Below are 72089 nucleotides of genomic sequence, written 5' to 3'. Positions count from 1 at the left end.
AATAGCATAAATGGAAAATCCTATTGAAAAGTGTCAAGCAACAGATTTCCTATTTTTGTTATCATCTTTAGGGTACTAGTATACCCTCCAACAAATTTCATGAATTTTAGATTCATAATTAATTTATTAAAATTTATACAAGGATTCACTATTTATAAAATAAAAATCTATAACTATAGATCTACACATGCACTGATCCTCAAATTTTTATTAGAGTTCATATATGACAAGAATAGCCTACCACAAAAATTTCATAATTTTTGGAGCACAGGAACTCTAGATATAAAATAAACAAATTTAAATGCATTCAAAAGCACATTTCAAATCCTAATTTAAATCTCCAGAAATTTCTACTGTTGAACCCAAGAACATATTTTTCTTAAATATTACACTTTCTAAGCAACACAATCATATTTATTTCAACATTTTAGGAGCTACCAAACTGAAGATACAAAATTCACAAAATAAATCAAAAACTGGAATCAAATGAGTTAGCCTTCAAACAATGAGTCGCTGACTGGTGGGACCCGCTGGTCAGGGGACCCCACGCGTCAGTGACACGGAGCAGAGCAGCGGCGCTGCTGGGCACTGCGCGGCTGCGGCTCGTCGACGGCGAGCTTTGCCGGCGGTAACGTCTTCACCACACGACCTATGTGACCTAGCGAAGCGATTGAGCCACTTGGCCGGTCCTATTGCCGACCCTAGAGCTGACGGCGGCGACCATGGCAGAACGGCGGGGCTGGACCACGGCAAAACGCCGGTGATGACCTCGATGGCCCGATCTAAGGCTCGAACGAGCACCGGTGTACTACGGCGGACCTAGCGCACCAGCTATCGCGTGGAATGGTAGACTACAACGGCGTGGCCACGACGACGGAACACGGCGGCGAACTCCGGCGAGAGCGTGCGCATTGCTGCGACTTACCAAGCTTGAACAGCGGGCAAGGAGGAAGGCCGAGGAAACGAAAAATGGAGCGTGGAAGGGGTCGGGCGGACGCTGGCGGTGATGAAGGCGCGCCCAGGCGCGTCGTGGCCTGCGCGGACAGACCGGCGGCGACGCGCGGCCGTTTCCCACGCCACGCGGCGCGCGGTGTCTAAAACCGGTCGGCCACTGTGCCGGTCGATTCAGTTCGTCAGTCGCGCGATGCAGTGCCTGACGACGAGTTTTGGTGATGAATTAACTTCCAAACCATGACGAATTAGCGCTAGGTCACTAAACCGACTTTGTAGACCTAAGTACCAGTTACAAATGTTGTTCAATGATCATGTTCCAATTCTCATCGTAAACTGAGTAAAATCATGATCAAAGTCGGCTCGTCAGGCTGTCAGTGAACCTAGACTTAGAAAAAAATCGTTAAGTGTTGAAAGCTGGGTTTTGCTGGTTTTTGTGGGACCCATTCAAGCATGTTAGAAGCTAAATCAGTCCATGACCCAAAAATAAAAGTTGTTCCTTATGTCAAACACTACAACTTTGCTTTAGTGAACTCCTCCATGCAAGGTCTCCAACACCTAATTCAACTTTAGTCAAACATGTCACTTTGAAATCATGATACATACTCAAACCATGGCTAAATGACCAAACTAGCCCTAGCACTAAATACCAAAGTTGTTCCTAATGATATCCTAAGCATGTTTGAGCAATTTGCAAGGTCATCCTATCATTTTATGCAGTGGTCACTCATAGAGCTATCCAGGGCAACACATGAAATATCACTTAAGTGCTTGATCATGAAATGTGGCCTTCATGAACAAGGTTCCTTTTGTTAACCTAAGTGTAGCTAAGGTGTTTTAGTGACTAGCATTACCCACTTGCATTCATTTGTACAAGATCATATGCATATGTTCTAAGAAACACGAGATAACAAGCAATGTTTCATATGTTTCGACCAAATGTTTCAATTGTAAATGATGATTTATGAATGCTTGATGCTCATGCTCATGTTATGCAAGTCAAGTTATGCAAGGCTAACACCCGAGGTGTTACAGCCCCTCCCCCTTATAAAAATCTCGTCCCGAGATTTGCAAGACCTACCATTCTTGGAAAAAGGTGGGATAAACTTCTTGCAGATAATCTTCTCTTTCCCACGTAGCATCTTGTTCACTATGATTGTTCCACACCACCTTATAGAACCTAATAATTTTACTCCTTGTTACTCTCTCCATCTCCTCTAATACTCGAATTGGCTTTTCTTCATAGGTCAAATCCGATTGAAGCTGCACGTTGGTGGGTGCAATAGATTCTTCCGGTACTCGAAGACATTTCTTTAGCTGAGAAACATGGAACACATCAAAGATTGCACTCATCTCTGGTGGTAGTTGTAGCTTATACGCAATATTTCCTTTTCGTTCCAAAATTTCGTATGGCCCTACATATCTTGGTGAAAGCTTCTTTTTCATCCCAAACCTTTTCACACCTTTTATGGGTGATACTCTCAAATATACATAGTCACCCACTTCAAAAGTCAGTGGTCTTCTTCTTCTGTCGGCATAACTCTTCTGTCTTGATTGAGCTGCCTTCATGTGTTGTTGGATGATACGTACTTGCTCTTCAGCTTCATTGACAAAATCAATACCAAAGTATCTCCTTTCACCAGGCTCAATCCAATTCAATGGAGTTCTGCACTTTCTGCCATACAAGGCTTCAAATGGAGCCATTTTGATACTCGCTTGATAACTGTTGTTATAGGAGAATTCAGCTAAAGGTAACCATTTCTCCCATGAACCTTTTGAAGATATAACACAAGCCCTAAGTAAATCTTCTAGGATTTGGTTCACTCGCTCTGTCTGTCCTGAAGTTTGCGGATGATAAGCTGAACTTCTGATTAGCTTGGTTCCCAAAGCTTGGTGTAAGTGCTCCCAGAAACGAGCTATGAACTGTGGTCCTCTATCTGAGATTATGGTCCTGGGTACTCCATGCAATTTCACGATCTGGGAAACATATAACTCAGAGTATTTACCCGCGTGATATGTTGTGTGAACTGGTACAAAATGTGCTGACTTGGTGAGACGATCAACAATGACCTAGATTGAATCGTGACCTTGGGGCGTTGTTGGAAGGCCTGTGATAAAGTCCATACTGATCTCCTCCCATTTCCATCCTGGAATAGGCAGTGGCTAAAGTAATCCAGCAGTTTTCATATGGACGGCTTTCACTCTACTGCAGTTATCACACCTAGCAACATAGGCTGCGATCTCTTTCTTCATCTTAGTCCACCAAAAATGGTTTCTTAGATCTTGATACATTTTACTACTACCCGGGTGGATAGACAATTTGGACGAGTGAGCTTCTTCTAAAATTTGATTCCTTAGCTCACGGTCTTTCGGCACCACTAGTCGGTCCTCAAACCATAATACACCTCTTTCGTCCAATCTAAAATGTTTGGTTTCTTGCTCTTGCATTTTTCTCTTGATGTGACTTATTCCTACATCAGTCTGCTGTAGCTCTATGATTTTGCCCTCAAGCGAACAACTAATTGTGATATTGTGTAGTACAGCAGGATGTAGCAAGTTGAATCCATCTTCCAATAGCGCTTCCATAGGGTTGCAATGGGACTTTTGACTAAGTGCATCGGCTACTACATTAGCTTTACCCAGATGGTAATGCACTTCCAAATTATAGTCCTTAATCAATTCCAACCATCTACGTTGTCTCATGTTCAGTTCTGGCTGGGTAAAGATATACTTGAGGCTTTTGTGGTCAGTATAGATATGACATACATTGCCCAACAAGTAATGTCTCCATATCTTTAATGCATGGACAACGGCTGCAAGTTCCAAATCATGTGTAGGGTAGTTGACTTCATGTTTTCTCAGTTGCCGAGAGGCATATGCAATTACTCTCCCTTCTTGCATAAGTACACATCCCAAACCTATTCCTGATGCATCACAAAATACATCAAAAGGCTTTTCAATGTCTGGTTGTGCTAGCACTGGCGCTGTAGTCAACAAAGTTCTGAGGGTGTGAAAAGCTGTTTCACATTCTGGTGTCCACTTGTATTTCTCATCTTTCTGAAGTAGTCTGGTCATAGGCTTAGCTATCTTTGAGAAATCTAGAATAAACCGGCGATAGTATCCTGCTAACCCTAGAAAACTCTGAACTTCATGCACCGAAGTTGGGGCTTTCCAATCCATGACCTCTTGTACTTTTGATGGGTCTACTGAGATTCCATCTCTTGATAAAATGTGACCTAAGAAAGGTACTTTGCTCATCCAAAATTCACATTTGCTAAACTTGGCATATAGCTTATGCTCCCTTAGTCTGGATAGGACAATCCTTAGATGCTCTTCATGATCTGACTCATTTTCTGAATAAATCAATATGTCATCGATAAACACAACCACGAACTTATCAAGTTTGGGCATGAATACCGAGTTCATTAGGTACATAAAGTAGGCTGGAGCATTTGTTAGTCCGAAAGACATAACCAAATACTCATATAAGCCGTACCTAGTAGAGAAAGCAGTCTTAGGTATATCCTCCGGTCTGATCTTTATCTGATGGTAACCTGATCTCAAGTCAATTTTGGAGAATACCTTTGCCTTCGCTAGCTGATCGAACAAGATGTCGATGCGGGGCAACGGATACTTGTTCTTGATGGTCACAGCATTGAGTGGTCTGTAGTCTACACACATTCTTAGTGACTTATCCTTCTTTTTCACAAACAATGCTGGACATCCCCACGGAGATGAGCTAGGTTGGATAAGACCTTTGTCCAATAGATCTTGCAATTGAACCTTAAGTTCTGCTAACTCATTGGGTGGCATTCTATAGGGCCTTCTGGATATGGGTGCGGTACCTAGCACTAATTCGATCTTAAATTCCACGTCCCTATCCGGTGGTAGACCTGGTAATTCCTCTGGAAATACATCCGGAAACTCACAAACCACGGGGATATCACATATTGTGGTGGTTTGGATAGCACATGCTAAATGTTGGGGTTCGAAATCGCGGGAGAGTGGAACTAGAAAAGCATTCCCTCCCGTGGGTTCTCTCAACATAATGGTACGGGTGCTAGTGTCAATAAGAACACCATGATCCTTCATCCAAATCATGCCTAAGATTACACTTATCGACAATCCCGGCAATATTATCAAATCTGTTGTGTACTCCCTCCCTTGTATCAAGATGAGTATATTTTTGACTATCTTTTTGGTAGTAACAGTTCCCCCTGTTGAACTTATGTTAAAACCCCCTTTACTTACTTCTATTATTTCTTGATCATGTCTAGATGCAAATGCTTGACTCATAAATGAATGAGAAGCTCCCGAATCAAATAAAACAACAGCGGGATGCTTGTTGACAAGAAACATACCAGCTGTGACAACTTCTCCGGTGGGCACTTCCTCTACAGCGGTATAATGCACTTGTCCCTGACGTGCCCTGGCATTCACCTGCCTCTGATTGTTCTGATTTGGGTTGCCATTCCTCTTGGGGTGGGGGCACTCCTTGGACTAATGACCCAGTTGGTTGCAGTTGAAACATGGTTGATTACTTCTGAATCCTGTGGAGCTGTCCTGATTGCCATTTCCTTTTGGTAAGGCAATAGTGAACGCCTTACGAAATGGTTTCTGTGGCCTATTATTCTGAGCTTTCGGTGGTGGAGGCCTAAACTTGGGTGCAGGTGGACGGAATGGTGGCCTAGCTGCGATAGGCGCTTTTGACTGGAAAGATCCGGATGCGCCGGCTTCATACGTCCTTTTGCGACCCTTTGCAACTGCATGCATGTTGTTGTGGTTTTCTTGGGTCAAGGCATCACTAATAAACTCATTGTACGTGGCACATCGAGAATTTGCCATAGTCTTCATTAACTTGGTACCCAACCCTCGCTTGAAACTCTCAATCTTTTTCTCTTCAGTATCCACGAAACTTGGAGCGTATCTTGACAAGTTGTTGAATGCGTGCATATATTCTGTGAGTGACTTTGTTCCCTGAGTGAGCCTCATAAATTCTGCTGCTTTCATGCGCATCAGGCCCGAGGGAATATGGTGTCCCCTAAAAGCTAGCTTGAATTGATCCCAGGTCACTCTCGCATTAGCAGGCAGAGACGACAGAAAGTGCGTCCACCAGATTCCTGCTGGTCCTTGTAATTGATGAGAAGCATATTCTGCTTTCAGATGTTCGGTGACCCTTAGCAGACGAAATTTCTGCTCGATGGTATTCAGCCACTCATCGGCCTGCAGTGGTTCCTCAGCCACCTTGAAGATCGAAGGCTTCGTGTCCAGAAACTCCTTAAATGAACTATGCTGATTTGGCTCGGCCCCCGGTTGCTGTGGGTGGCCACGAGCAGTGTTTTGCGCGATGAGGCGCAAAGCTTCCTCCATTGTCCTTTGGCTCCCTAGGAACTAGGTAAAGAATTCCTGAGCAGACGGTGGCGGTGGGGGTGGCAAGTCATCCTGGTTGCCATCCTGGCTACCACCAGCTCCTACACGGGTGCGCGTCATCTGCGAAGTTGCAACAATAAGCGATTATTGGTTGATGCCGAGAGATTGCAGATGAATTAGGTACTCATGCCAAACTGAAATTACTGGAGAAAATTCTCAAAAGCATAATAAAAACAGAGGCATAACAATTCATTCTCGCAACATGACATCGCTAAGTTGACCACTTATCGTGCTCCTAACACATGCAATTTTTAAAGCGTGATTAACGACAAAGTACAGGAATTGCATTGACGTTCCTCCAAACGTGTGATTAACATTACATGATAGTCTGGTTACTAATGCCAACTTGGAACTACAGGTCCATTACATAAATAAAGGTGATACATTAGTCCTTCCACTAAATGCTAAGCGATCTAATCTTCATCATGATCACTATCAAGGTCAGACGCAGAATCATCTCCTTCCTCAGGTTCGACTTCTTCTTCAGGTGCCACTTCTTCTTCTTCCTCGTACCCTTCTAGATCCATTTCTGTGGCTCCAGGTGGGACATAAGGGTGAAGCTGATTGTGCAGTAGATGAACCTCTTCATGCAGATTATCGTTGTATTCTTCCGCATTAGCCAGCTGCTGTCCTAGCTCAAACTGTCGAGCCCTCAGGACATCTTCCCTGGACCAAGCTGCATTTCGCTGGTGAGTTAACCGAGTCATCTCTTTAGTGAGCCTCTCAATCTCGGCATCGTGCTCCCTCTGAAGCTGACGTCGATCCTCGCGGGCATGACCAAGAGCACCAGACACACGTCTGAGGCTACCTTCAACTCCATCTAACACTCTCATCATTGCGAACATGGCGCTCATTGTAGGGTTATCGCTGTTCTGCCCTTCTGCTGCACCAATTTCCAAGGGTCTTCCTCTTGCCTGCTGCCATGAGTCAGTGGAGGGATTGCCCCTCGGGAAAACTCCAACCAAAGCGGCTGCCAGCTCCTGAGGAAAACGATCCATGATATCCCTCAGGATCCCAAAGGCTGCCCTGCCAGCTGCTTCTTCAGCAGTCCTGCCAGTTGACTCATAACACCAGCCTGTCCACTCAGAATCGTCACCACGGGGACGAACAACGGCCTCCACAGTAACTAAGAGACCTTCTCCCAACCGCTCATTCGCCCAGAAGTAGCGGGGTTCCATTCCATCAGGATAACCTACATAGCTGAGCACTCTCCATAAGAGTGTAGGCATCCCAAACTCTCCAAGGAACGTGTGACGTTGACGGGTACATGGAGCAAGCTGACGGCTAGGAGCTCTGCCTCCGGTGGACTTGCGAGCAGTCTGCTTGGTGCGTGCCATCTGCACCATTAACATGTACCCTTGGTGAGACAATGCCATAATGGATAAGAGTTACATAACCGAGTAAGAATCTTTATAAGGGGAGGAACAATGTAGTTATGTGAATGGTAATTTAACATGATGCATGCTCGTTCCGTACGTCCTCACAAACTTAAGAAAAATTTGCTTCTAACGGTAGACACGGTGGCATACATACGTTCTCTCATAAATAGCGTAACTAGTTGAGCTACACGTTTCGTTGTTAGTGTACCTGCATAAAATTTCATTTCAGCCCTAAACCCATAATGAAATATGTAGAATGTAATTGTAAATACTTTCATATATGTATACCCATACATATATTTCCGTATCAATCTATCCAACAATGATTTAAACCCACAATTAAATACGTACCATATACACATGCAAGCATGTATACATAGCCGTACCAAAGCTAACTCTTCCCGACCGCACGCTCACATCTTGCGGTCATACACTCATCTTACCTTGGCGTAGAGGCATTTGATCCATACATTACCACTCAAGTGAATGGCATCCATACTATAGCACGCCGTATGGACGACGAAGTAAAAACCCCCATGTTAGTACTTAAATAGCCACCTAATAGTCCTTAATTTGGGCATAAGGAAAGTGATCAATGGCACACTTTAGATTTCAAATACCTATTATTTGACTATTAGTTGCTAGAGAAGGGTTTTTGGAAAACAAAAACTTTTGTTTTAAATACACTTGTAACAATTAACGTTGAATCTTGCTCTGATGCCAGCTGTCGCAGAACCGACCAATTTATAAGAATACAAGTATAATGGCAATCCGCAAGCGGTCGCACTGTCATACTTGAACCCATATAAACCCGGTAGTCCGTCGAGTACCACGACGGGTCTCGATAAATGATTTACAACAACCAAGATCGTACAGGATTCAACATACATGCCACATATTACATAAAGTTCACAGATACTTTTCATCATCAGAGTACGAATAAAAGTTATTACAAACCGAGTTTGATAAATAAAGCGGAAGCAAATAAGTTCAAAGATAAAGTTTCCAACATAGTTTGATACAGTGCCAAACCAGATCACGGTCCACAAAAGCAAAGATAGGAATTACTAAGGAAGCCTGCCCAAGGCTTACTCCTCATCCACAGCGGGATAGAAGCAACTCTTGCAATAACCATGATACACAGTGCCATCTGCAACAATGGGAAAATAAACCCTGAGTACGAGAAGGTACTCAGCTAGACTTACCCGTCATGAACCAGAAATAAAATGACTCCAAGGATTATGCAAGGCTGTATAAGTGGACGTAACTTGGCAACATTTTGCGAAAAAGGCAACTTACCCGTTGAACAATTATAATTCCTTTATCAAGTTAATTATAACTATTCCTCTCTAGATTAGCAACTATCCTGTGCCAAACATGTGGTATATCATTTAGAAGCGTACAATAGTAACCATAGCCGGTATTGAAATTCAAATTTTATCCGAACCATCATGTTTCATAACACAGTTACTACGATGTTGGAGCTAGCCAAGTTTCTCACTATCCGGGAGAGACGGCGATTCGAATCGATTTCAACCAGCTGGGAGTTTATTCCTAACACAAACCCAGGTCTACCAGCCACGATAGCCTTAGGTCACCTTTGATACAACTCAGGTACACATTTCGCGGGTCCGTACCGCGCCGCACAATCTGGAACACCAGATGCTAGGATGCTCAGGCCAAGCCTGCCCTTGGGCTCAGTCTGATCGTTCCCCGGAAGGAGCGCACAACAGAACGGTTCCCGGCCTGAGTTGAATTACTCGGCTTCGCGGTCGGAACGAATTATCCGGCCAGCTAAGTGAGAGGCATGCGTTCAATCTTGTCAGAAGTTCCAACAACGGTACGGTCCTTGATCGACACAGACGGGGATAGATCCACACCCAAGACCTCCATGTCTTGTTGCTTTTCTATCGACATCCCGCCCGGTCTCCATTTACATTAACCATGGTTCTTTTCCACGATAACAATTATAACCAACCGTGCTCCGGTATCCACCTATCTCTCGCAGGTGACAGGAAATCACCCGACTTCTACCGGTCTAAGCATGGCTAAGCATATATTCGATCTTGGACCTATACCGGTTAAAGGTGTAATTTCTGGACAAGGAATGTACATGCATCAAGTGGTTTCATTCAACTCTTATAACCTAATGCATAAATCATAAATACGTAAGTAAACATTTGTAAATTACTGGGAGACTTATAATGCTCCGGGGCTTGCCTCGCAGAAAGGAAGTAGGGCGATGGTCAGGACACTCCGGAAGCTCTTCAGGGTTCTGCTCCACGCCTTCAGGAGCTGCGGCTTGCGGATCCTCCTGCGGGTTCCCTTTCTCTGCTTCTTCGAATTCCAGCAACGTGATCTCTTCCTCTGATCCTAGATGCATGAGTATGGTATGAGTATCACGAATGCATATATGTTAACAAGTGCATCACGTTGTTTGAGTAGGTGCACATCTCTTCTCGATTACTACTTAACTATTCCTACAATGCATCGACTAGGCCACAAATAGCAGTTACTTGTTTCACTCATAAATGGAGTTCTACAAATCCAAAAACAGTGATCCTGGACTTTCTGGAAAGCTTATCAAATTCCCTACAACTTTATTATTAACCATTTTTACAGTCTACATCAGTTTCAACATGCAACTCATCACACTCTAGAATTAGTCCGGAAACTATTTAACATGCAATATAAAGTAATAACACCTCTACTTCATGTAATCATTCAAATTTTGACAACCTAGAACCTACCAACAGTTTAAGCATACCAAATACAGTTAAGATGATATAATGGTGAAGCCCAAACTATTTATTAAATTGCCTTTATTATTTTATTTAGATATCTAGGTTAAATAATAAATATATATCAGATGTGCTTAATAAATTCTCAAAAATTTACAGAGTCTTACTAATGCTATTAAAGGACTACTATAAAAATTCATGTCATTTTACTAAGTAGAACATTCTATACAAAAATGATAAGGAAGCAAGGCTTGAAATAGCATAAATGGAAAATCCTATTGAAAAGTGTTAAGCAACAGATTTCCTATTTTTCTTATCATCTTTAGGGTACTAGTATACCCTCCAACAAATTTCATGAATTTTAGATTCATAATTAATTTACTAAAATTTATACAAGGATTCACTATTTATAAAATAAAAATCTATAACTATAGATCTACACATGCACTGATCCTCAAATTTTTACTAGAGTTCATATATGACAAGAATAGCCTACCACAAAAATTTCATAATTTTTGGAGCAAAGGAACTCTAGATATAAAATAAACAAATTTAAATGCATTCAAAAGCACATTTCAAATCCTAATTTAAATCTCCAAAAATTTCTACTGTTGAACCCAAGAACATATTTTTCTTAAATATTACACTTTCTAAGCAACACAATCATATTTATTTGAACATTTTAGGAGCTACCAAACTGAAGATACAAAATTCACAAAATAAATCAAAAACTGGAATCAAATGAGTTAGCCTTCAAACAATGAGTCGCTGACTGGTGGGACCCGCTGGTCAGGGGACCCCACGCGTCAGTGACACGGAGCAGAGCAGCGGCGCTGCTGGGTACTGCGCGGCTGCGGCTCGTCGACGGCGAGCTTTGCCGGCGGTAACATCTTCACCACACGACCTACGTGACCTAGCGAAGCGATTGAGCCATTTGGCCGGTCCTATTGCCGACCCTAGAGCTGACGGTGGCGACCATGGCGGAACGGCGGGGCTGGACCATGGCAAAACGCCGGTGACGACCTCGGTGGCCCGATCTAAGGCTCGGACAAGCACCGGTGTACTACGGCGGACCTAGCGCACCAGCTATCGCGTGGAATGGTAGTCTACAACGGCGTGGCCACGACGACGGAACACGGCGGCGAACTCCGGCGAGAGCGTGCGCGTTGCTGCGGCTTACCAAGCTTGAACAGCGAGCAAGGAGGAAGGCCGAGGAAACGAAAAATGGAGCGTGGAAGGGGTCGGGCGGACGCTGGCGGTGATGAAGGCGCGCCCAGGCGCGTCGTGGCCTGCGCGGACAGACCGGCGGTGACGCGCGGCCGTTTCCCGCGCCACGTGGCGCGCAGTGTCTGAAACTGGTCGGCCACTGTGCCGGTCGATTCAGTTCGTCAGTCGCGCGATGCAGTGCCTGACGACGAGTTTTGGTGATGAATTAACTTCCAAACCGTGACGAATTAGCGCTAGGTCACTAAACCGACTTTGTAGACCTAAGTACCAGTTACAAAAGTTGTTCAATGATCGTGTTCCAATTCTCATCGTAAACTGAGTAAAATCATGATCAAAGTCGGCTCGTCAGGCTGTCAGTGAACCTAGACTTAGAAAAAAATCGTTAAGTGTTGAAAGCTGGGTTTTGCTGGTTTTTGTGGGACCCATTCAAGCATGTTAGAAGCTAAATCAGTCCATGACCCAAAAATAAAAGTTGTTCCTTATGTCAAACACTACAACTTTACTTTAGTTAACTCCTCCATGCAAGGTCTCTAACACCTAATTCAACTTTAGTCAAACATGTCACTTTGAAATCTTGATACATACTCAAACCATGGCTAAATGACCAAACTAGCCCTAGCACTAAATACCAAAGTTGTTCCTAATGATATCCTAAGCATGTTTGAGCAATTTGCAAGGTCATCCTATCATTTTATGCAGTGGTCACTCATAGAGCTATCTAGGTCAACACATGAAATATCACTTAAGTGCTTGATCATGAAATGTGGCCTTCATGAACAAGGTTCCTTTTGTTAACCTAAGTGTAGCTAAGGTGTTTTAGTGACTAGCATTACCCACTTGCATTCATTTGTACAAGATCATATGCATATGTTCTAAGAAACACGAGATAACAAGCAATGTTTCATATGTTTCGACCAAATGTTTCAATTGTAAATGATGATTTATGAATGCTTGATGCTCATGCTCATGTTATGCAAGTCAAGTTATGCAAGGCTAACACCCGAGGTGTTACAGCTTGCATTTGATTGATTACTTGGTTAGATGATGAACTAGCCACTTGTTGTTGATCTTGCACTTTGTCATCACTAGTACTCGCTTGAACTTGATCATGAGAACCATTAGCTTGCACATTTGTGTTAGAGAGCACTTGATTCTTGTCATCTTCAACATCAATCACCTCTCTTGGCCTTATATCACCAATGTCCATGTTCTTCATTGCATTGACCAATTGAGTGCCTCTTACATCATCTAGATTCTCATCTTTCTCTTGGGAACCATTTGTTTTCATCAAACTCCACATCATGAACCTCCTCAAGAGTACCACTAGCCAAATTCCAAACTCTATATGCCTTGCTAGTAGTGGAGTAACCAAGCAAGAAACATTCATCACATTTCTTTTCAAACTTGCTCAATCTAGTGCCTTTCTTCAATATGTAGCATTTACAACCAAAAACCCAAAAGTATGCTATGTTGGGCTTTCTTCCATTCAATAGCTCATAAGGTGTCTTCTCCATCATGGGGTGACAATAGAGTCAGTTGCTATAGTAGCAAGCCGTGTTGATTGCTTCAGCCCAAAATGAATGACTCACATTATACTCACTCAACATTGATCTTACCATCTCAATCAAGGTTCTATTTTTTCTTTCAACTAGGCCATTTGATTGTGGAGTGTACTTGGCCAAGAATTGATGTCTAATTCCAAATTCATCACACAACTCATCAATTCTAGTGTTCTTGAATTGACTACCATTGTCACTTCTAACTTTCTTGATAGTTGTTTCAAACTCATTGTGAATGCCCTTGACAAATGATTTGAATGTTGCAAACACATCACTCTTATCAACAAGAAAGAACACCCATATGTATCTAGTGAAATCATCCACAATTACAAATCCATATTTGTTTCCACCAATGCTAGTGTATGTGGTTGGTCCAAACAAGTCCATGTGCATCAACTCAAATGCCTTAGATGTGCTCATCATGCTCTTCTTGGAATGTGTGTTACCAACTTGCTTTCTGGCTTAACATGCACTACATAGCTTATCCTTCTCAAATGTAACATCTTTCAAGCCTCTAACTAAGTCATGCTTAATCAACTTGTTTAATTATTTCATTCCAATATGACCAAGCCTTCTATGCCATAACCAACCCATGCTAGATTAAGTGATCAAACATGTTGTCAATTGAGCTTCTCTAGCATTGAAATCAACCAAGTATAGATTCTCATATCTAAATCCTTTGAATATCAAGTTAGAGTTTATAATCTCTACATCATCCACACCAAATATGCACTTAAAACCAAGATCACATAATTGAGCTACCGACAATAGGTTGAAGTTCAAGCTCTCTACTAGTAGCACATTAGAAATGCTCAAGTCATTTGATATTGCAATCTTACCAAGCCCTTTGACTTTGCCTTTGCCATTGTCACCAAATGTGATACTATCAATCCCATTGCTCTTGTTTTCATTGATTGAATTGAACATTCTTGGATCACCAGTCATGTGTTGTGTGCTCCCACTATCAAGCACCCAATGCCTTCCTCCGGTTTTATAATTGACCTACAAAAGAAGATCAATTCTTTTTAGGTACCCAAACTTGCTTGGGTTCTTGAAGGTTAGTTACCAAGGTCTTTGGTACCCAAATGGCCTTCTTCTTTAGGCCCACAATTGGTGTACCAATGAACTTAGCCTTCACACCATTGGCACCCTTAACAAGCATGTAACAAGAATCAGATTTAATTGAGGATACAATAGGTAGCTTGGTCTTGTTAATCTTGCAATATTGCTCTACATGCCCAACTTGCTTGCATCTATTGCAAAACCGACCATTGCCCTTTACAAAGTTAACTTTGGGAGTGACAAAGGCTAGCTTGCCTTTCTTGGGGGTATAGCCTAACCTCCTTCTTAAGAGTCTCATTTTCCACCAATAATGAGGCATCACAAGTGAGACCATCACTCAAAGGTGAAGTAGAAGTAGTAGTGCTACATGAAGTGTTAGTGGGAGCAACTATAATGGGCTTATAAAAAGATTCATCAATAAGATCACATGTTAGTCCCACATCACATGATACGATCACTTGCTCCTTCTTGGCTTCCTCTTTGACTTGCTCGATAAGAGAGGAGTGAGCTTTCTCAAGCTTAGAGTGAGCTTTGCCATGCTTCTCATGGGCTTCCATTAGCCTCTCATGAGTGGCATTGAGCTCATCAAGGGATTGCTCAAGAAATTTGACTTTCTTGTTCAATTCCTTGCACTCCTTTCTCTTCATCTCAAAGCAAGTATGCACTTGCTCACACATGTCCATGAGCTCCTCCTTGCAGTACTCCTCCTCATCATCATCACTCCTACAAGCATCACTTTCACATTCATCATCATCACTCACATCATATTTTACCTTGGTGGGTTTTGCAATGAGGCATGTCGAAGGAGTGTCGAAGATGGAGGGCTTGTTGTTGATGGCGATGCTTGCTAGTGCTTTCTTGATAGATTTCTTGCCATCATCACTAGAGTCATCACTATCGAAGAGCCATCACTATCCCAAGTGATCACATAGCCTCCACCCTTCTTCTTTTGTAAGGTCATTCTCTTCTCCTTCTTCTCCTTTTCTTTCTTATCCTTCTTGTGCTTCTTCTTCTCATCCTCATCATTGTCATTATTGTAGGGACAATTTGCTACAACGTGATCGGGACTCTTGCAATTGTAGCATCTTCTCACATATTCTTTGCTTTTGGTGTGATCTCTTCTCTTTCTTACACCATAGCCCTTCTTCTTCATGAATTTTCCCATCTTGCGTACAAAGAGGGCCATATCTTCATCATCAATATCACTAAGATCATCATCATCACTTGATTCTTTCTTGGACTTGCCCTTGTTCCTAGATGATGATGAGCTAGCCTTGAATGCTATACTCTTCTTCTTCTTTTATTCTTCTTCCTTCTTGTCATCCTTGTCATTCCCCTCCCTTTCCACACGGTATGTCTCTTGGGTCATGACATCACCTAGTACTTGGTTAGGGGTAATCTCCTTCAATCCTCCTATTATGATAAGCAATCTCAACATCTCAAATCTTGGAGGTAAGCACATCAAGAACCAATGAGAGACATCATCATCCTTGATCTTCTCTCCCAAGGCCTTCAAGTCATTTACAATCACTTGCAACCGATGGAACATTTCCGGAATGCACTCATCTTCCTTCATCTTGAAGCTTGTCAACTTATCCTTGAGAATATATAACTTAGCACTCTTGACCGCCGGTGTGCCCTCATATGTTTCCTCCAATCTCCTCCACACCTCATTTGCTCTTTCACAATCCTTGATTTGCTCAAACACCTTGGAATCAATGGCATTGTATATGGTGTTGAGAGCCATTGTATTGCATTGCTTGTTGGTCTTGTCTAGGTTGGTGGGATTATCGGGATCAATGATAGCATAGTCATTCTCGGTCACATCCCATACTTGATCATTGATTGAACCAAGATACATCCTCATCTTTCTCTTTCAATAATCATAGCAAGTGTCATCAAAGAACGGTGGTTTGCCCCCCACATGGTTGAACACAACTTGTAGCAAACCCAAAAATCCACACACTAAAAAAAATACCAACTACAAAATTTTTCTTAGAACACCCATGTGATGATGAGTGTCATGTATAGAAAACCCAACCTAAGAGATGCATTAGGTCTAACCCCAACCCAAGTTAACACATAAGCATGGCATGTCATTAGTTAATTGTGTTTATTTAAATTCTAACAAATAAAGTATTGCATACCTTGATTATTCAAAATGTGATTTGGATTTCCATTTGAGTTATGATATGCTTGACAACTCCAATGAATATGGTGCACCAAATTGGAAACCAATTTAAAAATCAAAATGGAATTCAAATCCAGGAAGTAGAAAAAGAAAACAGAAAAGAAAAGAAAAGAGGAGAAGGCCTCGTAGCCCAGGCCTGCTCGGCTTCGCGGCCCGCCAGCACGCAGCAAGCCGGCCCAACTCGTGTGCAGTAGCCCAGCAAGCAGCCCAGCGCACGTCGCCCACGCCCGCGTGCCTCCCCGTTTCCCTTGCTGCCGCTGCCACTTGACCCCGCATGTCAGCCGCACCCCCTGCAACAGTGTCACGCAACCAAGAGCCGACCGCGGTGGCAGGGGCGGGCCAGGGGGTCATGCCCGAGGCATGACCCTGTCCCCCTTGCGCCACGCCCACGCAACCCCGCACCACTGTTTGATGCGATGCACACGCCTCCACCGCACGATGCCAGCCGCCATGGGAGGCATGGTGCTCAGCTATAAAACCAGCCCGCACGCCGCTCACGCCTAGCGCCTTAGCCTCTCCCTCAGCCTCCACCGCCGCTTGGTGGCCCAGTAGCTGCACCACACCGAGAGTAGAGGGTCGAGAAGGATATCATGAGAGGAGGATCAGAGCCCCTGCGTGCTGCCGAAGTCGTCGAAACTGAGGGCGACGCCGTCGTCGTCATCACGGTCACGGGTCTGCACGGCACTGCTTCCAGAGCTACACGGCCGCAACTTGTCCCTGCACCACCATCTTCTCTTCCACAGCACCCACGATGAGCCCCCGATTCTTCCCCTGCTCGCTGCCGGACCTTGCTACTTCGGCCATGGCGCTCCATACCATGAGCGCGTAGGCCAGGGCCATCCCCGGTCTCTAGGCACACAAGCACAGCACACTCATGCGCACACCGCGATCACCTCTGAGCCCTTGGACGCTGTAGACCCCCTCCAAGCCCCACGGACGCCATAGCTGAGCACTCGCTCGCCGCGCTCGCAACGCTGCTGTCATGGCGTGGCCACCGCTGGAGCGCCCGACCACCTCCGAGCACCTGACCACCTCCGAGCACCAGACCACCACCGAAGCACCAGACCACCTCCGAGCACCAGACCACCGGTCTGAGCACTAGACCACCACCGGAGCACCAGACCACCTCCGAGCACCAGACCACCGGTCCGAGCACCCGACCACCGGTTCGAGCACCGACCACCGTGGCCAGTACTATTGGGAGCGCTTGGCGCCTCCTTGACTCGCTCGTCCTGTTCACTGAAGCCACGGGTAACTCACGCGCATGCCGTGACCACCCTGCTGGAGCCCCGTAGTGACCCGCGCGCCTCACCATCGTCACCATGTCGCCGTGGCCGCTGGGAAGACCCTACCGGCCACATGGAAACCAGAAGTCCTGCCCTGAGCTCTGGACGCCCTCGCCGCGTCCACACGGATCCGTAGGAGCCTACACACCCCACTGTGATGCCCCTCTGAGGCCATAGCCCCCACACCGATGCCGCCAACGTGATCAGAGGGCCGCCGCCATGGCCGAAGACACCAGAGGCCCTGGAGGACCCCTCGACCTACCCAACATGCCTGCTGGAGCATTGTGACGCCCACGCGCACCATAGAACCAGCCAATGCCGCTGCACCCGTGCCATTCCCGCATGCCGGTTGTACTCGAGCCACCGTTCGCCATGACCAGTGACTTAGGAAGCACCATCCATCACCCTGATCCCACCGTTGCAGTCGCCATGGCGCGGGGAGGCTTTTCCCCACCTTAATTGGATGCCTGAGCCATTGCAGGAGCTCACCGGTGAGCACGTCGCCGGCAAGAGCGTGCCGTGGAAGAAACAGAGGAGAAGGGGTGAGTTGAGCAACGTAGCCCTGCACCCAATGCACATGAGCCAAGCCGAAGGGGAATGACGATGGACTCGGTCCACCATGGACCCTGTCTTAGGTCCATGGACCGTGAACCTACGTCCACCATGAACCACGCACCGTGAGCCAGCATTATGGACGAAGCACAGTAGAAGCCCACGGCTACGACATGGCAGCGTCATAGCTTGCCACGTGGCGGGCCAAGCCCGGCCCAGACCCGAGCCCACCAAGGCCGTTTGAGACCCGGCCCGTATTGACCGTTGACCGGTCAACGATGACCGTTGACCTGGTCCCACACGTTAGTAGCACAGATGCTCTGGACCCACATGTCAGATGCTGATGTCATGCTGACATCACACGGGACCCACACGTCAGTGACCCTGACTGTTGACCATTGACCGTTGACTCACCGTTGACTGACGTTGACTTGACCGGACCCACCTGTTAGAACTGATGACGTTGCTGACGTCATGCTGACATCATACTAACGTCAGCTGGACCCCACCTATCAGCTCGAAACCGGGATGATGATGTCATGCTGACGTCATCAGGCCACGTGGACCAGTCACACCGTGACACGTGTCAGCCCAGGATTAATTCATCCTTTAATCCAATTTTAGAAATGATTTAAACTTTGGAAATTCATAACTAATTCATACGACCTTAGAAAAATATGAAACCTAGACCAAAATTCATCTAAAATCAAGCTCTACGCAATGAACTCATGTTTGAGTGCATTTGGCTCTTTTGAATTTCCATTGCTTCTTTGTGCTATTCTATAGACGTCGCTAACGCGACTATAATGCGAACGATGCAGACTCGGAGGAGAACCTGATGGACGAGGACCATGAGTACCGTGAGGAGAACAGAGACGACTACACTGAAGGTGCCACATCCCACCCAATCTTGTAGCACCTATTACACATGGCTAACATAGAACTGCTATCGCTTTACTTTACTGCTACAGTCATATTATGATAGGACTTGCATGGTAGTATACTTGCTTGAAAGCCTTTACCTTGATGCAACCTTACCCCTGCATACCCTGCTATTAGGCTAGACACACGCTTACTGCTATATATTTCATTACTTATACTTCTACTACACTTATACTACGTGCGTGGTGGAAACTGGTGTTATCTGGACTATGGGGAGAATGCTGCGTGTGTGACTTGGGTGTGTGGAGGGTGAGGGTTGTGTCGACCAAGTTGGAGTATATGATGAGCCTGGGGCAAGTCTTGCTATGGGATGCTACCTAGGCACCCCTGGAAATGGATACCTATGGTGGGTAAATGGTATATGAGGTGGACCTGGGTGTGAACCTATGATGGGAGGAGCCTGGGATGGAGGTGCTGTGGTGGCACGATAAAAGGAAACCCTGATGAAGACATTCTAGCTTGGTCAACCCTAAGGACTTACTAGTACTCAGATTCACCGGGAAGCCTTACGTACCACTCGCCCTATATGGTGCGGGACGGCTGGACTACTTGGTAGGATATTGCCACTACTGCTAGGTTGATAGCGGACAATGTAAGGAGGTATGGGGCATGGAGGATTCCCCCCCCCCCACACCCTTCCGAGACCTCATGGAGACCTTGTGGACCTGGCTCATGACTCACAGTTTTAGCCACCCCAGACTTGACTTGGGGTGAACCAGAGCTGAATGGTAGAGTGGCATTATCCTAGGCTAGCAAGCGACCGAAATTAGCCTAGTTGACGATGGTCAGCGAGGAAGGCGGATCTTGTGGTTATGTAAAACCTCTACAGAGTGTATGGTTGATCGATCGATACATGTGCTGACTTGTCGGCTATGGACCTTTCTTGGGTTTCTCTTAAACTAGATAGTGAGATGAGTCCTTCTCTTCTTCCCCCGTGAGAGAGTGTCAGTCATAGCCAGGGGCTACGGGCCTTGAGACAGTGCCGAGAGGGAGTTGGCCTGTCGACTGAGCGATGGTATTGTTATAGTGATGGTGTGGAGATGGTGGTATATCGATCCCTAGATCGAAACCTGGCTCGGAAAAGGGAAGGGAGTGGAATGTGTGTGGAAATGGTGTTAAAACTTGACAAACTATTATTATTTACTTGATATGCTAATGCATAGGAAACCCCAGCTTTATAGGTTCCTTTGATTATATCCAACTTGCATCCAATTTCCACAAAGCAATGCTCATAGGGTTGGGAGTGGCCAGTACAAATCATACTGATAAATTTTGGCACACATGTTCTGCTGGGGAGTATAGCTCTGAGGAGTTTGACGGATGAGGGTTCGTGCCTATGCTCGAGTTTGGCGATCTTATCTTCAAGCTATTCTGAACAAATGCTACTTTTGATTCCGCTAATGCGGCGATGTAATAATTTACGTAATTCCGCACTATTTGTACTCTGATATTATCATTGTATGGATGTGATATTCGACTGGAATTTGGGTAATATGACCTATAACGGTCTTATTACACTTCGACGCTGTGGATTTCCCTTCGTTGAAATCGAAGTCGTTTCAGTTGGTATCAGAGCCATACTTGACCTTCGGACGAAACCCTCAGAAATGGACGACAGAATAGGACGTGAACAGCCCTTCTTTCAGTTATATACCGACCCTGCATTTACTTTTATGCAAGGCTTATCTATTATGGACCTGCTAACACCTGTTCCTTAAAACATGTAGATGGCAATGAACGTCGACTGGCCGCCTCTAGGACCGCTACCTCTGGACCATGCCAAGCTTACCTTCGACCTACGTGAGCTCGGGGGTTTTGCACAGACCCTCTGTCGAGTTCTCGTCACGTTAGGAGTCCCTGACGAGCTTGTCAAGGTCACCTGCACCGGGAAGCTAGCTCAGGAAGGAGGAATCGAAGGACCAGTCATCACCTCAGTCGAGTTCCCAGCTAGCACTACCCTACCTTCTGTCCCAGCTTCCACCGAGTTGACTATAGAGGACACAATCGAGGAGGGACTGCGAGCTATCTCACACAAGGCACTTCGCAGAGTGATGAGGGACCACTACGAGCACCTGAAGACGACAAAGTTCCGTCTACTTCCCTAGGCCCTCGACCTCAGCCTTACCCCTAGTGAGTAGAGTTTCATAGCTGGCAGAGTTATCCTTGCCGAGGAGGATAGATGCCTTCGCGTCTCAGCTATTCACCTACTGGAGCAGGACAGGTACGTGACCTAGCTGGAGCAGAGGAGACGTCAGGACCAGGCCCTTCAGTGGGAGTACCAGGAGTGAGACTCGCAGGGAGCATAGGAGCGAGCTAGTCTACTTGAGATAGTTGCCAAGCTACAGGACGAGCTCAACCGTCTGAGGAAGTCCACAGAGCCAAGGTCGCTGACTTATAGGACAAAGCAGCCGACCTAGGCAACAGGAACTGCTACCTTGACAGCAAGGTCATGGAGTTACCGAGTGAGTTGGATGACAAGAAGGCCGAGTTCAACCGCAGAGGAGACAGAGAGAGATCCAAGGGGATTGATATGTTGAAGATACAATCTCGGAACAAGACCCTGACTCAGGAGCTAGAGGAGTTCAGGAAGAAGGCCATTCGCAACTAGGGTCACCTGATCGAGGCACTCAGGCAGACCGAGTACCTACAGGACAAGTGTGAGAGGACATGGCAGGCTTGGCAGAAGTCTGACAGGAAGCGCCTCAGAGAGATGAAGGGTATGTGGGATCAGCTACCTAAGGAGATTCGCAGCAAGACGAAGCCTAGGATAGAGGAGTTTGAGTTAGCCCCAACTCGCCTCAACCTAGACGTCTGCCCTACCCTACCTGGAGCCAAGCCTACTGAGGAGCTCGCCGAGGCCTTGAAGTACGTGTCCTGACTTCACAAGTTTGACGAGGAGATCGAGATCGAGAACAGTCGTATCCCAGCTACGGTGTATGAGTTAGAGTAGATGACCCTGCACGGTCATGAGTCATGTCAGTAGCTTCCGTAAGATGTACCCCATGATGTACCCCTTATGAGATGAGACATTATGCGTAGCATGATTCTCGCACATCTTCAAGTGTAGCTACTGGAGATGATGCTATGTAATAAAACCCATGTAATGAGTATTTTGGATCTTATTGCATCTTATGGATCTTATTGCATCTTTGTAATGAGTGTTGGATAGTATAAATGTTTTTTCTTTAAATCATCAAAATCATGAAATCATATCAAATTATAAGCACTTATGGCACAAGCACTAAAGATTCTCTATGATCTGTGTTGCAGATGCCGAACCGCCGATCCAATCGCCTAATGAACCGTGGACGTGCGCCCACCCCTGAACCAGTTGAACCAAATGGGGGACATGGTGGCAACAACTGTGGCCATGGCCATGGCCGTGGACATGGAGGGATACCCTTCCACCTAGAGAATACTCCGCCGCCTGAGGAGAACATTCCACCACCACCACCGCTGAACCTAGTAGAAGTGATGGCACAACAGACCCAGCTTCTTGCAGCTCTTGTTGAAGGAGCAAACCGTCGCCAGGGAGGTCAGCAGTATGACTTCCAAAGGAAGCTAGAAGGATTCCTGAAGCTAAGGCCACCTACCTATGATGGCACCAACCCTGACCCGCTTGTAGCCGATGACTGGCTCAAGGAGATGGAGAAGAAGCTTGACCTCACTACTTTCACCGACGATGAGTGTGTTGGAGCTGCCACACACCAGCTCACAGGTGCAGCACGCGCCTGGTGGGACAGTTTCAGTGATTCCCATGAGGACCCTGCCAACATCTCGTGGGATGAATTCGCCGAAGCATTCACTGAGTATCACATTCCCAAGGGTATCATGGAGGCCAAAGCTGAGGAGTTCCGCAACATCAAGATGGGAAAGGATAGGGTGACTGAGTACACTACTCGTTTCACCAACCTTCTACGCTATGCACCTTCCTATGTTGTGAACTCTGAGAAGGAGAAGCTATACTATTACCGCAAAGGACTTAACCCACACATAAAGTTGAAGTTTGGCGGTATTGAGAGCAACACATTGCGTGCTCTGGTGGATTGCTGCATCCAGATTGAGAATGATCGCGCTGAAGCTGGAGAAGAGTATAGGGAGAGGAAGTGTAAGCCTGAGGAGTCTCTTCGTGGTCGTGATCGTAAGAGGTTCCGTAGAGATGCACCATCTAGGGAACGCTCTCGCCACAACAGGGATGACAACCCTGGATCGAGTAGGGGTAGTGGAGGCTACACCGCCAAATACTCCCGCCTTGCTCAGGTTCGTTACACCCGGGACCATTATGCTCAGGACCGCAACACTCAGGACCATTTCAACCGTCCCCGCTCAGCGAATGAATGCCCAGCATAGAACCGCTCCACACCAAGCACTAGAAACTAGAAGGCAACCACGCCAACCCCTACAGACAGTACGCCTTTCACCTGCTTTGCTTGTGGACAGCCAGGTCACAAGGCCGCTGAGTGCCCACAGAACACGGCTGCTCAGAAGCCTCAGTTCAAGGGATCTACCACCCGTGGACGTCTCAACCATCTAGACGCCGAGGAAGCACAAGCTGCCCCTGATGTTGTGTATGGTATGTTTTTAGTTAACGGCAATACTGCATCAGTTCTATTTGATTCTGGAGCAACCTGTTCTTACATATCATCCAAATTTGCACGAGAACATGACCTGTCTGTAACCCCACATGAAAAGCCTATCATCACCAGCTCACCTTTAGGAGACCTAAAATGCACCCACATCTGTAAGGGAGTGAGTCTTACCATTGAGAGTCTTACCTTTAAAGCCGGCCTAACCTTGTTACCTTCCACTAACCTAGATGTCATCTTAGGCATGGATTGGTTAACCATTCACCGAGGTATCATATCATGTTCACCTAGATACGTCCAAGTGACCCACCCATCAGGCCAAGTCATTAGATGTGAACCCCAGTTCAGAAAGTCCACCTCTATCTTGTGTGCCCTTAAAGCTAGTTCAGAATCACAGAAAGAGGAGAAGACAGTTCATGATGTGCTGGTGGTCAGAGACTATCCCGATGTATTCCCTAAAGAATTACCGGGTATGCCACCAGACCGTGATGTAGAGTTCATCATTGATCTTTTGCCGGGAATAGGACCCATTGCCAAGAGACCCTATCGCATGTCAGTTGATGAACTGGCTGAGCTCAAGGAACAGCTTGATGAGCTCATCTCGAAGGGATATATCAGACCCAGTGCTTCACCCTGGGGATCCCCTGTTCTGTTTATTAAGTGTAAGACACCTTTGATGTGGTCCCAACCGGGAGAAAGATCATTCTTTGACTCCACTAAGATTCAAGATGTAGAAGGAGTTGCTCAAGTAAAGGAGAATTTGAGAATTGCTCAAAGTCGATGCAAGAGCTATGCTGACAAAAGGAGAAGAGAACTTGAGTTCAATGTGGGAGACTTCATCTATCTCAAGGTATCCCCGCTACGTGGAACTGTCAGATTCCATGTGAAAGGAAAGCTTGCCCCTAGATTTGTTGGCCCATACAAGATTTGTAAGAGGATTGGAAAGCTCGCCTACAAACTTGAGCTACCTAAAGAATTGGCGGGTGTACATCCCGTATTTCATATTTCACAACTACGCAAGTGTTTGAGAGTGCCCGATGAAGTAGTTCCAACAGATACACTTGACATTCAAGATACACTTGAGTATAAAGAACATCCTATCAGAATTCTAGGCAGAGATACCAAAGAGACCCGAAGCAAGACTATTCCTATGTGCAAGATCCAATGGAGCAATCACATAGAGAGAGAAGCAACATGGGAGAAGGAGTCTGACCTCCGGCTACGATATCCTTACCTCTTTGAAGAGTACGTTACGCTTTAATCTCAGGGACAAGATTCTGTTAAGGGGGTAGGACTGTAACAACCCAAAAATCCACACACTAAAAAAATACCAACTACAAAATTTTTCTTAGAACACCCATGTGATGATGAGTGTCATGTATAGAAAACCCAACCTAAGAGATGCATTAGGTCTAACCCCAACCCAAGTTAACACATAAGCATGGCATGTCATTAGTTAATTGTGTTTATTTAAATTCTAACAAATAAAGTATTGCATACCTTGATTATTCAAAATGTGATTTGGATTTCCATTTGAGTTATGATATGCTTGACAACTCCAATGAATATGGTGCACCAAATTGGAAACCAATTTAAAAATCAAAATGGAATTCAAATCCAGGAAGTAGAAAAAGAAAACAGAAAAGAAAAGAAAAGAGGAGAAGGCCTCGCAGCCCAGGCCTGCTCGGCTTCGCGGCCCGCCAGCGCACAGCAGGCCGGCCCAACTCATGTGCAGTAGCCCAGCAAGTAGCCCAGCGCGCGTCGCCCACGCCCGCGCGCCTCCCCGTTTCCCTTGCTGCCGCTGCCACTTGACCCGCATGTCAGCCGCACCCCTGCCACAGTGTTGTCTTCCCCCACGCCTCAACCGCCCGCGCGACCAAGAGCCAACCGCGGTGGCAGGGGCGGGCCAGGGGGTCACGCCCGTGGCGTGACCCTGTCCCCCTTGCGCCGCGCCCACGCAACCCCGCACCACCATCTGATGCGATGCACATGCCTCCACCGCACGATGCTAGCCGCCATGGGAGGCATGGTGCTCGGCTATAAAGCCAGCCCGCACGCCGCTCACACCCGGCGCCTTAGCCTCTCCCTCAGCCTCCGCCACCGCTTGGTGGCCCAGCAGCCGCACTGCACCGAGAGTAGAGGGCCGAGAATGAGATCGTGAGAGGAGGATCGGAGCCCCTGCGCGCTGCCGAAGTCGCCGGAACCGAGGGCGACGCCGTCGTCATCATCACGGTCGTGAGTCTGCACGACACTGCTTCCGGAGCTACATGGCCGCAACTCGTCACTGCACCACCATCCTCTCTTCCACAGCACCCACGGTGAGCCCCCGATTCTTCCCCTGCTCGCCGCCGGACCTTGCTACTTCGGCCATGGCGCTCCATACCGTGAGCGCGTAGGCCAAGGCCATCCCCGGTCTCTAGGCACACAAGCACAGCACACTCATGCGCACACCGCGATCACCTCTGAGCCCTTGGACGCTGTAGACCCCCTCCAAGCCCCACGGACGCCGTAGCTGAGCACTCGCTCGCCACGCTCGCAACGCTGCCGTCGTGGCGTGGCCACCGCTGGAGCGCCCAACCACCTCCGAGCACCCGACCACCTCCGAGCACCAGACCACCACCAGAGCACCAGACCACCTCCGAGCACTAGACCACCGGTCCGAGCACCAGACCACCACCGGAGCACCAGACCACCTCCGAGCACCAGACCACCGGTTCGAGCACCAAACCACCGGTCCGAGCACCCGACCACCGGTCTGAGCACCGACCACCGTGGCCAGTACTGCTGGGAGCACCTGGTGCCTCCTTGACTCACCTGTCCTGTTTGCTGAAGCCACGGGTAACTCACGCGCACGCCGTGACCACCCCGCTAGAGCCCCGTAGTGACCCGCGCGCCTCGCCGTCGTCACCATGTCGCCGTGGCCGCCGGGAAGACCCTACCGGCCACCTAGAAACCGGAAGTCCTGCCCTGAGCTCTGGACGCCCTCGCTGTGTCCACACAGATCTGTAGGAGCCTACACACCCCACTGTGACACCCCTCCAAGGCCATAGCCCCCACACCGACGCCGCCAACGTGATCGGAGGGCCGCCACCATGGCCGAAGCCACCGGAGGCCCTGGACGACCCCTCGACCTACCCAACATGCCCACTAGAGCATTGTGACGCCCACGCGCACCATAGAACCGGCCAAAGCCGCTGCACCCGCGCCATTCCCGCACACCGGTTGTACTCGAGCCGCCGTTCGCCGTGACCAGTGACTTAGGAAGCACCATCCGTCGCCCTGACCCCACCATTGCAGTCGCCATGGTGCGGGGAGGCTTTTCCCCACCTCAATTGGATGCCTGAGCCGTTGCGGGAGCTCGCCGGTGAGCACGTCGCCGGCGGGAGCGCGCTGTGGAAGAAACAGAGGAGAAGGGGCGAGTTGAGCAGCGCAGCCCTGCACCCGGTGCACATGAGCCGAGCCGAAAGGGAATGACGATGGACTCAGTCCACCATGGACCCTGTCTTAGGTCCATGGACCGTGAACCTGCGTCCACCATGAACCACGCACCGTGAGCCAGCACTGTGGACGAAGCCTAGTAGAAGCCCATGGCTATGACGTGGCAGCGTCACAGCTTGCCACGTGGCGGGCCAAGCCCGGCCCAGACCCGAGCCCACCAAGGCCGTTTGAGACCCAGCCTGTATTGACCATTGACCGGTCAACGATGACCGTTGACCTGGTCCCACACGTCAGTAGCACAGACGCTCTGGACCCACATGTCAGATGCTGACGTCATGCTGACATCACACGGGACCCACACGTCAGTGACCCTGACCGTTGACCGTTGACCGTTGACTCGCCGTTGACTTGACCGGACCCACATGTCAGTGACCCAAGAGTCCCTGGACCCACCTGTCAGAACTGATGACGTTGCTGATGTCATGCTGACATCATACTGACGTCAACTGGACCCCACCTGTCAGCTCGAAACCGGGACGATGACGTCATGCTGACGTCATCAGGCCACGTGGACCAGTCACACCATGACACGTGTCAGCCCAGGATTAATTCAGCCTTTAATCCAATTTTAGAAATGATTTAAACTTCAGAAATTCATAACTAATTCATACGACCTCGGAAAAATATGAAACCTTGTAACACCTCGGGTGTTTAAATATTAAAATCTAACATGTCACCATATGCATTGCAAAGCATTTGGCATTTGGTGAAAACTTTGATATGTATTTACTAAAACAAGTTTACATTTGTGTAATGAGTGTTGAATTGCATTGTTTGACTCAAGTTCAAAGTTTGTCTGGGTTTTGAATTTTTCGAGAAAACCCCGCTTTTCAACATGTAAACCCTACCCTACAAATCCATTTCAAAATCTAAGCATATTTTGGGGTTGAGCCCAAAAGCAAAAGTGTAGAGCTTGACTAGTTAAGCAAAGTTTATCTTTGGAGTTTTTCAAGTTGTTTAGAAAAATTTCGAGTAATTCAAAAAGGCGTAATTCGTTAAATTTCCCTATTCAAATTCAAAAGTTCATTTCAAAATCTAGACCGAATTAGGAGATGGTTATAAAAGCAAAGTTGTAGAACTTTTGATTTTGAACAACTTTTGTTTTTGGAGATTTTTGAGTTGTTATGAAAATTTGGGAGTAATTTGTGAATTTTGGCGAATGGCAAACTTGTAATTTCGATGAACAGTGTTCACCGTCGAAGCTACATTGCCGGCGAGCTTCGGTTGGCTTCCAGTCACGTGCGTGGCCGTCTGGGCGTCGCGCTAGCGCGGTGAAGGCCACAACGCAGCTTCCTTGAGTTTCCTGGCCATCCTTTTTAGCCTGAGCCGCCATCGTCGTTGCCCTTCTCCCTTGCTCTGTTTTCCCGTCGCCGCTGCTCCACTCCGGTGAGCCCGTGCCGTCGTTGTCGTGCTCCACCGTTGCTGATAAGATAGTCCCAGCTCCGCCTTAACCTTACGCGTCCAACCGACCCACCAATTCAGATTATCTCCACCGGAAACTCGTTGTCCACGTCTTTCTTCTTCGCGGCCGGCGACCTTCCCGTCGCAAGCGCATCTCCGTGGCCAGCGCCCTCCGGTGAGCTGCTATCCTTGCTCTATGTACCTATGGCTTCGTCTCGATACTATGGTGCTTACTCCATAGTTGGTTGTTCATTTTGACCACTGCAGTCGCCGGTACACCATCGCCGACGACGTTTTGCTCCGCCGTGCTCGCGCTGATCGTCGAACCCCCTTGCTGTTGCTCCTCCAGCTCGGTCTTTGGCTCCAACGCGTTCGGGGTGAGCTCCTAATGCTTCCTGTGTCCTTTGTTTAATCACTACCGCACTGGTGTCACCGGCGTAGCATGGCCGTGCCGTCGTGTCCGCCATGGCCGCCGTGGTGCTTGGTCCAGTTAGTGTCGAGGCTAGTTTGTGCCACCAATCGGAGCGTAGTGGTGTAGGGAACGTGGTAGTGCTTTCACCATCACCGTTAGTCTCACCGGCGGCGAGAATTCGCCGGTCAGAGCCATCGCTGCCGTGGTCAACGTCGGAGGTTGAAGATGACATGTGGGACCCGGGTGTCAGTGACTCAGCGTTCTAAGTGGATTTTCTATTTTTCAGAATTAAATGAATAGTGCTGTAATTTGTTATTTTTGTGTAGAATTATTTAGAGCTCCAAAAATTATGAAAATTTTTGTGTGCATTCTCTATGATGTATAGTTTATAACAAAAATTTGAAATATTGATTTTCAATATTTTTAGGGTATGATAAAAATTGCTCAATTAATTAATAAATGACTTTCCATGATTTTTCTAGGCTTAATTAATTATCCAAAAATTAGGAAAATTGTTTTGCCACTTAGTTATCATGTAATGAACATTTACAAAAAAATTTAGCTCAATCAGAATAAGTTGATTTATTTCATAATTTTGAATTAAATAATTAATTCATAAAAGCAAATAGTAACCTTTAATGATTTAGGTTTTGTTTGAAATTTTGGATTGAGTGATGACCTTGGGTCATTAGTTGATGATGATCCTTGGCAATTGATGTATGTGTTATGAAAAAGATTTAGTTGTTTGACTTGCAATTGTACCACGAAGGAAAGTTGTATTCAAATTGTTAATTTTGCATCCATCATCGAGCATCATGTTTCGTATTCCACATCATGTTAAACATGGCATTGTTATTACGTGTAGTGAACAAAGGTGAAAACGTGGTAGTTAATCAAGCTGTTGAGGAGGTTAATCCGTCTGTTGAGGTCGGATAGAATCCTTGTGTAACGTCGCAGGAACCGGACTTTTCCGTCAACGAAGGCAAGCCCCGGATGCATACAACCCTACCTTGTGTTTTATAAATTGATTTCGCTTTTGCTTCCCGTTACTGCATTAAGTGATTAGGAGTTAAGTAAGAGCCTAATTGGTGCATTACCACCCTTGTTATTCCATATTTACCATATTACCGGTTTTAAACTCGTATATGCCTAGTTTTGCTTAGCTATGCGTAGAACGATGAAAGTCGGGTGACTACCTACCACCTGCAAGTTTTAAATGGAACATTGGTCAATATTGTTAGCATGTGATATGGGAATGTGGAGTAATAAATCTAGACCGAGCGGACTCGGTGAGTGTGAGCCACAAGACATGGAGGTCTTGTGAGCGGGGTCTTTCCGCCTGTGTCGATTAAGGCACGTCCGTTGTTGAATTGCATGAGGTGAGAATTTGTAGTACTAACCACATACTCCGGTAAGCCTTTACTCGGCTATTCTATTATGAGAATGGCTACTCGCGCACTGGGAGTGGAGAGATGGCGGGAATAGCGTGTACCCACGTGGCCATGGGCTGGAATGGTGGAGTACTGTATTCTCGGGTGGCGCGGACCCATTCTTGTTTTAGAGGATCTGAGGGTAGATTGGTATATGTAGGTCGGGGACCTGCATATGTCGTGTGGTCTGGAATCCCCAGCTGGGTTGCTTAATCGGTTCGAATCGTCGTTGCTCCTCGGTTATGGAGACTCAACTCACTGTTCATCATCGTAGTATTAATAACCGGAACTTGAATAAGGCTTGTGAAGGTGTTAGATATGAAGTTTCATGATCTTAGTGCGGATCGTGTCAGCTTTGTATATAATTCTTGAGAAGTTTTCTATATAAAGAATGTTGTTAAAAGAGCTTTTATGCAAAAGAACTTTGATCATTATTAAAGCTATACCTTGAATCCCTGAGCCTGCATTACTGAGTTTATCAGTTAATATTTCGGATAAGTCTTGTTGAGTATTTTTGTACTCAGGGTTCGTTGACCCCTTGTTGCAGGTGAGCCTCATGAGCAGATCTGTTTTGGATTGTGCTGCATGACTATCGTTCGTTCTGACGACGAGAAGTAAATGTGTGATCCTTGGGCAGGATGTTTATTTTGTGTGTTAAATATATGTTAATTATGCCACTCCACTACTACTATGGTTTGTAATAATTATCGAACTTAGTTGTAAGGTTTGAAACAACTGGTTTGTAAACTAAGTTATCGTAAGACTTCCGCTATTTTACTCTGATGTATATATTTGAATAAATATTGTAATACTGCAATGACTCTGTAACGTGATCCTGCTCGGAAATCGTGGATGATTCGGGGTTCCCCAAGGACACCCGATAGTCTTTTTAAGTTAATGGAAACATATGCATAGAGGTCAAAGGTCGTCGGACAGTGACAGATGCATGTGGGCCCTATAACTTAGGAGGTTCTACCACAGAATGGTATCAGAGCCATCGTTACAAGGTTTTGTTGTATTGTTTTACAAAAACTTCAAAATGATTTGGGATGACTAAATCTTACTTGATAATTTGGTCCAAATTGCTTCTGACTTATCTTATTTCTTTCTTACCATTCCATATTTGATTAAAAAGGTTTTGTGTGGTGGAGTAGTAATATTACTATGCCCTATATAAAAATAAATGTTGTTTATGTGCATTATAAACTTTGATGTTTTTGTTCGTAAGAATGATTCATGCATCATGAATAATTCACTCGTTACTTCCTTCACCTCTTAGTCTAGAGTTGAGTAGTGAGTCTGGTTTGAGGAATGTAATCCATCTTAGCTACTTTTTGGATTTTGATCAAATGGTCTTACTTGGATTAAATTGGTTTCCTACAGTATGGCTCGTGCCAAGATGACGCCCTGTAAGTCCACCGGACCCAAAGGAGTTCCTCGTCACCAACTTGCCCCTAGAAATGATGGTGCTAGCAGTAGCAGTACTAGGCCTGATCCCCAGGCAGAGATACTGAGGGTTTCTATGGAGTTAGCACAATCTACTAGAGATAGGGCTTTGGATGTTATACAAATAGGAGAATTACAGGGTCAATTGAGGCATCTCACTACCGCACATAGGAACTACGAAAGCATGTTGGTTCGTACGGTGGAGGGAAGAAATGAAGCTTGGCACAGGGAAAATGTAGCTAGAGCTAGAACTCATGAGCTAGAATTCTATGTAGAAGATTTAGAAGAACATAATACTTATCTACATGAGGAAGTTCATAGGCTTAGCAATCTACTAAATCCGAATCATGAGCCTCAAGCTGATGCCATGGATCCCGGTGTCATCCTTGCCGATGATGATGAATCGGGAGAGGAAGAAGAAGAAGATCCTGAAGAATTAGTAATGATCGATGAAAGTGATGATGAAGGCGGTAATAATTCCGGAATGGATACCGAGCCTGAAGTTTGAAGAAATTGAGGAAAAGAGTAGAGTTGTATAATAGTAGCTCTAGTTAAGTTATGTAGTTTTGTTTTCGTACTCGTGGGTTTGTTTATAGTAGTAAACCCTATGTAATATGTCTGGAGTAAGCTTTTGTGCAATTCAATAAAGGCTTGTGAATAAAGTTTGGTTTGTTATGAGCAGATGCGTCGTACGTGGGGTTCGTTTATTCCGGGAACTTCACAAGATGAGGACGGTATTCCAGATCCGCCCCCAGTTCCAACAAATTTAGCTGATGCTATAACCACACTTGTCAATGTGACGGCTAAAAATTCTCGTTTGCTTCATGAGATGGCTCAGAGTAACCAGAATCAGATGTACGGAAACCGTGGATGCCACCATAACCGACAGGAGGCTACATATGTTGATTTTACAGACACAAGACCCCCGGTGTTCACCAAGGCAGATGAACCATTGGAGGGTGATGACTGGCTTCGAACCATGGAACAGAAATTTGACCTTATCCCATGCACGGAGTATCAGAAACCTACGTTTGCTGCCCAACAACTTAGAGGAGCAGCAAGTGCTTGGTGGGCAAACTTAGTGGCTATGCAACCAGCTGGCATTCCAATAACTTGGGCTGAGTTCCGTACAGCCTTCAGAGCCCATTATATTCCCGAAGGAGTGATGGCTATGAAGCTAGATGAATTCCTTGCTTTGAAACAAGGAGATCAAAGCGTGATGCAGTATGTGGGAAGATTTAATCATCTGTCCCAATATGCATCCGAACATGTTAATACCAATGCCAAGGAGAAGAGGTGGTTTATGAGAGGCCTAAATACCAAGTTGCAGACTATGATGACCACTTGCACCAATGTTACTTATCATGAGGCAGTAAATATTGCAATTGCTTCAGAGTCAAAGTATCGGCAGCATAAGGAGCTCAAAAAGAAAAAGAGTGTGCCGTCTGGATCTTTTGGGGGAAATCAGAAGAGGCAGAGGGTGATTTATCATCCAGTACATCATAATCGTCCTCCTTATCGTCCGCCGCAGTTCCAAGCTGGGCAACAGTCAAATGTCCGTCCTGCTATAACCTATCCGAACTCACAGTCAACCAATGCTCCTGGTGGCAATGCTCCAACATCCCAGGGTCACAACTATCCGTGCTACAATTGTGGAAGGACTGGTCATTTCTCCAGGGAATGTCCATATCCTAGGCAGGCTAATCAAAATTATCAGAAGGCTCCTGCCAATCAACAATAGGGTCAGGCACCAAACAAGAACCACAATCAGAATCAGAAGGGCAAAGATGAGAGGAAGACAGGACGGGTGTTCTATATTCAAGCTAGAGAAATTCCGGAAGGGGAGCCAGTGATGATGGGTATGTTTCCTGTTGCCAATCACCCTGCAGTTATACTTTTTGATTCTGGTGCATCACATTCATTCATCAATAGAACATTTGTCGTGAAGCATGAAATTTCAATTGGGGCAACAAAGGAAAGTTTCTTTATACAGTCGCCCGGGGGACGTCTGTGTACTAAGGAAATGGTATACCAGGTACTCATAAACCTGGGTGGGCATATTTTTCCCACTACCATGATTATCCTTAAGGATCAGGATATAGATGTAATCTTGGGAATGAATTGGATGTATCAACATAATGCTGTTATAGATGCTTTGAATAGGACCTTAAGAGTGAGTTTGCCTGATAGTAATTCTCAACTTCTTATCCAACTTCCAACCCTAAGAAGATCAGTGGGCAAGATTTGTGCAACTGCTGTCAAAGAGATTAGAGATATTCCGGTAGTGTGTGAATTTCCAGATGTGTTTCCTGAAGATTTACCCGGTCTGCCACCCGATAGGGATGTATAGTTCAATATAGAGTTACAACTTGGAACAGCTCCGATTTCTCGGAGAGCTTATAGGATGCCACCTAAGGAATTGGCCGAGTTGAAAACTCAGTTACAAGAATTGATTGAGAAAGGGTTTATCCAACCTAGTTCTTCACCTTGGGGATGTCCGGCAATTTTTGTGAAAAAGAAAGATGAGACTTTGAGGTTATGTGTCGACTATCGTCCATTGAATGAAGTGACCATCAAGAATAAGTATCCATTACCTCGGATAGATCTGCTTTTTGATCAATTGGCCGGAGCTAAAGTTTTCTCCAAGATAGATTTGAGATCAGGATATCACCAAATCAAGATAAAGCCTGAAGATATTCCCAAAACGGCATTTACCACAAGATATGGATTATATGAATACTTGGTAATGTCTTTTGGTTTGACAAATGCTCCAGCTCATTTCATGTATCTAATGAACTCAGTATTCATGCCTGAGCTAGATAAGTTTGTAGTGGTGTTTATTGATGACATTTTAGTATATTCCAAGACTAAGAAAGAACATGCGGAACATCTCAGAATTGTTCTGACCCGCTTGAGAGAACATCAACTATATGCCAAGTTCAGCAAGTGTGATTTTTGGCTTAAGGAAGTGCAATTTCTTGGACATGTCTTGTCAGCCGAAGGAGTTGCAGTTGATCCCAGCAAAGTGAAAGATGTGCTTGATTGGAAACCGCCAGCCACAGTTCATCAAGTTTGGAGTTTTCTGGGTCTGGCGGGGTATTACCGTCGGTTTATTCCAGATTTCTCAAAAATATCAAAGTCCATAACTGAATTGTTGAAGAACCAAGTTAAGTTTGTCTGGTCATCAGATTGTGAGGAGGCTTTCTAGACTTTGAAAAGACTGTTAACCACTGCACCAGTATTAGCCCAACCTGACATCGAGAAGCCGTTTGATGTTTATTGTGATGCTTCAGGTATTGGTATTGGATGTGTGTTGATGCAAGAAGGCCAAGTCATTGCCTATGCATCCAGGCAACTTAAGCAACATGAAGAACACTATCCGACTCATGACTTGGAGTTAGCAGCTGTGGTTCGAATCGTCGTTGCTCCTCGGTTATGGAGACTCAACTCACTGTTCATCATTGTAGTATTAATAACCGGAACTTGAATAAGGCTTGTGAAGGTGTTAGATATGAAGTTTCATGATCTTAGTGCGGATCGTGTCAGCTTTGTATATAATTCTTGAGAAGTTTTCTATATAAAGAATGTTGTTAAAAGAGCTTTTACGCAAAAGAACTTTGATCATTGTTAAAGCTATACCTTGAATCCCTGAGCCTGCATTACTGAGTTTATCAGTTAATATTTCGGATAAGTCTTGTTGAGTACTTTTGTACTCAGGGTTCGTTGACCCCTTGTTGCAGGTGAGCCTCACGAGCAGATCTATTTTGGATCATGCTGCATGACTATCGTTCGTTCTGACGACGAGAAGTAAATGTGTGATCCTTGGGCAGGATGTTTATTTTGTGTGTTAAATATATGTTAATTATGCCACTCCACTACTACTATGGTTTGTAATAATTATCGAACTTAGTTGTAAGGTTTGAAACAACTGGTTTGTAAACTAAGTTATCGTAAGACTTCCGCTATTTTACTCTGATGTATATATTTGAATAAATGTTGTAATACTGTAATGACTCTGTAATGTGATCCTGCTCGGAAATCGTGGATGATTCGGGGTTCTCCGAGGACACCCGACAGTCTTTTTAAGTTAATGGAAACATATGCATAGAGGTCAAAGGTTGTCGGACAGTGATAGATGCATGTGGGCCCTATAACTTAGGAGGTTCTGCCACAAACCTGGACCAAAATTCATCTAAAATCAAGCTCTACGCAATGAACTCATGTTTGAGTGCATTTGGCTCTTTTGAATTTCTATTGCTTCTTTGTGCTATTCTATAGACATCGCTAACGCGACTATAATGCGAATGATGCAGACTCAGAGGAGAACCTGACGGACAAGGACCGTGAGTACCATGAGGAGAACAGAGACGACTACACTGAAGGTGCCACATCCCACCCAATCTTGTAGCACCTATTACGCATGGCTAACATAGAACTGCTATCGCTTTACTTTACTGCTACAGTCATATTATGATAGGACTTGCATGGTAGTATACTTGCTTGAAAGCCTTTACCTTGATGCAACCTTACCCCTGCATGCCCTGCTATTAGGCTAGACACACACTTACTGCTATATATTTCATTACTTATACTTCTACTACGCTTATACTACGTGCATGGTGGAAACTGGTGTTATCTGGACTATGGGGAGAATGCTGCGTGTGTGACTTGGGTGTGTGGAGGGTGAGGGTTGTGTCGACCAAGTTGGAGTATACGACGAGCCTAGGGCAAGTCTTGCTATGGGATGCTACCTGGGCACCCCTAGAAATGGATACCTGTGGTGGGTAAATGGTATATGAGGTGGACCTAGGTGTGAACCTATGATGGGAGGAGCCCGGGATGGAGGTGCTGTGGTGGCACGATAAATGGAAACCCTGATGAAGACATTCTAGCTTGGTCAACCCTAAGGACTTACTAGTACTCAGATTCACCAGGAAGCCTTACGTACCACTCGCCCTATATGGTGCGGGATGGCTAGACTACTTGGTAGGATATTGCCACTACTGCTAGGTTGATAGCGGATAGTGTAAGGAGGTACGGGGCGTGGAGGATTCCCCCCCCACACCCTTCTGAGACCTCATGGAGACCTTGTGGACCCGGCTCATGACTCATAGTTTCAGCCACCCCAGACTTGACTTGGGGTGAACCAGGGCTGAATGGTAGAGTGGCATTATCCTAGGCTAGCAAGTGGCTGGAATCAGCCTAGTTGATGACGGTCAGCGAGGAAGGCGGATCTTGTGGTTATGTAAAACCTCTGCAGAGTGTATGGTTGATCAATCGATACATGTGTCGACTTGTCGGCTATGGACCTTTCCTGGGTTTCGCTTAAACTAGATAGTAAGATGTGTCCTTCTCTTCTTCCCCCGTGAGAGAGTGTCGGTCGTAGCCAGGGGCTACGGGCCTTGAGACAGTGCTGAGAGGGAGTTGGCCTATCGACTGAGCGATGGTATTGTTATAGTGATGGTGTGGAGATGGTGGTATATCGATCCCTGGATCAAAACCTGGCTCGGAAAAGGGAAGGGAGTGGAATGTGTGTGGAAATGGTGTTAAAACTTGACAAACTATTATTATTTACTTGATATGCTAATGCATAGGAAACCCCAGCTTTATAGGTTCCTTTGATTGTATCCAACTTGCATCCAATTTCCACAAAGCAATGCTCATAGGGTTGGGAGTGGCCAGTACAAATCGTACTGATAAATTTTGGCACACAGGTTCTGCTGAGGAGTATAGCTCTGAGGAGTTTGACGGATGAGGGTTCGTGCCTACGCTCGAGTTTGGTGATCTTATCTTCAAGCTGTTCTGAACAAATGCTACTTTTGATTCTGCCAATGCAGCGATGTAATAATTTATGTAATTCCGCACTATTTGTACTCTGATATTATTGTTGTATGGATGTGATATTCGACTGGAATTTGGGTAATATGACCTATAACGGTCTTATTACACTTCGACACTGTGGATTTCCCTTCGTGGAAATCGGGGTCGTTTCACAACTTGAGCCATAATTTAACACCAAGGTTGTTAAGCCTTTAATCAAACGGTGACCATGGCTCCGATACCACTTGAAAGGTCCTAATATGGCTAGAGGGGGGGTGAATATCCTATTTAAAAATCTACAAACCGACTAGAGCAATTTGATTAGTATAACAAATAGCGAAATGCAAACTTGCTCTAGCTCTACAAGGGTTGCAAGCCATCTATCCAACAATTCTAGTTGTTATGATCACTAGGCACACAATTTACTAGGTCACTACTCACAAAGAGCTCTCACAATTTCTACACTAAAGAGCTCCACTAGATGAACTTAATCCACAAAGTAAGCTCTCAATTCTAGCTACACTAAAGAGCTTGTTATAGCTAGTTTGCAGAAATGTAAATGAGTAAGTGAGGTGATTATACCGTCGTGTAGAGGAGTGAACCAATCACAAGATGAATACTTTATCAATCACCGAGAGAATACCAAAGGGCAAGAGACAATCAATTTTCTCTCGAGGTTCATGTGCTTGCCAACACGCTACGTCCCCATTGTGTCGACCAACACTTGGTGGTTCGGTGGCTAAGAGGTGTTGCACGAACCTCGTCCACACAATTGGACACCGCAAGAACCTACCCACAAGTGAGGTAACTCAATGACACAAGCAATCCACTAGAGTTACCTTTTGGCACTCCGCCGGGGAAGGTACAAACCCCCTCACAATCACTGGAGATGGCCACGAACAATCACCAACTCGTGCCAATCCTCCTCCGCTGCTCCAAGCCATCTAGGTGGTGGCAACCACCAAGAGCAATAAGTGAATCCCACAGCAAAATACGAACACCAAGTGCCTCTAGATGCAATCACTCAAGCAATGCACTTGGATTCTCTCCCAATCTCACAATGATGATGAAACAATGATGGAGATGAGTGGGAGGGCTTTGGCTAAGCTCACAAGGTTGCTATGTCAATGCAAATGGCCAAGAGAGTGAGCTTGAGCTGGCCATGGGGCTTTAAATAGAAGCCCCCATGAAATAGAGCCATTGTACCCCTTCACTGGGCACAACACGGGGTGACCAGATGCTTCGGTCAGTTTGACCGGACGCAGGACCCCAGCGTCCGGTCTCCTGATGCTTGCCACGTGTCATCGGCTTCAAACGCCGATCGCCCGATCTCAACGGTCAAGTGATGACCGGACGCGTTAGTTAGAAAGTGACCGGACGCAGGACGCCAGCGTCCGGTCGTTTCCAGTAAGGTTCCAAAACGCGAAATTTCACGACCAGACGTGTCCGGTCATGCTCGACCGGACTCACTCGACGTCCGATCACTCAACGTTTCCTCTATGCGCCTTACGTCAGCGTACGTCAGCACTGATCGGACTCAGACCATGAGCATCCGGTTAGTTTATACGCCAGCATCCGGTCACAAGACCGAGACCGTGTGCTTACTGTTGTCACTGACCGGACTCTGAACGCAGCGTCCGGTCACTGCACCACCAGCATCCGGTCACTCTGTGAACCCCTGTCTTTTCTGTATAGGGCGCCGGTGGCACCGTCGGACTGTCTGCACTCTACGGACGGACACTCCACTAGTGAAGTTTCTAACCCTAGCTCAAATGTGCCAACCACCAAGTGTATCACCTTGTGCACATGTGTTAGCATATTTTCACAAAACATTTTCAAGGGTGTTAGCACTCCACTAGATCCTAAATGCATAAGCAATGAGTTAAAGTATCTAGTGGCACTTTGATAACCACGTTTCAATACGAGTTTCACCCCTCTTAATAGTACAGCTATCTAACCTAAATGTGATCACACTCGCTAAGTGTCTTGATCACCGAAACAAAATGGCTCCTACTATTTATACCTTTGCCTTGAGCCTTTTGTTTTTCTCTTTCTTCTTTTCAAGTTCAAGCATTTGATCATCACCATGCCATCACCATCGTCATGATCTTCGCCATTGCTTCATCACTTGGAGTAGTGCTACTTATCTCATAATCACTTTGATAACTAGGTTAGCACTTAGGGCTTCATCAATTAACCAAAACCAAACTAGAGCTTTCAAAGGGCTCATTCAATCCTTCTAGAGAGAGGAACGAGCTTAGCCTTGGCTTGGTAAACAAGGAGCACACAGGCCACACCAGGGGCTAGGGAAAAGGACGACCTGGAAGCAAGGATTCGAAGAGGACAGGCACATGTACAAGAAACATGGCAGAGACCGGGAGACTAATCTTGAGCTCCAAGTGAAGGCTCTAGTTGCGAAGGCGCTGGAGGAGCAAGGACTATCTACGAAGCCATGGGTATTAGTGACGCCGTCGGGAGAACTAGCATTAGTTGACAGCCCTCTGAAAGTTCCTAGCAGCCAAGGTTCCACTGCAGCCACAACCCCCATCGATCGCATACGGGTACCAACTAGTTGCACCTTGGTGTTTTCCAGCGGTCGGCATAACACTGTGATGGAGGTGGCAACGGGTGTGGCACATCCTCCTGATGGCTTACACCACAATAATAAGATACCGCCGAACTACACTAGGGTCGAGATGCATATCGTGAAGCCCGAGTTCATGCAGTGGAGGATAGACTACGCAACTCCCGAGGGGCTGGTGTTACTCGGAGATGTTATTGGGCAGTTTATCCTCTGACACAAACGGGACATTATATTGACTGCTTCTTCGCCACATCCCCCTCTCCAAAATTTGGAGCGAGTTGTTGAGGTCGGGGAGATATTTTCACCGTCTTGTGACCACCACATTCCTAAGATGCCACATTCTTCCCTGCCTCCTAGCGAGCATGTGCCTAATGAGATGCCACAACCTTCTCCAGCTCATACCGAGCAAGTGCATGATGAGATGCCACAGTCTTCTCAACAAGCACAACCGATACATGAACAACGAGTGCCTCCTAAAGAAGGTGATGCACAAGAAGATGAGGACGTGCCTGAATGGGAACTTAGAAAGAAGCATCCAATCACCATAAGGCCAGTTTATGTTTCAATGAAAGACGTCTCGTCGGTATCCAAGTGGTATTCCCATGACCAGTTCAAGCCTAAGAACCAAGTTAAAAAAGTCCCATCATGAGGTTCTGAGGAGGTCGTCACTAGCAAACTCTACCAAATTGCAAACCAGTATCCAAATGTTGATGCCATCAAATAGTCAAAGAATTGCCCAAAAACATATGAAAGAGGCAAGCCCTTCCTACCAAACCGAGACATCCAGCGCCTACCACTTGGAATGAGAAGGTTCCATGATTGGTACTACGTGTTCTCCCAACGAGCATAGACCTCATACAAGCATGCTTCCCCACCGGCACATTTGGAAGCCCAGCTGGGAAAATTGTCTTTGACTTCAATGACATGCAGACATGCTTTCACTTGGGAGCAGTGGAGATGAATCTAATTCGCAGGTGGTGCCTGTAAGTCCTTGTCCTCCCGATATGATATGAATGTAATCTTTGAATTTTGTTATAACTAACCCACGCCGTGATTTGTAGAATACAAGTGCACATTGTCAAACAAATATCAAGTGTGAAAGCCGGGTATATAGACCCTTAAGTTATAGCCCAAACAAATTTTAATTACCCTAAATAGTGGAAACTGGATGCCAAAGAGCTAGCTGCTGCAAAGACTCTTCGGAAGAAAGGGCACATCCGTACGGCGAAACTAAGGGAAGAGTCCCTTAAGGTTGCAACATACATTGCCCTGGCTTTCAAAATTCTCCAACAGCACTCTACTATATGGCTACTGTGGCAGAACCGCCTAATCTAATGCCTCCCAAGAGTGCTTGTCTTCCATTAGACACTAAGCACTCAGGGGAGAACACTAAATTACTCGGTTCCGTCGGGCACACCCCAGGGGAGAACCCAAAAATCCACATTTTTGCCATCAGGATCACAAATGAGAGAATAAAGCTTACAGCATTCTTAACCATTTCTTACATCACTTTTAGTACAACATCAAAGTATGATATTTATTAATATAACAGTGGAATGAAATCATATTGTCAGAGTTATGAATAATTTAATTGAACAGCGGAACATAAACATGTGAACAGAGTTACAGCGGAAATAAACATCTATTAATGACATGATAAAGTATTGATACGTAAACTATGTCAACAGGTTATAAATCTTTCGTTTATAAAAGCATTTGGTGAGAGTTATAAATAAAGACTACGATCTTAGCGCAAAGGAAATCCTCGCTGAGCCCACCAGGAGGAATCCACACACAAAGTTCAGCTTTAGCCTCCACCTGTCACCTGCAACAGGGGGAATAAAACCCTAAGTACTTAATTGTACTCAGCAAGACTTACTCGACAGGAGGAAAGAAAAGACTCCAAGGATATACAAGGCTATCTGGCTTGTGGGTTTATTGCATTTGCAGGAAGCATTACTAAGCGTGCGTCCTTATATTCGATTGTTATTAATAGCCGCATTGGTTCATTAACTAACCATTCTATGTAAGCACCTGTACTCAGTGTTCACCTACACGGCCGTGTAGACCGATTACTCGGCGTGTAATCGCTACTCGGTAGCCGAATGTGCAGTTTAGGCCATAAACGGTAGGTTACACGGAATCGCCGTGTAAACGGTAAAAAACGGTCGTGTAATCGGTCTACACGGCCGTGTAGGCGAACACTGGGTAATATTTTGAAAATAATTTATCTATGTTATTTTCAAAATATTACAAATGTTTATGATGTGTAACAAGTACCATTAGATTAGTTGTGGAATATACTTTCATAATAAAATTATTTGAATATACAAATATTGTCTATGTTATAGCCTTATAGGAATATATACACAGGTTATTATAGTTATTTTTACAAATAAAGTAAAAACGAGTAATCCGTGTAAAACCGTGTACACGCCGTGTACACGGTCTAAACGCTACACGAGACCTCGCCGACTGTCTACCGTTTACCGTTTAGGAAAACATTGCCTGTACTACTTTCAAGCAGGTGGTAAGCAATCAAATTTCCTTTTCCCATCTTCCATCTTTCATCTTCAGTTCTTACTACGAAGCTAAACACGAGACAAGCCGTACCGGATCGCCCGGCGATTCGCGAATTAATGCCCCCAGCTGGGTACCCCAAAAACACACGCCCCGCTCTTACCCCAGGCACAAGCAGGACCAACCCATCACTCTCCTATCCTGGGTGTCCAGGTCCCCGTCCAAACTGGGACTCCAAGCCCCCGCCCCTAGGTCCCGGACTCAGTGCGGTGCAAGGACCTCCTCCACCAAAATAAAACCCTGACAGTCGGTCCGAAAAGAGCCGGATCCACGACAAGAGAGCAATAAGTCTTCCAAGCGCCCATACCCAAGTATGTGCTCGGGATAATAAGTCTGTGACTTGCCTGGATGCCTTATGCAACGATCGGTCCTTAACTGACCAGACAAGGAAAGCAGTGTAACTAAGCTATGCCCCGTGTCCACAGCGACACAACCTCTTACACCCACCAATACCCAAACCATATCCCTGCCCGGTCACCATTTTTCCTTTCCACCATTTTATATATTCCAAGTGATAATCATATAGTAATATATATTTCCTATATCTCGCGAGTGACAGGCAATCACTCGACTTCTACTGGAGTCCTGTAGCATAGCAATCTACACGATCCTGTTATACTAGTAAGACTCATAGGATAAAGATATATATGCAAATGGGTTTCATTCAACTCCTTGAAACTTAATGCACAAATATAATTTAAACTGCAGAAAAGTAGCGGTTATGCATCGGGGCTTGCCTGGGTAAGATATATTAAAAAGTTAGTATCTGCATCTTTAGATCATCCACCATGAGCTGAATAACAAGCCCATTGCATCATCTCCTAGAGAGAATACCATTACACCATCTTCAGATTCCCAACCATCCTTCAATTGATCCGTTGATCCATCATCGTACCAATATGATATGCATGTGGTGCGATGCAAAGATGTAATTAATCAACTGCAATCGTGACTCGTAAAATACGACATACGCCTCTCGAGTTAACAGGCTAATTCTAACGACGACCATACTTAGGCTACATATCCATGTTATCGAATAAGACATTATTTCCTAATAAATATTTTAGTTATATAAACCAAGGTGTTTCTTTATTCGCAATAGGACATTATTATTTATCTAGCAACTAATCATTCTAGAGCTACAAAAATTACGGTGAGCAGCTAATATTGCTAGGAACCTACTGTAAAGATTTCAGATCCAATACTATTACCAATTTATCACGGAAGTTCCTACAAGTTTATATTTTGCAATATTAAGTATCCAAATTTAATTATATAGCTTCCAAGAATATTATCGAACTATGTGAACAAAATATACTAATAGGTAGATCCTGATTTTAGAGACTCAACAAAACTGGTTTCATAATTTTTGGACAACTACACAAATGTATATTGATTTTTACAATTTTATTTCCAGACTAAATTAGCTACTTGTTTGAGAAATTAAAGGCCAGGGCCATCAACCGGCCCAGCGACCCGGTCGGCCTGGTCCAGCGGCGAGGCCTCTAGGCGGGCGGGCACGCGCAGGAGCGGGTGGCCCATGCGCAGTGCGCGGCCCAGCGCAACGCGGTGGTGGCCCAGCAGGGCGCGCGACCAGCCGGCCCAGGCGGCACGCGGCCAACGGCCCAGCAGCGGGGAGCGGGGCAGTGGCCCAGGCGCGACAGATGGCTCAGGCGAGGAGTTCGGCCCGCGAGAGTAGACTGGCCAAGGCCCAGGCGGGGCGCGGCCAGCGGCATTCGGCCGGCCCAACGCGCGGGCACAAGCCAGCCCATGCGAGACCTGCTCCAAACCGGACTAGCGATTTATGCAAAACGGACCTCACGTTTTTCTCGAAATTAACCCGTAGGACATTTGCACTATTTACTTGAGTCATGTATTTAGCAAAAAGGACCCCGTATAATTCTTTTGCTTGGATATATACCCTCCTCACCTTGCTTCTTCTTTTCCAGGAGCGGAGGCGCTCGGAGCAGAGGAGCTGAGGAGCTCCGACCGGTAGTGGAGATGCTGCGGTCGCGACGACGCGGGACCCGGTGGGGCAGCAGGTGCCGCGGCGGCTCGGCGCGTAGCCCTGGCGTGACTGGAGGGGAAAAGCCACGGAGCAGCGAGCAAAGCTACGCGCGGGTCGGGACTAGCTCGCGGTGACAGAAAACGGCGCTGCTGGCAGTCCGGATCCTAGGCATCGAACTCGTGGTACTCGCCTCCGACGTCCTCGTTCTCCTCCTCATTCACTCCGTCGGCCAGAAGCGCACAACTATTAGGAAAGGCAAACAAACACAATTAAATAATCACATAAACTCAAAAGAGCTCCAAAAATCATAAAATTTATCTGGAAGATAGATATTGATTTTAGATAAATTTAGGAACAAGAATCACTAGAATCGGAGTACGGATGGAGGAGATATTAATTTGCAAAGTGGGCTGCGAGATTGAATAAACAAGTCATTTAGGAGAGACATGCAAACACGTGCTTTGCTCCTGGTTTGGAGAAGGAAATAACAAGGAGAGAGAATGAGGCAACCACGCAGGGACAAAACACAGGACGTCGTGTTCCATGCGTTCGCCCGCCATGGATGGCTACTGAAGCTCGAGAGCAGCTCGGTACAAACCAAGAGAGGAAAGGGGGCTGCTTGGGGGAGACAGAGGAGGTGCTGGGGAGGCTCACCGCTGAACCAATCGAGCTGCAGCGGCTACACACGAGAGATTGACTAAGCGAGCTGTGCTCTGTCGAAGGTAACCGAAGCGAGGATTTGGGGCTGGCTCGTACTTGCTGGAGCAGAGGAGGAAGTTGAATAGCAGCGAGCTCGCGTGGGGTGGAGGAGAAGCGAGTAGTGGGCTCTTCTATAGGTAGCACGAGGCGAGGCGGTTCCGACGGCGCGGACGGGGCGTAGGCGACCGGATGCGGCACGGCAGTGAGGACGCGGCTCGCGGAAGGGCAGCGCCGGTGCGAGGAGCTCGGGCGCACACGGGCGCGGCTGCGGCTTGGCTGGTTGCGAGCGCCGGCGCGCGGGATGGCAGTGCAGAGATAATATGGAGACAGACAATAAAGGCAGCAGCAGCAAGCTAGGATGGCCAGCCAGCATGCCTGGCAGAGGGAACAGTGGCGCAGCGACAAAACAAAGACAGATAGAGACACGGCAGACAGAGACACTGATTGAATGAAAGACAGAGGAACAGTGGGAAGGAGATAGCTGTTTGAGTTGACTTCACCTTTCGAGTAACCTTGTAGTAATACTTGACTAATGACTTCAACTGGACAAGAGACCAGATAAGTAACTTGCTAGCGAGTACACAAGTCGCTAAGCTAGCTCACAAGCCCAACAAGAAACTATTAGTCTCTGACATGCGGCTGCTCTTCTGCGATGCGTCGCCATTTACTAATTTAAATAATTTGCAACGTCTAGACATAGAAAAATTTCAACAAAGCTTAAATTTAAATTTGATTCAAAAGCTATATATATATATATATATATATATATGTATATCGTTCTATTTATTAATGGATTTTATTTTATTTATAAAAGTTACTTTTCATGCTTAATCTAGCAGGACAAACCGTACGCTAGCATCGTCGTTCAATATTTCTAAATATCTTTACGCACTGCATAATTTAACTTGAGCGCTTAATCGAGTCCACGAAACTACGTCACATAGGATGCGCTTATCGCTTCACGTATGTTTTAAATCAAAAATTCAAGAAACTCGTTTTCGCAAATCCTGTTAGGTCTAAATCGCGGTGCTAACGAGCTCGTAACACCAGGGGTGTTACAACCAATCCCCCTTAAAAAAATCTCGTCCTGAGATTTGAAGCAAGAACCAGTAGAGGGGAATTGTGATTACATTCGTAGATCCAGGATTACACGAAAGGTTACACGACTTCGAATACTAAACCACATGGGGATCTAGGGATACATGGCTAAGAGCAACTTGGTACAACCGAGACCTACTCTAGAAGTCGAGATAGACGAGGACAATGGAGAAACAACAAGAAGATGATTATCCAAAACATGGCATAGCACCATATGATCCAGAAATAGGACTCCCAGAACTCAAACATCGTGAACCCTAAGACCAACTAACCAAACGGAACTTGAATTTCTTCGAAGAACAAAATCCTTTCTTCTCCTCAGATTACACCATCACCTCAGACTGACGAACCTAGCTTCACAATGTCGGCTGGATTTCATAGCTCTGCTCGGATTGAGGTGGATGGGGATGAAGAAGAAGAGCAAGGACCAAGGGTTACTTATAGTGGCGAACGGAGGTGGGGCGCAACACACCGGAGGCGTAGGCAGTGTGGATGGAATACACAGACGGTGCATGCTATGGAGATAAGGTCGAAGACATGGTGCGCTTCCTGCTCGAGCGGTAGAGGGGAAAATAAAGGAGAGGAGAGGAGAGGGGTCCGCTCGACGAGGCAGGCATACGGGCGGTCGTGTCACCAAAGAAGAAAGAAAGGAGAGAGAAGGGGGGTCCGGTACGAGGGATGAGGTGCGAGAGTCAAGAACCGACCGGCTGCTGGAAAAAAGGAAAAGCACACAGTGCACAAGGATGGTGAGTGCGGCACGATACTGCGGCCACACGAAAACGGGGAGCTAAGGACCCGATACAGACAGCGTTCGCAGGGCACACAACGAAATGACCCAACATGCGTAGCGTGGTCAACTAAACACAGGGCTTGGGACATGATGTTCACTCAGGCTTTTCTATTACTCCCGACTACCCGAGGCTAACCTTCCTTACTACTCTTCCTTTTCTATCCTTTACTCGACCACATCCATCTTTCATGTAGACTAAGACCACGTCATAATTTCTTCCTCCAAAACCACCTCTTGTTTTCCTTGAGAAAGCACTTCTGCATCAACCCATTGTGGATTTCCCGTTTGAACACCTGAACATTTCCAAGGAGAAAAATTTTAAAACAAAATGGTACGGTGGTGTAACTTGGTAAAGGTACTTGGTTAACAACCTCGATACTAGCACGTGCCAAGCAGCGTCACATGTGGCAGCTGTTCCACAGGGAGCCCTCGGTTTCATCGCGGCACCATAAGCTATTAACCAGGCAACTATTACCAACGTACACGCCATGAAGGCAGTGGGGTCATAGACCACAGAGTAAGGGGAGTATTGCAAGGGAAAATTCAAACAACAAAGGTTCCCTTCACAACAAGGGACAAGGAATTCAAATCCAACGACGGATTTGTTTTAAAAAGATTCAAGTGTTCTGTTAGGACATCCACAATTAGTCGACACAGTGGCCTATATTCATGGCTGATCTGCTGGCATCTGAATGTCAACTTCTCTTGTAATCCGCTTAATATCACCCTAGAAAACTTAAGCACATCTAACAAACTTAAGGTAGATAAACGCAATAAACACAGTGAAATAAACAAAATGCATATTCCAACGATCTTACATGGGTACAATGTACAGGCATTCAGGCTCCCATGCACGATATAGCATTCACCTTCCCTACTGGCGGACGATCTCAACAACTACGGACGAACAACAATGGCAAGAGTACAATATGAAGGACAACGATGAAAAACACTACTACTACGGGTACAGCATCCCAAGGCAACTAATCTACATCTCCTAGTGGCAATGGCTGAGTGAGAGGAATCAAGGGCTCGACTTCTGACACTTCCAAGGGTGGAGGTGCTGGCGGTGCTGCATCACCGGTTCTTCTTCTCTCTGGCGGGTGGATAGGGATCCCTTCCAAGATCAGGGCATCCTGCCTTTCGGCAGCCAGCGTCCTTCGCTCAGCCCTGGTGACCAGATAGGCCACCCATAGCTGATGGACATGTCGATCTTCAGCCTCCTTCAAGGCTTCCTCCATGGTAGCCTCCTGGCTCTCAGCAGCTGCAGCGCTGGCATGCGCTTCGGCGAGTTGCACCTGGAGCATTTGGTTGAAGACCTCAACTTCCCCGGCGCGTCGAAGGCACGCCCCTAGTTCCAAGGCTTGACGGTCGTACTGCTCATCTAGTGCGAGCAGTTACGTGGTCAAGTGCACCACGGTGGGACTGTCCTCATGCGCATCCCGCCCTTGCAAAGCCTCCATGCGAGCCCTCCATGCCCGCCGGTTCCTATCCAAAGGTGGAAAGAACCGCATGGGGGTACGGGCAATGGGCTCCTCATAAATCTGGCAGAGGTACCACAAGGCTTTGCGGGCCACAACCTGGTAGGTGTCGGTGAAGCTAAACCTAGTGGCGGTCACACTCCAGGCTTCAGTGAGGTCGGGGAACTCTTTACTCTTCCCGATGTAGACGGTAACCTCACATCGCTCGGTGCCATGTTTCTCATACTCCCGGCCCTCATACTCAGGATGACCTTTGACTCTGAGCTTTTGCAGGGTGGCATGCAGGATTCTGGGAAAACCCTCAATGTTCAGGCAATCGGTACTAACCCAGGTTCCTGCCATCTCTGGCGGTGGTTGCAAGGAAGGCTGAGCGAAAAGAAAGGCTAGCTCAAAGGAAAAGCTAAGCGAGCTAAGGTGCGCTGAGTGGTGATAACAATAGCTAAGTCAGGCTCTGCTTATAAAGGCAGAGCGTTCAGTGGTTCTGGTGCGGTTCACCAGTGTTCCCACGCGGGATCACTATGATGAATTGATCAAATTCTGCGCGCTCGAGGTGAACGACGTGCGAGGCCATTACTAACTAGTACGACTGCAGGGTAAGGGTTCGACAAGAGCGCAGAAAAGAGGTATGGGGAGACGTGGGTCACGATAGGCGCGAACCACGAGCGAACACGGAGCACGAAGCCACAGTGCAGACCTAACTCTAGAATAGGAACGAGTCGTTCATGCACAATACGACACATGTGACACCTATGGAGGGTGTGTCTACAAGCAATACGAGCGCTACAATGCACAAACAGGATATGCATGAATGCACGTCCTATACGTTCTTCCACTGTTGCCAACATATAGGGCAACCGTTCTCAGATTTTTGGCACATCGTTCTCTCCCTGTAGCTAGTCGATACTATCGGACTATGCACGAGTCAGTGTACATGCAGAAAAAACTTGATTAAGCCTACCTAAGTCAACAGAGTGCCATCTATCCTGGATACATAACCATAATAATAGGGCTACTTATATAACTTCGCATAAAAATGTCCTAACTTTTTACAAAATGGGTTGTCAAATTTTAGTTTAGAAAAAGTTTTCGAAGCCTTATTTCCTCATTTGCGCTCTGATATCACCTGTGGCAGAACCGCCTAATCTAATGCCTCCCAAGAGTGCTTGTCTTCCATTAGACACTAAGCACTCAGGGGAGAACACTAAATTACTCGGTTCCGTCGGGCACACCCCAGGCGAGAACCTGAAAATCCATATTTTTGCCATCAGGATCACAAATAAGAGAATAAAGCTTACAGCATTCTTAACCATTTCTTACATCACTTTTCGTACAACATCAGAGTATGATATTTATTAATATAACAGTAGAATGAAATCATATTGTCAGAGTTATGAATAATTTAATTGAACAGCGGAACATAAACATGTGAACAGAGTTACAGCGAAAATAAACATCTATTAATGACATGATAAAGTATTGATACGTAAACTATGTCAACAGGTTATAAATCTTTCATTTATAAAAACATTTGGTGAGAGTTATAAATAAAGACTACGATCGTAGCGCAAAGGAAATCCTCGCTGAGCCCACCAGGAGGAATCCACACACAAAGTTCAGCTTTAGCCTCCACCTGTCACCTGCAACAGGGGGAATAAAACCCTGAGTACTCAATTGTAATCAACAAGACTTACCCGATAGGAGGAAAGAAAAGACTCCAAGGATATGCAAGGCTATCTGGCTTGTGGGTTTATTGCATTTGCAGGAAGCATTACTAAGCGTGCGTCCTTATATTCTATTGTTATTAATAGCCGCATTGGTTCATTAACTAACTATTCTATGTAAGCACCTGTACTACTTTTAAGCAGGTGGTAAGCAATCAGATTTCCTTTTCCTATCTTTCATCTTTAGTTCTTACTACGAAGCTAAACATGAGACAAGCCATACCAGATCGCCCGACGATTCGCGAATCAATGCCCCCAGCTAGGTACCCTGAAAACACACTCCCCGCTTGTACCCCAGGCACAAGCAGGACCAACCCATCACTCTCCTATCCCGGGTGTCCAAGTCCCCATCCAAACTAGGACTCCAAGCCCCCGCCCCTGGGTCCCAGACTCAGTGCGGTGCAAGGACCTCCTCCACCAAAATAAAACCCTAACAATGTGTCCGGAAAGAGCCGGATCCGCGACAAGAGAGCAACAAGTCTTCCAAGCTCCTATACCCAAGTATGTGCTCAGCATAATAAGTCTGTGACTTGCCTAGATGCCTTATGCAACGATCGGTCCTTAACCGACCAGACAGGGAAAGCAGTGTAACTAAGCTATGCCCCGTGTCCACTGCGACACAACCTCTTACACCCACCAATACCCAAACCATATCCCTGCCCGGTCACCATTTTTCCTTTCCACCATTTTATATAATCCAAGTGATAATCATATAGTAATATATATTTCCTATATCTCGCGAGTGACAGGCAATCACTCGACTTCTACCGGAGTCCTATAGCATAGCAATCTACACGATCCTGTTATACTAGTAAGACTCATAGGATAAAGATATATATGCAAATGGGTTTCATTCAACTCCTTGAAACTTAATGCACAAATATAATTTAAACTGCAAAAAAGTAGGGGTTATGCACCGGGGCTTGTCTGGGTAAGATATATTAAAAAGTTAGTATCTGCATCTTCAGATCATCCACCATGAGCTGAATAACAAGCCCATTGCATCATCTCCTAGAGAGAATATCATTACACCATCTTTGGATTCCCAACCATCCTTCAATTGATCCGTTGATCCATCATCGTACCTATATGATATGCATGCGGTGTGATGCAAAGATGTAATTAATCAACTGCAATTGTGACTCGTAAAATACGACGTACGCCTCTCGAGTTAATGGGCTAATTCTAACGACGACCGTACTTAGGCTATATATCCATGTTATCGAATAAGACGTTATTTCCCAATAAATATTTTGTTTATATAAACCAAGGTGTTTCTTTATTCGCAATAGGACACTATTATTTATCTAGCAACTAATCATTCTAGAGCTATAAAAATTACGGTGAGCAGCTAATATTGCTAGGAACCTACTGTAAAGATTTTATATCCAATACTATTACCAATTTATCACGAAAGTTCCGACAAGTTTATATTTTGCAATATTAAGTATCCAAATTTAATTATATAGCTTCCAAGAATATTATCGAACTATGTGAACAAAATATACTAATACGTAGATCCTAATTTTAGAGACTCAACAAAACTAGTTTCATAATTTTTGGACAACTACACAAATGTATATTGATTTTTACAATTTTATTCCCGGACTAAATTAGCTACTTGTTTGAGAAATTAAAGGCCAGGGCCATCAACCGGCCCAGCGACCCGGTCGGCCTGGTCCAGCGGCGAGGCCTCCAAGCGGGCAGGCACGCGCAGGCGCGGGCGACCCATGCGCAGTGCGCGGCCCAGCACAACGCGGCGGTGGCCCAGCAGGGCGCGCGACCAGCCGGCCCAGGCGGCACGCGGCCAATGGCCCAGCAGCGGGGAGTGGGGCAGTGGCCTAGGCGCGGCAGACGGCTCAGGCGGGGAGTTTGGCCCGCGAGAGCAGACTGGCCAAGGCCCAGGCGGGGCGCAGCCAGCGGCGACCGGCCGGCCCAACGCGCGGGCACAAGCCAGCCCATGCGCGACCTGCTCCAAACCGGACTAGCGATTTATGCAAAACGGACCTCGTGTTTTTCTCGAAATTAACCCGCAGGACATTTGAACTATTTATTTGAGTCATGTATTTAGCAAAAAGGGCCATGTATAATTCTTTTGCTTGGATATATACCCTCCTCACATTGCTTCTTCTTTTCCAGGAGCGGAGGCGCTCGGAGCAGAGGGGCTGAGGAGCTCCGACCGGTAGTGGAGACGCTGCGGTTGCGATGGCGCGGGTCCCGCCGGGGCAGCAGGTGCCGCGGCGGCTTGGCGCGCAGCCCTGGCGCGACTGGAGGGGAAAAGCCGCGGAGCAGCGGGCAAAGCTGCGCGCGGGTCGGGACTAGCTCGCGGGGACAGAAAACGGCGCTGCTGGCAGTCCGGATCCTAGGCATCGAACTCGCGGTACTCTTGCCTCCGACGTCCTCGTTCTCCTCCTCGTTCACTCTGTCGGCCAGAAGCGCACAAACATTAGAAAAGACAAACAAACACAATTAAATAATCACATAAACTCAAAAGAGCTCCAAAAATCATAAAATTTATCTGGAAGATGGATATTGATTTTAGATAAATTTAGGAACAAGAATCACTAGAATCGGAGTACGGATGGAGGAGATATTAATTTGCAAAGTGGGCTGCGAGATTAAATAAACAAGTCATTTAGGAGAGACATGCAAACACGTGCTTTGCTCCTGGTTTGTAGAAGGAAATAACAAGGAGAGAGAATGAGGCAACCACGCAGGGACAAAACACAGGACGTCGTGTTCCATGCGTCCGCCCGCCATGGATGGCTACTGAAGCTCGAGAGCAGCTCGGTACAAACCAAGAGAGGAAAGGGGGCTGCTTGGGGGAGACAGAGGAGGTGCTGGGGAGGCTCACCGCTGAACCAATCGAGCTACAGCGGCTACACACGAGAGATTGACGAAGTGAGCTGTGCTCTGTCGAAGGTAACCGAAGCGAGGATTTAGGGCTGGCTCGTACTTGCTGGAGCAGAGGAGGAAGTTGAATAGCAGCGAGCTCGCGTGGGGTGGAGGAGAAGCGAGTAGCAGGCTCTTCTATAGGTAGCATGAGGCGAGGCGGTTCCGACGGCGCGGACGGGGCGTAGGCGGCCGGATGCGGCACGGCAGCGAGGACGCGGCTCGCGGAAGGGCAGCGCCGGTGCGAGGAGCTCGGGCGCACACGGGCGCGGCTGCGGCTTGGCTGGTTGCGAGCGCCGGCGCGCGGGATGGCAGTGCAGAGATAATAAGGAGACAGGCAATAAAGGCAGCAGCGGCAAGCTAGGATGGCCGGCCAGCATGCCTGGCAGAGGAAACAGTGGTGCAGCGACAAAACAAAGACAGATAGAGACACGGCAGACAGAGACACTGATTGAATGAAAGACAGAGGAACAGTGGGAAGGAGACAACTGTTTGAGTTGACTTCACCTTACGAGTAACCTTGTAGTAATACTTGACTAATGACTTCACCTGGACGAGAGACCAGATAAGTAACTCGCTAGCGAGTACACAAGTCGCTAAGCTAGCTCACAAGCCCAACAAGAAACTATTAGTCTCTGACATGCAGCTGCTCTTCTGCGATGCGTCGCCGTTTACTAATTTAAATAATTTGCAACGTCTAGGCAAAATTTCAACAAAGCTTAAATTTAAATTTGATTCAAAAGCTATATATATATGTGTATATCGTTCTATTTATTAATGAATTTTATTTTATTTATAAAAGTTACTTTTCATGCTTAATCTAGCAGGATAAACCGTTCGCTAGCATCGTCGTTCAACATTTCTAAATATCTTTACGCAATGCGTAATTTAACTTGAGCGCTTAATCGAGTCCGCGAAACTACGTCACACAGGATGCGCTTATCGCTTGACATATGTTTTAAATCAAAAATTTGAGAAACTCGTTTTCGCAAATCCTGTTAGGTCTAAATCGCGGTGCTAACGAGCTCGTACCACCTGGGGTGTTACAGCTACCATACAACTTCGAGTAAGTTCAACTCTATACTTAAAGCTTTGTTCAATATATTTTATTCGATGCAAAAGAGCTTATCTAGTTCTATGATTAAATCCATGCAGCAACCACTGGATTTGTATAGCCGTCGATGTCGGGAGGAGCATGGCATGGGTCTTTGATTCAATAGATAGGGACCCGGTGACATACAAAGACTTCATATCGATTCTCAAGACGTATACATATCGACAATCCTCATTAGCTTATATGTTTGTATACATACTTGTAACGTTCACTTTTGGATACTAACAAGTTGTATTTGCTAAAATAATTCAAACATGACATTTAGGTTCTTTGTCACTACACATCACGGAAGGCATGATCCAGCAAGGAAGGAAAAGCTGGCTATAAAAACACTATGTGCGGTAAGTATAACTTACTTCTTCAGTACTCTATTACATGGTTGTTAAAAGAATTACTTAACATTTTCATATACAAAACACATAGTGTCCCAAGCAGAAGACTGGGAGTGTACATTGTGGATACTATATATGTTCTATGATGAGTAACACCGGTACCTATAGGAGACACCCCTTAAGGGTAAGTTTGAACCTCTTCACCCGTAGTATAAAAACTTCGTGCATGATATGAAATACTAAACCGAAACTTGTTCTCTTGTAGTGGAAAGAAGAGAGAGAAATGAAAAGAGACCCATACAAGAATGACCAACTCTTAGAGCTCGTCGGCGACCTTTGCAACTTCATATTGGACCAGATTGTACACGTCAAAGGTGCCTACCATGACCGAGAGTCTGACTTAGGTAGTAATCCTCAGTACCAACACCTTCGTGAGACTGAAAGGCTAGCTCTAGGACATTGATAACAATGTGTATGGAATTTGACATTGGTTTTACCTTGTGAATTATGTCTATTTAATGATGGATTGTATATATTCTTGTGAATTGGACTTGTAATTGTAGTTTATATAATACTTTTGTGCTTGTAGTCTAAGGGGTTCGGAACGCTGGTCGCGGGGCATTCGGCAACGCGAACGTGGTTCGAAATGTTGGTCACGGGACGTTCGGCAACGCGAACGCGGTTCGGAACGTTGGTCGCGGAGCGTTCGGCAACGCGAACGCTGGATGGAATACGCGTAACAAACAGTGTTCTGGTCGAATTTAAATTATAAATTTGAATTTTTTTTGACGGGGAAACGTACTGTAGGGGCGGTTCTAGACTGAACCGCCCCTACAAACAGGTATTATAGGGGCGGCTCCTACAAATCGATTTGTAGGGGCGGTCTGAGAACCGCCCCTACAAATGCATGATTTGTAGAGACGGTTTGGTAGGGACGGCTGACCAAACCGCTCCTATAAAGGGTTACGAGCCGCCTCTAAGAAACGTTTCTGTAGTGTTTTGAGCCCGCAATTATTGATTCTTCAGTTAGGTGCAGGACAGTTCTAACTTCTTGGTCGTGATCATCGATTACTTGCTATGGAAGCAATCTTGTCCTAGGTTCCCAATTCCCATAATTTTCTCAAAGTTACCTCTTGACTGTTGTTGAAGTGTTGTGTGACTGACATCATTTCAGAATCTCGTCAGCGATTGTCCAGCATGGTCCCATCAGGCATATACCTGCACATATATTTCACTTCTGCCATGCCAAGATGAAATCATTTTGAGTTCCGAGCGGAACAAGCCGGGCGGGCTTTAGATGAATCGATTTATTATCGGGCAATGCACGATATGTGTTGTCAAGAATTCAGGATTCCTAAAAGGAGAGAAAAAGAAGGATGCATGTAGCAACCTTCACCAGAATAGCTATATGACAAGTGTGCATAATCTACTGAGAATGGCTGCCAAAAATACATCAGTTTCTCCATATCAAAGTTTATAATGAATTAATGATAAAACACAAATTTCTTGACACTGCAGTATTGTTGTCCGGATTTTGGTTCGGCAAGAATCTCCGTACTTACCCACGGAATCCACCATCTGTCGTGTTATAATGCTCCATCATAAGATCGACAGATGGAATGTAAAGCATATCGAAACAAACGGCATACCAAGATCTCACCAACAAACTGGTCAAACATCATATCAAAGCTACTTGTATTATTTTCTATCTTCTGCTCATGCATACGATGAATGTCAGTTATGCGTATCGCTTTTTTGCCTTGCTCTAAAGAGGAGTCCGAAATAAATTGTAAGTTTTGGAGCTGTTTTTCTACCTAATGGGTTTAAATGGACGGCCTACCATAACGGTAAAGCTAATAAATCTCGTCGAAACGTACACATGAAAACAGGTTGACTATGACTCGAAACTTCATGCCCTGACTATCATGCCGTGAGTGCATATGCTGTCTTGTTCCTGCCTGAATAAACCTAGACAGGAAGATGCTACCGAAATACGGGCAGTATCATTTGCCATTCTGCATCAACTTGAACAATGATAGAGAAGGATCAGCCACTCTGCTCCAGGAGTGCATGATTTGGTGAGCTGAGCTGCAGCTTTCGCAGCATTCCCACTGAAATGATGCTGCACACAGTAAAAGGACAGATACACACCTAGAACCAGAAGACCGCCAAAAGGCAGTTTCTGATGGAATAGTGGAGCACACAATCAGTTGCAACAGTGTCTAGCTTTAGCCAGAACCTCTTTCTTCTCAACGAATAAATGACACCCATGGAACCTGGGCTATAGTAGCCTATATATTAGCTTCAAACAACCTTTTGACAATGCAGAGTGAAGGAACATGCCCAGGTTGGTTGTCTCAGGCAGCGCAATGCAGCTCCTAAACGTTGCTTTTGCTTCACTCCTACTCGAGTTAGACAGTTAGTACAGCAAACAGTTAAATTCAAGTGCCAAATGCATCTACCCTGGCCCCGCCATGCAGTCCTATGATTCCCAACTTAATTATATGATCTCTGCAACTGAAAGCACTGCCACCAATACTAAAAACACAGGAGCAGCTGCCAATAACTCAGGGCCTGTTTAGTTCCCAAAATTTTTTACACAGTACCCATCACATCGAATCTTGCGGCACATGTATGGAGTACTAAATGTAGACGAAAAAAAAACCAATTGCACAGTTGGGTGAGAAATCGCGAGACGAAACTTTCGAACCTAATTAGTCCATAATTAGACACTAATTGTCAAATACAAACGAAACTGCTACAGTAGCCAAAACCCAAAAAAATTTTTGCATCTAAACGCGCCCTTAAGCCTTCTCACTCCAGCCACCCCCCTGCAGCCTGCAACAAGCATCACTGCATGCCAGCATGCACGTAGCAGCTGAGCTCATGGTTCAGAACTTCAGATAGCAGCGATGAAGCGCGTGAAGGGGCGGGCCCCGCTGTCAGTGGTGGTGGCAATCATCGGCAGGCTGGCTCTGGTGGGCATCATCTTCACCGAGGACCTCCGCTCACTCACTGAACTTCATTGCACAGCACATATGCACCTGAGCCTGTGCACGTTTTAGCGTCATCTCTGTGTTACCTTGTAAGCGTTTGAACTTGTTGGAATGAATGGCCTGGTGCCGCATGCTCTCTTCAGAGATCATGGAGAAGAAGACGTGGAAAGAGGAGCAGAAGAGGACGACGTCTCTACATGCCGGGACGAGGACGAAGCTAACGCGGCCGGGCGAAGCAAAGGTGACGCGGCCGCAGCCGCCGCCGGCGAAGACAACGTTCGACCCGAGCCGGTGCAGCGTGACGGAGGGGTACTGGGCGTACAACAGGTCCAGGAAGCTGCTTTACACGGACCAAACTTGCCCGTTCATCGACAGGCAGGTCTCTTGTCAGAGGAACGGCAGGCCGGACAGTGACTACCTGTACTGGGATTGGCATCTAGACGACTGCAGTCTCCCAAGGTCAGCTACCGCTCGTGTACTCTGCTTTTCGTCAGTTCAAGGAATGATGAGGTGTTCCATCTCATATTATTCTTGTATTTTTGTAGAATGTTATTTTTTCGAACAAATTTTAAATGTTGACCGCGTTAGCTAGATTGTAGTCTAGGTTGATCCCAATGGATCACAAGGTTGTCATAGTCAAAATGTAGTCCCTTTGAGATAACCGTCGGGCCGGGAACGGTCTCTATTGTATTTCAAACTTCTACCTTCTTAATACAATAATACGCAATGCTCTTATGTATTCGAGAAAAAAAAAAGTAACGTTGGCCCCTAAAAAAAACTAGGAAGACGCTAACGAGTCAAAACCAGCGTATTCTTTTGTGTTGACTGAACAGTGGGCCGAATTCATCTCTCTACAAGGGTCTTAGTGAGTGTGAGTCAGCATTTTATCGGGCCGAATTTAGCGGCCTGTTCATCAGACCAAACCGCTAATCCATGGGCCGAAACTATGCGTTCGTATCCTCAGGTTTGACCCGGCGGCGGTGCTGGAGAAGCTGCGGGGGAAGCGGATGATGTTCGTGGGCGACTCGCTGCAGATGGGCCAGTGGCTCTCCTTCGTCTGCCTCGTCAACTCCGCCGTGCCCTACACCGCCCGGTCCATGGAGCGCAGCACCACCCTCTCCGTCTTCACCGCCACGGTAAGCATAAGAACGCAACGGACAGACCGCCCACCACCGGCGGTGCGCGCAATAAGCTTAACGCGGGACGACCCGGCCGGCCGCTTGCTGGTGCAGGAGTACAACGCGACGATCGAGTTCTACTGGGCGCCGTACCTGGTGGAGGCCAACTCCGACCGCAACATCCGGCTGGGGGCCGACGGCCGCGTGCTCCACGTCGACGCCGTCGAGCTGCACGCCAAGCACTGGAAGGGCGTGGACATCCTCGTCTTCGACAGCTACGTCTGGTGGATGACCGGCAGCAGGATCAAGACAGTGTGAGTGATGACTGATGAGCCGCGGCTAACTATATATGCACCGGATCACTGTCGCTTGCCGGGCGTGCAGTGCGTGGTCACCGTTTTGCTCTGATCTCCGATGCAATGCGATGCACTTTCAGGTGGAGCTCGTTTGGGGACGACGGGTACGAGGAGCTGGACGCCTGGGTCTCGTTCCAGCTGGGCCTCAAGACATGGGCCAACTGGGTGGACGCCAACATCGATCCCAACGCCACAAGGGTCTTCTTCATGTCGATCTCCACCACGCACATGAGGTAGCAACGCAGCTGTCCATCTCAATGAAATAGTACTGCCATTTCCGTGATCCAACTGGCCACCATGGCTTTCAGGAGCGAGGACTGGGGCCGGGAGGGCGGCATCCGGTGCTACAACGAGACGTGGCCCATCACGCGGAAGGGGTACTGGGGCAGCGGCGCGGACCGGCGGATGATGGAGGTGATGTCCGACGTGCTGGGCCGGATGCGGGTGCCCGTCGCGCTGCTCAACGTGACGCAGCTCACGGAGCACCGCGTGGACGCCCACGTCTCCGTCTACACCGAGACCGGCGGCGAGCTGCTCACCGACGCGCAGAGGGCCGACCCGCAGACGTTCACGGACTGCATCCACTGGTGCGGGCCCGGCGTGCCGGACACGTGGAACCAGATCCTCTACGCGCACTTGTAGTAGGTTTGGTTCGATCATCAGCTTGCGACAGCGAGAGAGAACAGGGACATCGAAATCCATCCATCCAGGGAATAATTTTAGATTGATCCGTAGTTCAATTCAGAGATCGACTTCAAACATCACATACACGGACACACCTTTTTTTCTGAAAACGTACAGATATGATCGAGACATACAGACACGGACACGTACGCTGGTGACAGTACATACAACACGTAACAATAGCACGTGCTGCCGCACCGGGGATATGGCCGGTGGGCACGCCACACACACACACGAGACACCTACCAGTCGTTCGTTCTTATCCTCCAGTTTATTACACCGCGATCGCGACAGCGACGTCATTGGCGCCGTTGACCGTGCCGTTCGCTGCGCCGTGGCCGCCGTTGGCCACCGCCAGCTTGCCGCCAGTGTGGTCGGTGGCGGAATCGTGGGACGAGATGAACCAGCCCGAAGGGTTGTTGGTATAAATATCCATGTAGCCCGAGCCACGACGGCCTAGCCCAAGCACGGCATTTTAGCCCGACACGAGCACGGCACGGAACGGTGAGCAGCGGGCCCCGCCCAGGCCGGCCGGGCCCGATACACAGGGCCGTGCTTGGGCCACTGCTCAAGCACGGCGGGCGGCACGGCACGGCCCGGTCCACAAGGGTCGGCCCGGTGGCGGCACGGCTAGCTAACATCCCAGTATCCTACCACTAGGCTAACGGTGGCCGCTAACCCTAATTCCCCCTCCCCTCTCACTCTCTCTCTCTCGCCCATCCAGCGCAGGGCTGCAGGCGCGCAGCCCCCTCCCAGCAGCGCCGCACTCTCGCCCTCTCGGTCGCGGGCACTCTCCTCGGCTCCTCCCCTTCTCACCTCGCAGACGCACAGTCGCAGGCTCGCAGCTCGCGCTTCCCTTTCGTGGCCTCGCCTCTTCCGCGCGCGTGGCGACGTCTTCCTCGTGTGCGGTCGTCTTCCTCCCGTGCGGCGTCCCCGGCCATATTCGAGCAGCGACGGCCGGATTCAAGCGTGCCGGCAACCGCCTCCTGGCCCTCCTCCATGCCTCCCCGCAAAGCCCCACCTCTAGGGCGAGCGCACCGGCGGCCGGATCTGCCTCGGGGCCAAGCGTGCCGGTAGCGGCGCCCGTCTCCCTGGCTGCCCTGCCTCCTGCTCTCCCCTTCCCTCTGTGGTCCTCGGGCTGGCCCGGCACGCTGGATGGGCCATGCTTCTCGGAACGGGCCGGCCTGAAAAATGGCCCAACAGGCCGTACCTGGGCCGTTGGCCAGGCACGACTCCCACCTCGGCACGGCCCGCGTGGCATGGTGTGCCATGCTGGCCGGACTCCCTTCGGGCCGTGCCTGGCACCGGCCCGTGCCATGCCGGACCGGGCCGGCCCATTGGCCATCTATACAGCCCGATCGGCTGGGGCTGGCTGGCTGGCCAGCCCTCTCATATGGATACTATTCACATGAACCAGCCAGCGGTACTTTTCTCTCACATAAACGAACCAGCAACGATACGAATCAGCCAACCGAACAGGCTGATAGTCGTTGGATGCTTTCCACGGCTCCACCCACTCGATGGCCGCGGGCGTGCTGCAGGCGATGCTGGGGCCCCACGGCACCGTCTCCCTCGCCGAGTCATGCAAGCATGCATCACGATTCAGCACACCGCCCGTCCCCGAATTAAATTGACTAGCACACGGGTGCAAATGTCGGCGTCAGGCTGAATCACCTTAGGGAAGAGCCTCTCGAATATCATCCAGTTGGCCCCGTTTGAAAAACACTGTTCTACCTGATTTATTATAAGAGAAAAACAATGTTTCAATTAAAAAAACAAGCCAAAAAAGCCGGTTTCTGGGTAAGCCGAAGGAACGGAGCCGCAGTAGGCCTCCTTGTTGACGGGCGTGTTGTACGGGAACATCTGGGCAGCGTTGTTCATCATCTCATCCGTGACCTGAACATTGAGGAACGCACGTTAGTGCTGGTTACTGGTTAGCTAGATGGATGGCCAATCTCGATGATGTCTAGGAGCTGAAGTGGTCATAAATCACCTGCTGTTCAGTGAAGGCTTTGAGGCCATCGATCCAGTTGTAGCCAGCGCTGTCACTAAACTGTTCTTTCTGCCTGTAGAGAATATGCTGCGGATGCATTGCCGGCAGGCATGCCACAAGTGTTAGTTCAGGCTTGAAAACAGAGGTAAAACTACCAGCATCTCTGGATATGTTTTTACCTTGGGCAGGTTAGCAGGTAAGGGTGCTCCTCGTCGTCGAACGCCTTCCTCATGACCCACTTCTCGATGCGGCCCAGGTTCTTGTTATACTGCGTGTGTGCCAGCGTCAAGAAGACATCATCAGAAAACCGGCCAAGAACGACAGAAACAGAGCTGGGGACTGTCACTTTCTCCCCGCCTGAGAAGCCGAGATCATGACGGCGGCAGGGTCGAAACATTTCAGTACCATTTTCCACTCGGGGTCCATGCCCATAGCGACGTTGATGAACTCCTTGTCGAGGAACGGCACGCGGACCTCCAGGCCCCACGCCGATGTCGCCTTGTTGGCACGCAAGCAGTCGTACTGGTGCAGGGCTTTCACCTGCGGAGGATCACGACGGGATCAGAACCGCTTTTCCCCCGAATCCAAACGAAACCGACAAGCGCATGACGAGGTGATGTGCGGCTCGCTGGCGCACCGCCGTACCTTGCGGCAGGTCTCCTTGTGGAACTCCTCCTTGTTGGGAGCGAAGTGGAAGTAGAGGTAGCCGCCCAGGAGCTCGTCGGACCCCTCCCCGGACAGCACCATCTTCACGCCCAGCGACTTGATCTTGCGAGCCATCAGGAACATGGGCGTGCTGGCCCGGATCGTCGTCACGTCGTAGGTCTCGTCGTGGTAGATCACCTCCTCGATCGCGTCGATGCCGTCCTATGGCAAACAAACAAACAAAAAAATGGTCGATTTATTTGCCACTCGTCAGCGTGCGTCATGATAGATCAAGTTCACGGCCAAAAGGGATTTTTACCTGTACGGTGAAATGGAACTCGTGGTGGATGGTTCCGAGGTAGTCGGCGACCTCTCGTGCGGCCTTGAGGTCAGGGGAGCCCTGAAACGTACGTGCCGGCGGGCGAGAGGCAAAGAAAAAACGTCAGCGTCCCGCGATTTCGAGACAAAGACACGCGCATCTCTCAGTGCAAACAAAAAACGAAACAAAACCTCGAGGCCGACGCCAAAGGAGTGGAGCTCGGTGCCGAACTTTTCGGCGGCCTCGGTCGAGGTGGCGCTTGGTCACGGAGGCGACGAGGGAGGAGTCGAGGCCGCCGGAGAGGAGGACACCGAACGGGACGTCAGTCATGAGCCTCTTGATAACCGCCTGCAGCGCATGGGAATCGGGCACATGGCCATGTCAGTGTCAGTAACGGCCGTCTTGTTACCACCGATCGACCCAACAAGTTAAGGCACGCAAAGCTGTCGTGCAACAAGGTCACACCTTCTCGAAGGCCTCTCTGAGGACGAGCGGCTGGTACGGCGCCGTCCGGGGCACCTGCTCCTGGAACCACTGCGGGGTGTACCACCGCCGGAACCCGCCGGCGGCGCTGGAGTAGAGGTGGCCCGGCGGGAAGATCTCGAACCGCACGCAGTCCTCGTTCAGCGCCTTCATCTCGGATGAGATCCAGACGGAACCTGCGGTGGAAGGAAGGCGAGGCGAAAACCGATCGGTCAGCTAGCGTGCGTGTCTGAAATTTGCGCCTGGATGATTGGCCGCGCTGCGAGGATGCCACGCTCTGTCTGTCTGAATCTGATCGGGCACACATGCAGGCGTATACAGAAACGTGAACGCAAAGTGCGCAGAGGCAGCTAACTAGAGAAATCGTACCGTCACTGCCCCAGCCCATGTAGAGCGGGTTGATGCCGATGGCGTCGCGTGCCGCCACGTAGGTCCTGTCGCGGGTGTCGTAGAGCACGAACGCGAAGACCCAGTCCAGCAAGTCGACGAAGTTCTCGCCGTACTTCTCGTACTAGAGACGAGACGACGCCGACAACAAACAGAGAAGGTTGGCATCAACGTCTAGAACGTGTATTTTATTTATTTTGTTGTGTTTATTACGTCTATCTACCCTTAGGTCTCGTTAGACGTGCTTAGAGTTTTCAAGGATAACGTTAAGTAGGTTACAAAAGAAGTTACTATTCAGGTACGAGCAGACCATCCATGATTGGATAACAGAGGGCACTATATCACATAATTGTGGATATCCCAGCAGAACATTGAATCTCTTTAAATTAAATCCGTTGCGGAATTTGAATTCCTTGTCCCTTATCGCGAAAGGAATCCTTGTTGTCTGAATCTTTCCTTGCAATACTCCTCTGATTCTGTGGTCTATGACCCCACCGCCTTGATTGCGTGTAAGTTAGTAATAGTTGCCTGGTTAATAACTTATGGTGCCACGGCGAAACCGAGGGCCCCTGTGGAACAGTTGCCACGGAGGACGCTGCTCGGCACGCGCTGGTATCGAGGTTGTTGACTAGCACCTTTACCAAGTTACACCGCCGTACCGCTCTTAATATAAAATATTCTTCTTGGAAATATTCGGGTGTTCGAACGAGAAATCCATAACAGGTTGATGAAATAGTGTTCCCTCAAAGTAAACAAGAGAATGTGGTTTTGGAGGAAGCATGTATGTCGCGATCTCAGGTTGGCGCATATTGTGGTCAAGGAAGGGAAGAAAACGAAGAGCAACAAGGAAAAGTTAGTACACGAGTAGTCTGGAGTGATCGAAGCGCCTGAGTTGACGTGATGTCCCAACCCCTGTGTCCGGTTTGACCACGCTACACACGTTGAGTTACTTTCGCTGCGTGTCCTACGGACGCTATCGATACCAGGACCCACTTGCGTTTCACTCTCGTTTGGCTGTGCAGTGCTCGCTTTGTGCACTCGCTTTGTGCGCTTTCTCTCTCTTTTCCGCACCCTGTCGGCTCTCGATCCTCGCCTTCGTACCTGTACCGGACCCCCCTTCTTTTTCTTCTTTGGGGACACGGCCGCTCGCACGCCTCCCTCGTCAAGCGAATCCCCTCCCCTCTCCCTTATCCTCCCTCCGCTCAAGCTCGCGCAGGGAGCGCACCATGGTCGACTTTTTCCCCACCTCGTGAACCATCAGTGTCTCCCATCCACGCCGCCTCCACTTCCGGTGCACTGCGCTCCCACCTCTGTTCACCACTATAAGATGCCCTTGCTCTCCTCTTGCATCCCCATTCCCCTCGAATCCGAAGCAGAGATACGAGATCCGGTCGTCGTTCGTGGAACTAGGGTCGCCGCAGAGGTGATTGTGTAAACTGAGAAGAAGAAGGGATCTGGTTTTTGTCAAAGAAGTTCAAGTCCACCTCTGGTTAGTTTAAGTCTTAGGGTTCATGATGATCGATTTTTCACCCTCATGTTTCTGGATCTGTTGGACATACGTCATGTTTTGGTTGATCATTATCTTGTTGTTTCTCCATTGTCCTCGTCTATCTCGACTCCTGGATTAACTTTTTGGTTGTACTAGGTTTGTTCTTAATCATATATCCCTAAATCCTTGCGTGGTTTAAAGGGCGAAGCCGTGTAACCTCCTGTGTACCTTCAGGTCTATGAAATGTAATCGTGTTTTCCCTTGTGGTTCTTGCTCTGAATCTCGGGACGAGATTCTTTTAAGGGGGGAAGGTTGTAACACCTCGGGTGTTACGAGCTAACTTAGCACCTAAGTTAAGGTCTCGGAGAAATCAAGCCGAACGGGTTTTCGAATTTTTAACAAGTTAGAACACGTATGAAACAGGAAAGCGATCTCGGTAAACAAAAATAAGATATAACTTGTGTATAGTGTTTATATAAAATGATGAGCGAATAGGGTAGATACGAATGCAACTGTAATTTTCGGAAGTGAATATTGTAACTAGGGTTTTTAGGAGCTCAAACATCGAATCTATGATTCAACGGGAACTTTCGTTGAATCGACAAGAATTTGGATTGTGTTTAAAATATCATTTTTGACGAATTAAATTGAGTAAAATAGTTAAAAGGTGCTCAGATGTTTTGCTCCTATGGGTTAGTAGGAAGTATGGGCTATTGCAGGGAGTACGGGTTGGTCGAGGTTAATAGGGTTAGGCCTTTTAGAAATTAGGGCAAAAGTGTTAAAAGTTGCATAGCTCCAATCGAAGTTTTTGACTTTTCAAAGTCGGAAAAAGGAAGTAGACAATGTTGTTTTGACATCCAAATTCTAACAATAATTGTTAGGCACCAACTTCATGTTCTCGTACTGTTGGTTGTCCCTGAGTGTGCACTTGAGCATGGCTTAGGTGGTAGTGGTGTTGGGTGTTACGATACCCTCGTAAATTTGCTCTAACTTCGTTAAAACGTGTCTGAATCATGTCGTTGGCAATCCGTTCATGAACGGGCGTTCAGAGTGACGAGCCCATGTTGGCATACATCTATCTTCTCCTCTAGTTGCTCCCTGCTCTTGGTGATTGCTTCACCAGATAGTAGGCACTACTGGCTGTAGGATAGGGAAATTAGTTGAACTTCATCCAGGATCGTTAGTAGTTTTTGGCTCGCTTTAAAAACCGTGTTTAGCACTGTTGGTCCCATGGGCGCGGTCACCATCTGAGCGCGAGCGCTGCCGCTGTCGAGTTCCAACTGTGGCCAGGCCACTACCGCTAGCCAGCTTGTGACTGGCTGACGCCGTGCGGCCTTGCCCAGGGCGACAGATGGTCCTAGCTGGCTACGGCTGGTCCCGCTGCTGCACGCGCACCGCGCTCGCACGGCTGGTCGCTGGGCCACGCTAGGGTTGCGGCTGCATCGCGTGATCGACGTGGTGCTCGCCCCGCCCCTCATCCTACCTACCAGGCTAGTCCTTAAGCTGGAACCTTGTTGTCATGACGAGTCGAGGGCCGGACGCAGCGGCGATGGGACGCTTCCCTACCCTGTTTTGCCCGCTAGCCAAAATAGGCGATCTTGCTTGGGTCCTACCGCTTGTTGCTATGAATGTCGCGCCAAGCCGCTTGGTCTCGTCACTTGTGTGCATGAGCTCGCTCTACCACCGCCAACCGGAGCCCCACTTTAACACGCCCTACCGCTTGAGCTCATCCGCATGCTTTTGCCCACAACGTGGCCTCAGCCTGGGCACCGCGCCCCGCCTTTCAAATTTGCCTAGCCCATGGTTTTTTAGCCCATCTCTTCACGTCAGTAAGTAGCAGGGAGAGCTAGCTAGCCGCCTCAACCGCATCTGGCCACGGTAGAGTCCTACGTCGCGACAATTTGGTGATTAGCTCGTCGTGGGCCATGTTCGCCGCCGTGACCTTGGACTGGGGAGAGAGGTAGGATTGGAGCAGTAATAGTTCAATTGCTTGTGGCTATAAACTCGCCTTGACTCACGCCCTCTGGTGCTCGTGCGGTTTTGGCCAGGAAGCTCACCATCGGTGTAGTGACGCGTCGGTGCCGCGCTCAGAATGCCACTACATGGATCGGCCGCACGTGGCCCGGCCATCTCGGCACCCCTCCACCTCAGCCGCCACTGCAGCTCGAATCCCGATGAGCTATTGGTGCTGTAGGTCGTTGGGACAGACGCGTCGCCGTCGCGATTAGCCGCTCACCACTACAGCTCTTGGTAGTGTACCACCGAGCCTCTAACCGCCGCCTGCCTCTGAGGGTTTAGCCATAGGTAGTGGTAGGTTCGTGGTTGCTGTCGCAGTAAGTCTAGCGTGATTGGTGCAGCCGCTGTTGCCGTCGGTGCGCCGCGCCGTCGCGTGTGGGCACACTGGGAACCGCCCCATTGCGAAGGTAGCTCTTTCCGAGGTGTTTTGTGCAAAGACCTAGTCTAGAGAAACAGTACCTCACTGCGTCGTTTGATTTCCATAGAGCACATGCCCTCCTTTGCAAAAATGGTCACGCGCGCGGGCTCCCCTGTCTTGAGCCGTTGCTAGGCCAGCCATTGTGCGCGGCCACGCCTCGCGTTGGGCTGCTAGGCCGAGTAAGTGGCCACCGGCCCTTTTCTTTTCTAAAGTGTTTCCAAATTTAATTGCTAAAAGCAAACTTGTAAATTCAATAGAAAATTTTGTAGTTAACCAAAAATTGTGAAACTAATTTTGTTAAGGTCATAAAATTATGATCCATTTGCTAGTATATTTTGTTCACCTAGTTTCATAATACTTTCAAGAGTAACCTAATTAATTTGAATACTTAATATTGCGAAAACACAAACTTGTAGGAATTGCTGTGGCAAATTGGTAGTAGTGTTGGCTCTAGAATTTTTACACCAAAATCCTAACATTTTTAGGCGCCTACGGTAATTTTTGCGGCTCTAGAATAATTGTTTTGCTAGGATAGCTAATGAGCCCTAGTTTATATATATATATATATATATATATATGTATGTATATATTAAACAAAATAAAGAAATACTTTGAAATGGTATAACTAAAATACTATGGTAAAATAGCGCGTTGTCGACAACATGAGTACATTGCTTAGTACGTTAGTCATTAAAGCCAGCTCGTTGGCTTAGCAATGTAATCATATTTTAGAGTGGCGATTGTCGTGATTATTTATGTTTCCACGCTGCATCCACGAATGTCATAATAGGAACCACGATGGATCGTGGAGTCGACCGGAGTAGCAAAAAAGATGGCGTCTGGATGATCGTGTCGCCACAATGGAATGCTAACTGTTGGTTATATCCTACCTAGGCAAGCCCCGGTGCATAACCCCTATTATTCTGCACTTGAATTTATGCTTGTGCATTAAGTTTTAAGGAGTTGAATGAAAACCACTTGCATATATATATATCCTTATCCTATGAGTCCTACTAGTATGTCAGAATCGTATAGATACCTATGCTATAGGATTTGGTATAAGTCGAGTGATTACCAGTCACTCGTGAGAGATAGGAAAGATGTTATTGTTGTTATTATATTACTATCACATGGAATATATATGGATGATAATTGGAGACCGGGCGAAAAGGTACTTTGGATCTGGACTTGGTTAGGCATTCGAGCGAGGCTCGGATTGCATTTGTTCCACCTATGTCGATTGAGGACCGTCCATTGCTGTGGATGATAGTCAGGTCACAGACTTATTATCTTGAGCACATACTTGCTTATGGAAGCTGAAAGGCTCGTTACGCTCTTTGTCGCGGGTTCTGGCTCTTTCTGGACCGACTAATTGGAGGCGGGGAAAGGTGGAGGTCTAAGCACCATACTGAGACTGGGTCTCAAGTGTGGGGGCTTGGAGTCCAAGTTTGGACGGAGAACTAGACCCCTTAACAGGAGTGGATCGGGTTGGTCTTGTTTGTTCCTGGGGTACAAACGAGGCGTGTGTTTCGGGATACCTAGCTAGGATACATTGATTCGCGAATCGCCGTTTTTGTGAGACGGGAGCTCCATGCATACTGCCATGCTTTGAGATAGAGGACAAGGAGATCAGCGAGGGTGTCCTAACCGAGAAGGAGGCCCGAAGCTCATCCAGTTCGAGTCACCAAGGTGGAGGCCCAAATCAAGTTCGAGCCTATCTTGGGTTCTAGGACTAGTCTATCATAAAACTGATCACACGGTCGCGTCTAGGCTATGTTTTCGACAATCCACATATGGATGGAAAGCTAATTAGATAAGGAAGCCAATGCAAGTGGTCTTATGTCAAAAGCCCTTCGGAATCAACGGGAATCGTCAATACAATTCAGCGTCCAGAATCTGCCAGGGTGCTGCGACACCGTCTTTTGGTCCGTTGGACCGTGTATCGTATTTGGGCCCATTAGGGGCGCGTCCAGGGGGGTGACGTCCGGGGCTCTATAATTAGCAGTCGTCGCTCTCCTTAGGTTTTGGTTTTTGTTTAGTTCTTGATTTCCTCATGAAACAGACGCCGTTTTGCCGCAACTGTGCCGTCAAGGCCGCTTGCTGTGAACCAGGGCCCCGGTTCTTGATCTTGTTCACCTGTGGCGATTAGTCCTTTCGAATAAAGACATGAACTCTTTCTCGTTATCATAAGCCTCATATTTATTTGCAATTTTAGATTGCATTCATCCCGTTCTTGCTTGTGTTCTCAATTCGCTTGCAGGAAAGCCTTCTCGGTGAGGTGAATCGCGTTCGCGTGGTTGATAACCAACGGAGCAGTGGTGTAAATTTTGCGGGGGTCCGAATTAGTCTTGGTTCGAAGCCTAGATCATGAACGTCGAGTCTCCACCAATCGACGCTATCGTACCTATCGGAAGATCGGGCCTTGTCTACATCAAGTGGTATCAGAGATCTTGTTGCCCGTTGGGTATACTTTTATTTTCCCTTTTAGATTGTTACTGTTTTTGCTTTACGTATAGTCCACAAAAAGCCAAAAAAATATATACACCGTCTCATATTCCCTGTCCTATAGCCTCGTTGTACCATGCAATTTCATCTCTGTTTCGCGTTGTTGAGTTTGTGTTCTAGGGCAAGTTCTGGTTGCTAGTTATAGATCGTTTTTAGTCCAGTTTGTGTCTTTTCCTTTGTTGTTCATCATAATCCATGAACACCTTCACGTCTTGCTGTGTTTCCTTTGTAGCCATCAAACCCTAGTCCACGCCATCTAATTTGTTACACTTATCTTCACTGTTTGCATCTATCCATAACCGCCGTAATAACTTTTGCGCGCATTGTTCCTGTTTTATCCTCTAATTCGGAGTCAGTTCTCAAAACTGGTCTAGTTTTCGCATACGAACTCTGATTTCGACGTTCCATATATCAAAATTGATCAGAAAAAAATTCAAATCTGTTCGTCCCTCGCTTTGCTGGGTTCGGAAAATTTTATTTTGGCCAAAAACTGGTCACAAGATCCTCTTTTCGTGGTCACAAGTTTTTGTCAATTCTGAGCACGACTTCTAAATTTGCCATAGGCCACGCCTTTCACTTGTTTAAGCTCATATTTTCTGTGATTACTTCTTTTGTGCTCCTAAGTAAAGAAAAAATATCAAAAAAAAAGAAAAAGAAAAATTTAAAGAATTCCAAAAAAACAACGACAGCCCAAAAATAGAGAAAAAAGAGGGGCAAAAGTGGAATAATATCTAGAGGAGTACATAGAGAGCGTCATTTGAGCTGTGTTTGCATGTGCTGATTTCTGCCTTGTTCCTAATCATATTCCTGCTGTTCACATCACTTGATACATCTGGTACTTGGAACGTGAATAGGCCAGCAACTAAGACAAGTACTCGGGATTACTTATTCAGCTTTGCTATTCAGTTGCGAATATTGCTATTCCTTGCTACTATATTGTGTCTGTCCAAGCTCCACTTTCTTTTAACCAAGTATAGGTTCGCCTTGCAACTATTACACTCAAGCTACAATGGTATCACAGTCACCGACCGATTGCACCGCCTGTTGCTTTGGTAAGAACACTTGTAAGACCGTGGCAAGATGCTTGAGCGTGTGTGACTTTACTTCTTGACCACATCCTATAGTAGCTGATAGGAAAATACATACTTGTGTGTTTTCTTGTTTGATGCTAACAATGACAGGTTACAACATGTACCGATATGAGACATCAATGATGCATGAGCCACGCACTATTGCTGCTACACCTCCTCCCGTAGGTTAATCTATTCTTTCTTCCCCGCCTACTTATGATGGTATTGGTGCTGATGAGTATATTGAGTGGGAAACTAAAATAGATAATATTTTTGCATAAAGTTATATGTGCGAACGGAGGAAGATTAAAAATGCAACTAGTGTTTTGAGATAATCTGCATTAACTTGGTGGGAGTCTTTAAGTTTTTTAGATAAACCTCACACATAAAATGATATG

The 72089-nt window shown here is 47.1% G+C and overlaps 2 pseudogenes; one reads left to right on the top strand and one right to left on the bottom strand.

Annotated features, from left to right (window-relative positions):
- Nucleotides 1-48877: 48877 nt before the first annotated feature.
- LOC136537271 (probable xylan O-acetyltransferase 8) lies at nt 48878-60324 on the top strand (annotated as a pseudogene).
- Nucleotides 60325-62061: 1737 nt separating this feature from the next.
- Nucleotides 62062-64510, bottom strand: LOC136537270 (asparagine synthetase [glutamine-hydrolyzing] 1-like; annotated as a pseudogene).
- Nucleotides 64511-72089: the final 7579 nt, after the last annotated feature.

The sequence above is a fragment of the Miscanthus floridulus genome, chromosome 2, assembly GCF_019320115.1.
Source record: "Miscanthus floridulus cultivar M001 chromosome 2, ASM1932011v1, whole genome shotgun sequence".
NCBI classification, from domain to species: Eukaryota; Viridiplantae; Streptophyta; class Magnoliopsida; order Poales; family Poaceae; genus Miscanthus; species Miscanthus floridulus.
The sequence above is the reverse complement of the archived record's forward strand: the minus strand, read 5'-3'. Positions and strand labels throughout refer to the sequence as shown.